Source organism: Acomys russatus, chromosome 28 (genome assembly GCF_903995435.1).
Source record: "Acomys russatus chromosome 28, mAcoRus1.1, whole genome shotgun sequence".
NCBI lineage: Eukaryota > Metazoa > Chordata > Mammalia > Rodentia > Muridae > Acomys > Acomys russatus.
The window spans coordinates 13,493,923-13,566,011 of record NC_067164.1 but is presented as its reverse complement, the minus strand read 5'-3'; the positions used below and the strand labels follow the sequence as shown (position 1 = coordinate 13,566,011).

Here is a 72,089-nt window from a genome sequence, read left to right as displayed (position 1 = left end):
TTTAGGCCTAGGGGGCCATTGGCATGAGGCTCAGGCAGAAAAGCAGCCACATGCCATCTGAAACAAAGCTAAACGTAACTTCACACTTAATGTTAACCTTGACTCGGGCAGAACTAAAAACCAAGACCTCCAAATTCTCTGTTCAGTGTTATTCCCAAATGTAAAGTCTTAATCTCATAGATCTAGTATATATGGAGCTAGAACTAGAAGTATACTTGTGACTCAACATTGTTTCCACCAGAGGTATTGAGTTAAAAAGACAAGTGTCAATCTTGTTCTCACTTTCCTGCAACAAGTCTAACCGTTCTCACTAGTAGTGTCAAGGGCTTCCTTTCTATCCTGGCTCCTTAGAAATTTCACCATGTTCTGTGTGGCTTTAGCTGTATAAAATTCACTGCCTATTTGTGAGGTTTCATGTTTTTACATTATTCTAGAAGAGCCTCCTGTCCAGGCCGTGTGTGTGTGTGTGTGTGTGTGTGTGTGTGTGTGTGTGTGTGTGTGTGTGTGTGTGTTGTGGGTGGGGGGGGCAAAGGCACGCTGCTCAATGTCTCTACCGGCCTGTGTCGGGACATAGATTAGGCTGGTTGGGCAGGAGAGGTGGAGATACCTGGCACCTACGTTTGTGGTGATGTATTAACCATGCTGCCTGTGGCTTTCTGGTCCCTTTTTGCTCCTAGATCATCCCCTTTACACCAGAGCACCTGTACTCTTGATTTTTCTCCTACTCAAATCAGAGCTTTGCCAAGAGAATTTGTGGATTCTGACTTCCTTCTCATCAATTCCTATGGTGCAAAGAATAACTATTGAGTCTCTAGCTAGGTAACTTAATAATATTGCCATGTTCTTTTCATAACCGTGGTTACATTTATTTATTTATTTATCTTTAAAAGACTTATTTACCTAGTATGTATACAGTGTTCTGCCTGGCTGTACACCTGCTTGTCAGAAGAGGGCGTCAGATCACATTATAAATGGTTATGAGCCACCCCCCCCCCCCCCCCGTGTGGTTGTTGGGAATTGAACTCAGGACCTCTGGAAGAGTAGCCAGTGCTCTTAACCTCTGTGCCAGCCTCATGTATTCATTTTTAAACCAACTTTGCTTAAGTTCTATAACCCTACTGAAGAAGAGGATAATATCAGACATTTGGCACTGAAGACTCTGCCCTATGTCTTTCTTTTATAAGGTGTGTGCTTTGTATTCAACAATGGGGTCAAATAGTTCCCCATGAAATAAACTTCATGAAGTTAATTAGATTTCCCCTGGTATTGACATCTGTTCCTTAGGTATTTACCTTAGTCCTTACTCTGCTTGCTCCTTCCATCTTCCTCCAAGGTGCTACTGCTTCCTCCCAGTGGTACCCACACTGCTGCCTCTACAGCTTCTCCATCTGCACTTAATGAAGGGGCTCAATCTGCCCATGGTATATGCTTACTTTGAGCCCATGCTGCTTGTGTGTGCACTCTGTGTTTAAGGAGACAGGTATACATGCCCTAATTTCAGTGGTATGAACTGTATTGCAACATCTCTTAGTATCCCACAAATGTGAGTAAAAACTAAAGATAAAAAACATTTTGAAAAAGATTTCTCTGCCTGTGCGTATTTTAGGGGAAATTAATTAGATGTATATGAACAAAGGCATGTGAAGAGTATCTCTTTTTTTCTTTTCTTTCTTTCTTTTTTTCCCCTAGCCAGGGTTTCTCTGTGTAGCTTTGTAGACCAGGCTGGTCTCGAACTCACAGTAATCTGCCTGCCTCTGCCTCCCGAGTGCTGGGATTAAAGGCGTGTGCCACCACACCCGGCTAGGCACACATTTTTAGTTGTTACATCTATGGATTTGCAAATAATAACTCTGCAGATAAGTCCTCCTTGAAAGTTTCCTCTTTTGTTGTTCCTTGCATTTCTTGTTGGGACCTGGATCAGAAGGACATGGAAATTGGTCATGCAACCAGACTGTGTTATGGTGGAGCTTTACATTAGCATGTACTGGTGTGCACAGAGGGGGGCTTATGAATACCACACAATATGTGAACTGAAGGTCATTGAGCTCTTGACATTTTGTGTGTGTGTGTGTGTGTGTGTGTGTGTGTGATTTTATGTGATTTCTGATTGAGAACAGGGGTGTGTTTTGGGTAGTACATGGATGATTATTGGTGGGGATGTTTTTAGAATGCATATATGTCTTTGGGTAGGTATGTGTTAGTTAATTCAAGAAAACATTATACTAAGCTATGGTTGTATTTTATGTGGTTTTTTTTTTTTCATAAAATAATCTGGATTAGTACCCTTTGCACGCATCAGCACTATGTCACCATCACTAAGGAGATAACACAACACAAGACTGGCTTGCTTTTCCTGAAACATAAAAGGATACATGTTTTAGGATACTGACAAAACATTGACCTTAAAAAGGCAACAATTGATGCTGGAGGGATGGCTCAGCAATTAAGCCCTTTGTGTTTTCAGAGGACCCTAGTTTGGTTCCCAGTATCCACATGGTAGCTCAAAGCCACCCATAAATCCAGTTCCTGGGAATTTGATGCCTTCTTCTATCCTTCCATGGCACCATGTATGGACATGGTTTATATATACACATGGAGACAATACACTCACACAATAAAATAAAATAAAAAATCTGAAAAAGAAGCTCATAGTGAGGAAGTGATAGAAGTTTAGAATATTCATCTTCAGTATTTATGGTATAATCATGTTCTTTCAGTAAAATAAGTATTTTAAAATCTTTACTTATGTAACTTAAAATACAGCTGAACCTTATTATTATTATTATTATTATTATTATTATTATTATTATTTACATTTTCTTTCTTTACCATATTAGAAATCCTAAACAATAGAAGTGCTATGGTCAAAAAATATTTTTTTCTTTCTATAGATAATTTTAACCTTAATCTGGCAATGCAACATTCTCTTTGACAGCCAGTCAAAGAGAATTTATTAACATGACATACCAAGACTAAATTCATAAATGGAAGTTTCCAAAAGCCACCTTTTCTTCTAACAGCCGGAGTGCCTGTTCCTTTATGAGTCGTTACTTTCCTAACTTTTGGAGTGACACATACATATGTCAGGAAAACAATCACGACAAATTTCCTATGACGGGGACCTCCTTTTGCAGGGAACTCAGTGAGGAGGAACTTCTCATAGTATCTCGAAATTTGTTCTAGTATTAAATTATGGTAACATTTTCCAGAGTTAGGCGATAGTGTGTAAGGTTGTGAACAAATAAGAATAAAGTGCTATATTTGTGTTGTGACTTAGGTAAATGATTTTGAGCATATGGATATTATCTTATTTATGTGTTTATTTAATGAAAAGTATAGATGTGCATCAACGTTCTTGGAAATGGAATGGCCACATATAAAACACTGGTTTTATTAGACTAGACTTGAGCTGACAAATTTATATTGCATGGCACTATAGCTGTCATGACACCATAGCTATATAGTGATGTCACTGAAACATTATTTACATGCTTGTGGTGATGTCTGAGTTGGCAAAGCTATTGCACTTCCAGTTGAATAATAACAAATCACACACAATTATGAGCAGCACGCAGCATTTACTACTGGCTTATATTCTTTAATATACTGGATTTTTGTAATTATTTTAGACTATACTCTTACTAAAAATGTTTGCTATAAAATAATTAGGTTGTGTCATGCCATTTGTAGCCTCATAGATGTGTTTTCAGTGTCTCTGAATTCCATGAGGAGGTCACCATGAGAGACTGATCATGGTTTATATATGTCCGTGCTATGTTTACACAGTGATAAAAACTGCCTAATGGTATATTTCCGAAGGAAAAAAAAAAGAACTGATACAGATTTATAACTCGACTGATACTGACACTGTGTCCTTAATGGATATACCATAAAAATCTTTATTCTAGGCCTGACTAGATGGCTCAGTGGTTAAGCGAACTTGCTGCCCTTCCAGAGGATTAGAGTTTGGTTCCTAGGACCCATATCAGACAGCTCACAACAGTCTGTAGCTAAAGCTTCAAGGAATCCAACCCCCCTCTCTCTCCCCAGCCCCCACAAATTTAAAGAATCAAAAAGAATGTTTTGATATAAACGTTGGGGTTGCTAGGAAGACACAGGCACACAGTTAAATACTACAAAGGGATTTAAAGGAGGATACAGAATTGGATTTATTGACCTAAAAAGATGTTCACAGTGTGAAACCAAGTGGACGAAAAGAATACACTGTATAGGTGTCAGATAATTTGGGTAGCATGTAAAATAGCATCCAATTCAAAGTGAGTTAAGGTGAGTCCTCTATTTTTATACTAATTAACACAGTATGGAAGTGAGGTGCAGTGAGCCTCAAGATTGGTTAATTTGGGGGTGCCACAATGACATCAAGAAGCAAGGCTTTTTGTCCCCCCTATTCTGTTGACCCAAATATCACTTCAACTCAATGTTGGTCCTAGAAACAGCTAAAACTTTGATCCCGGGTGCAACTGTGCATAACTGCATGCTTTCCTACTCATATGCTGAAGGAGGCGATTTTCCAGCTGAGAATAGCTAAGAAAATGGGATAAGTTTTAGATGTGTCAGGCTTACTCTCAGCTAAGGTTAATTTCAGGATTCAATGTATTGCTAATGGAGAAGAAGGCATAATACATTGATATAGTCATACCCAACCAAACATGTCTCTGCCTAATCTGTACTTATTAATGGATGTTCTAGAAAATTATACTGTAATATCTGAACTCTCAAATTGCACTTCTTACAGACATTTTAGTCTCTAGCCATCTTTATTTACAGAGAGCTAGAAAACTAATGCTGTAATATGCTGCTATTAGACAATGCATCATGTCTGCTTTAAAATCGTGCCATTTGTTTATATGTATATAATATTCCTTAGCATATCAGCACACATTGTTTTCTTTCTTTAATCTTTTATCGTGAAACTTTTAACTAAATTAAAGAAAAATGAAAGCAATAGATAAGGGAACCCCACCATACACATCTGCCAACTTCAACAATGACCAAGTTTTTGGCAAATCTTGCTTTAAGTAGTTCATAGTAAGGAATAACTGTTGATTTTAGCTAAAAAGAAAATAAGATCTAGTCACTTGTTAGTATTTTCTCATTCACAGAATATACCTCAGGCAAATCAATAACAGTTAGCTGAGGTTAGCCTGATGTTTTTCCTCTCAGTTGTACAAGGCTCTTTTCAAACTGAACTTAGTGTGTTTCTTGGAAGGTTTACTTTTCTTCAATTTCTTTATCTGTGTGTCTCAAGAATTTGTATAGTGCAACAAGCCGAACCTCCAGGAGAGCAGGTGCTGCTTTACTGTATGAGCCTGGGTACCGAAAGCATGGTTCATTTTATGTCTGAAATGTCTGAGATATGTGAGGTTTTCAGCTTACCTGTGATGGTAATAGAAAGTTTCAGACACACTTACCACTGGGCAAATTTGATGTGGCTGAGAGACGATCCATGTTAAGCCTGCAGCTTCTTGTCTTCTGAGGTACCCTGACAAACACTCCTGCGAACACAAGGTCCCCAGTTTAAGAGGCACAGCCTAGAAATGTTGCACCCCTCCCCGCCCAACTTAAAGCTACAGCCTTCTCCTTTGGTTTTGAAGCCTCCTTCTTTTTGAGGGCTTTGGCCTCTTGCTTTTCTACTCTGGATGTCCTCTGATAGCACACTCCAGCTTGGGACTGATTTAAACTTCCCCCACCTAACGGATACTTGACCTCGTTTTCCCCAGCTCAGTGCCCTGGCTGGAGAATCATAGACCCTGTGGTGGTTTGAATGACACTATCCCAGACTGGTCTTGTGCATTTGAAGACTCGGTCCCCAACTTGATGGGTATATTTGGGAGGTTTAGGAGGTGTGGCCTTATTGGAGGAAGGATGTCATAGGGGTCAGGTTTTGAGAGCTTAAAGACTGGCACCATTTCAAATTAGCTTTTTCTCTTTCCTGCTTGCAGTTTAAGGTGTGAGTTCTCAGCCATTCTGCTGCCATAGCTGCGGCTTGCTGCCACAATTCCAGGCCGAGATGGACCCTTGTTTTCTGATAGCCATAAGTGCAAATAAACCCTTCTGTTTATTAAGTTGTCTGGCCATAGTGTTTTACACAGCAATACAAAAGTAACTAATACAGGCCCAGAACCCTGTGTCAAATTATTTGTTTAAGAAATCATTACTGTGTGCCAAATACGGTTGTGAGATGTAGAAAAGCCTTGAGGTTACTGTGTCTAGAAGGGTCACGGTCCCTGACTTTAAGGAGAGACAATGCTAGGAAAGGCACACATTAAATGTGAAATTGACTAGTAAGTGCTACATTGTGTAAAGTCCTACTGGGTATGAAACATAAAATGAGTTCCCCTTGTAGACTGAGAGAACTCTCCCAGGAATATGGTGCTTCCACTATATAAGACAAGGAAGGAGTGGCAATTCCCCATCCACAGAAAGAATAAAAACTTTCCCTTAGTCAGCCGTCAGATACCGATTTCCCGTCAACAAAGTGATTGCTAAGACTGCGTTTGAAGTGGGAGCTTCTTACACATCGGAGTTTGATAATGTGGACCTATGGAAAATAAATGTGTCCCTTTCACAGAACTGTGGTATTCTGTCAGGCAAAATCACGCTCTGCTTCTGTCTATTTAGCCCTTTGTTTGTGCAAGTAAGTGGAAAATCCATATTGCCTTCCAGCTGCATAAAAAAAATTAACCGTTCTCCCTCTTAACCTCAGAACCCTCTATAGTACTTATCACATTGGCCATTCAATGTTTACGAATTAAATTGCTTAAATTTTAATTTATTTTATGATTTAATTGATTATTTTGATTGCTTTATTATTAAAGGACTCCTGTGGGGTCAGTATTCAAAAGGCTTTTTTTCCCCCCTATTCTGATTATCAATAAGAGAATGAGGTAGTGATGACATTTGTCTTGAAAGGTAAGATGTGAGGTGGGACTCATTGCATAATTCAGAAACAGACACACCTAGCCACCAAGAAACTCCTCTGAGGCGGTGATAGAGGAAACACAGCTAATCAGGGCTGAGTAATAGAGAATAATAGGATGTCAGATGAAGAAAGGGCTGTGTTCATACACGGTAGCCATCCCTGTTAGTGGCATGCGGCTCTGCAGCTCTGCATTTCAAGTTATCTCATCAAAAGAACTCTGGACACTCATCTTGGTTTTTCTATTCTAACTTCAAGCACATTTCAGGCATTAAAAATGCTACAAAATATGATTCCTTATATAAGGCATGTGCTGGAATAAGAACATGGGTCAGCAGAAGAGAACTTGTTTAGCAAGCCTGAGACCATTGTTTAATCTCTCAGAACTGTAGGGGGGGGGAAAGACACTTCTCGACCACACAAGCAGAGTTGGGTATGGGTTCCATTTATGGAATGGGCCTTAAGTCAAGTCAGATGTTGGTTCGTTACTCACACAAGTTTTGTGCCACTATTGAACTAGTGTATCTTGCAGGCAGGACCCCACTGTAGACGGAAGTGTCTGTAGCTGGGTTGGTGTTTATGTTTCTCCTTGGTGGCTTTCAGAGTGAGCACCTTCTGACGTTGTGGAATACCTTCCTGTGCGAGGGAACGCTAGTCAGTATTAGCGGAGGCTCTAGGCAGGCAACCTTTCACATCTGACTTCTAAATGTTCAGTGAGCTTTGTAGGTGTTGTCTTTAGCAAGTTTGTGGAGAGAAACCTATAGTCTTGGCAGTTGTCTATGATGATTGAGGATTCCTGTTGGATATAACCCAATGTCAGTACTGAAAGCTTTTGTTTGGTGACAAGAGATGGCCAGTTGAAGCTCTGTCTCTCCTGTTTTTTGTGATTTCCCTTGGACTACCTTCATATATGTATATATTTTAAAGAAGATTCTGTTACATTAGATTTCCATACAACACTTCAAATGGTCCTTGATTTTAGCTCTCCCTCCTTGAATTATCTCCCTTGTCCCTCCATCGCAACTTTGATCCTTCTGTTCTAGCTCCCTCCAATTCAATAATTGTCAATTTTATTTCCTTATTCTAACAAGAGGTGTCACATCTAGTCACCTACTCTATACCTAACTTATGAGATTCTACAGATTGGTTCTATAACTTGGTAATTATTGACTTAGCTAATATCCACATGTGAATGTGTACACACCATATTTGTCTTTCTGGGTCTGGTTACCTCACTCAAGCTATTTTTCTTCTAGTTCCATCTGCTTTGTGAATAGCACCTGAGACTAAGCAGCCCAGGGACCAAGGGTAAAACCAAATACCATTGTTCTGCTAAAGAAACATAGCAAAAAAAAATGGCTTCTAATAGCATTCTGCTATACTTATAGATCAGTGCCTTGCTCAGCCATCATCTGAGAAACTTCCTCTTGCAGCAGATAGAAATGAACACAGAGACCCACAGTCAGACAGTATACAAAGAAAAAGAGACTTTGGAACGCCCCAGCCGTAAATAGGATGTCTCTATCAAATCCCTCCCTATAGGGTTCAGGGAACTCTGCAGAAGAGGAAACTGAAATAGTGTAAGAGCAAGAGGGGACATCAAGGAAACAAGGCTTTCTAAACACAACAGGATCAACCTACATATGAACTCACAGAATTGAAGCAGTATGCACAAGACGGGCCTGCAGAGGTCTGCACCAGATGGGGTCCCAGAGCTGAAAGAAGAAGTGGACACATATTCTGTTCTAATTAGGGCTACGGTTGCTGTGAAAAGCACCACAGCCAAAGCAGTGTGTGGAAGTAAGAGTTTATATTTGATCTATGCTTCCACATTACTGTTTATCACTGAAGGAAGTCAGGACAGGAACACAAGCAGGGCAGGAACTGGTAGGCAGGAGCTGACACAGAGGCCATGAAGAAATACTGCCTGCTGGCTTGCTCTCCATGGCTTCTTCAGCCTGCTTTCTCATAGCACTCAGGACCACATTTCCAGGGATGGCAGAATGCATAATGGGCCATGTCTTCCTATTTCGATCATCAACTAAGAAAATGCCCTACAGGTTTGCCCACACTCCTGTTCTATGGAGGTATTTTCTCAGTTGAGATTCCCTCCTCTTCAGTGACTCCAGCTTGTGGCAACTTGAAAGAAAGTCACCCATTCCATGCCCTTATCCCTAACACAGAAGCTATCTACAATTGATAATCAAAAGAAAACTTAGTTCTCTACAAGGGAGTCTCGCTGGGGAAACAAACTGCTCTTAGTGGTGAACCACGTGCCTTGTTGATGACCACAAGGAAACAAATTCAATGTCATCTTTACAGGTCTCTTATTTCATAATGTCATGTTAGGGCTCCTTTTTATTTTTTATATCTATTTTACTCTATTTTTTCATTTTAACCATATAGGTCCTTTGTATATATATTAATTGTGTGTGTGTGTGTTTTATGGGATTCCTGAGTGTGCAAACTAGTGGCTGTCTATGTCTATATCTATTTCATGTGCCTTTTGTGGGGCTCTTTTCCTTCTGTTTGTTTTGTTCTATTCCAATGTGTTTATTTTTATCTCATTATAATATATTTTATTGTATTATTATCCCTTTGAAGTCTGTTTGTTTTGTAATGAGGTACAGAAAAGAATCTTACCCAGATAAGAGGGGAGGTGGGAGGAACTGAGAGGAACAGAGGAAGTGGAAACCACAATCAGGATATATTATATGAAAACCATCTACTTTCTTTTTAAAAATTAAAAAAGATTTATTTATTTATTACATACCGTGTGCTGCTTGCACGTGTGCCTGCACACCAGAAGAGGGCACCAGATCTCATTAGAGATGATTGTGAGCCACCATGTGGTTTGCTGCGAATTGAACTTAGGACTTCTAGAAGAGCAGACAGTGCTCTTAACCACTAAGCTGTCTCTCCAGCCCGAAAGACATCTACTTTCAATAAAAGGAAATAAAAAGGGCATATCTATTTTGGAAGCCTCTTTCAGGACTCTGCTTTTGACAACCTGTACCCGTACATCCTGTACTAACTAGCCCATGCCTTATTAATACTTGTCTATCTCATTATAACTTTACTAGACATAGAGAAACCAAGAGGTACTTGTAGGTTCTGGGAAACATTTTTGTAGTGACCCAGAGTTTGCAGTACTGATAGAAAGTTATGACCTATAGGGATCAAAATAGCTTTGTTTGTAAGCTCGGAGGAAAACCAAAAAGGTATTCACTTATGACCAGCTTTAAGCCTGCATGACGGCATATTTTGCAGGAATATTTTGGTAACCATATAAAAACCGTTATTTTAGACAGGCACACTATTGAACCTGGGCTGGCTTTTCAAGCCTGACCTTCCTCTTCATACTCTCTAAGATCTGAAATTACAGTGGGCAACATCACACCTGGGTTCCCACAAATACTGTTGAATGCCTCTGCTATACTAGACACTGCATGTTATATGCTATCACAAATAAAAGACAAATGAGAATAAGGTTCTGTTTCTTAACATCTATTAGATTTTACCTTTATTGCAATCAAAATCACTTCATAAAGCCAAGCATATGCATCAGACACAAATCGCTAGAGTTTACCTTAATAATTAATGATAAGTTTTACAGTTCAAGTCCAATGAATTTAATATTACCCAATTTAGGCATTAAAATATCTTATTTATTCTTTGAGGATTTCATACAATGTATTTTGACCATATTCATTCTTAGTCCTTGCTCCAGGTCCTTCAATATCCATGCCAACTTCCCTGTGTCCCCTATATTTCTTTCTTTTTTCCTCCTCCTCTTCCTCTCCTTCTCCTCCTTCTCTTTCTTTTCATCCTTCTTCCTCCTCTTTCTTCTTTATTTTCCTTCTCCTTTCTTCCCATTCTCCCCTTTTCTCCTTTCCCTCATCTTTATCAGTGTCATTTTCTTCCAGTTTATGCTCCAGTATACTCCAGGTGTGGAGCCATCTGCTGGAGTGTGCTCAGTGCAGGAGAACACAAACCCTTACAGAAAAATGAGCCCCGGCTCCCAGAAGCCATCAGCTGTTTACTGGTTAGTCATCAGGCATGGGGGATTATAATGTAAGAAAAATGACTTTAAACTGTTGTGTATTAAATCATCACTATTTAAAAAGGTGTACTCATTTCTCTTTTTTCAGGACAAGATTTTGTGTAAAGTTTAGGCAAATAGTTTTTTTTTCTCTTTTTGTTTTTTGAGAAAAATACGTTTTATAAAGAAAGCAAGTAAGATTTTGTAGCAGTGAATCTTGACTACTTAACGCATCCTGGTATCGGTAGCAATTTACACATGTTTCCTTCTACACTCAACACGTTGTGCTCTTCCACTTTCACTGAAGAAGACCACTCTCATTTCCTAATGTACTGAAGTACTAATCTCTTTCTTTTCTTAAAAATTTTTTTATTAATTTATTCTTGTTAGATCTCAATGTTTATCCCATCCCTTGTATCCTCCCATTCTCCCCCCCCCATTTTCCCATTATTCCCCTCCCCTGTGACTGTTCCTGAGGGGGATTTCCTCCCCCTGTATATGCTCATAGGGTACCAAGTCTCTTCTTGGTAACCTGCTATCCTTCCTCTGAGTGCCACCAGGTCTCCCTCTCCAGGGGACATGGTCAAATGTGAGGCACCAGAGTACGTGAGAAAGTCATACCCCACTCTCCACTCAACTGTGGAGAATATTCTGACCATTGGCTAGATCTGGGTAGGGGTTTTTTTTTTTTTTTTTTTTTTATATTTTTTTTTTAATTTTTTTTTTTTTATTAATTATTCTTGTTACATCTCAATGTTTTATCCCATCCCTTGTATCCTCCCATTCCTCCCCCCCCCATTTTCCCATTATTCCCCTCCCCTATGACTGTTCCTGAGGGGGATTACCTCCCCCTATATATTCTCATAGGGTATCAAGTCTCTTCTTGGCTACTTGCTGTCCTTCCTCTGAGTGCCACCAGGTCTCCCCTCCAGGGGACATGGTCAAATGTGAGGCACCAGAGTACGTGAGAAAGTCGTATCACACTCTCCACTCAACTGTGGAGAATATTCTGACCATTGGCTAGATCTGGGAAGGGTTTAAAGTTTACCTCCTGTATTGTCCTTGGCTGGTGCCTTAGTTGAGCGGGACCCCTGGGCCCAAATCTGCCTATCATATTGTTCTACTTGTAGATTTCTAGGACCCTCTGGATCCCTTTTATTTTGCTGTTCTCCCATGCGTCTCTCATTTAGAGTCCCAATAGGATGCCTTCCCCCTCTGTCCCAGTTTCCTGGTAAGTGAAGGCTTTCGTGGGACATGCCCCTTGGGCTAGTATGCAGATATAAGTGAGTATATACCATTTGATTCTTTCTGCTTCTGGGTTAACTCACTCATTATGATCATTTCTAGCTCAATCCATTTATCCACAAATTTCGGGAATTCCTTGTTTTAATAGCTGAGTAGTATTCCATAGTGTATATGTACCACAGTTTCTTTATCCACTCTTCTACTGAGGGACACTTAGGCTGTTTCCATGTTCTGGCTATTATGAATAAGGCTGCTATTGAACATGGTTGAGCAAAGTTTCTTGTTGTGTGCTAGAGCATCTTCTGGGTATATTCCAAGGAGTGGAATAGCTGGGTCTTGAGGAAAGCCCTATTCCCATTTTTTCTGAGATAGCACCAGATAGATTTCCAAAGTGGCTTGTACTAGTTTGCATTCCCACCAGCAATGAAGGAGTGTTCCTCTCTCCCCACATCCTCGCCAGCATGTGGTGTCGCTTGAGTTTTTGATCTTAGCCATTCTGATGGGTGTAAGATGAATCTCAGAGTTGTTTTGATTTGCATTTCCCTGATGACTAAGGAGGTTGAGCATTTCTTTAAGTGTTTCTCAGCCATTTGATACTCCTCTGTTGAGAATTCTCTGTTTAGTTCAAGCCCCATTTCTCAATTGGGTTATTCGGTTTGGTGGTGTTTAATTTCTTGAGTTCTTTATATATTTTGGATATTAGACCTTTGTCAGATGTAGGGTTGGTGAAGATTTTTTCCCAGTCTGTAGGCTGTCGCTTTGTTCTCTTGACAGTGTCTCCTGCCTTACAGAAGCTTTCTCAGCCTCATGAGGTCCCATTTATTAATGGTTGACATTAAGGCCTGGGCCGTTGGTGTTCTGTTCAGGAAGTTGTCTCCTGTACCAATATGTTCCAGGCTCTTTCCCACTTTTTCTTCTAAGTGGCTTAGTGTCTCTGGTTTTATGTTGAGGTCTTTAATCCACTTGGATTTGAGTTTTGTGCAAGGTGACAAATATGGGTCCAGTTTCATTTTTTTACACGTAGACCTCCAGTTAGACCAACACCATTTGTTGAGATGCTATCCTTTTTCCATTGAATGGATTTGGCTTCTTTGTCAAAAATCAAGTGACCATATGTGTGTGGATTCATACCTGGGTCTTCGATTCGATTCCACTGATCAACCAGCCTGTTGCTGTGCCAGTACCATGCTGTTTTAAGTACTATTGCTTTATAGTACAGTTTGAGATCAGGTATGGAGATTCCTCCGGAGCATCTTTTATTGTACAAGATTGTTTTAGCTATTCTGGGTTTTTTGTTTTTCCATATGAAGTTCAGAATTGAACTTTCAATGTCTTTAAAAAATTGTGTAGTTATTTTGATAGGGATTGCATTGAATCTGTAGATTGCTTTTGGTAGGATGGCCATTTTACTATGTTAATTCTCCCGATCCATGAGCAAGGAAGATCACGCCCTCTTCTCAGGTCATCTTCAATCTCTTTCTTCAGAGTTTTGAAATTTTTTTCATACAAGTCCTTCACTTGCTTAGATAGGGTAACTCCTAGATATTTTATATTGCTTGTGGCTAATGTGAAGGGTGTGGTTTTCCTAATTTCTTCCTCTGCAAGCTTGTCATTTGTGTATAGGAAGGCTACAGACTTTTTTGAGTTAATTTTGTATCCAGCCAATTTGCTGAAGGTGTTTATCAGCTTTAGGAGTTCTCTGGTGGAGTTTTGAGGGTCACTTATGTACACTATCATATCATCTGCAAAGAGGGATAATTTGACTTCCTCCTTTCCCATTTGGATACCCTTGATCTCCTTTTGTTGTCTTATTGCTCTGGCTAGAACTTCGAGTACTATATTGAAGAGATATGGAGAGAGTGGGCAGCCTTGCCTTGTTCCCGATTTGAGAGGAATTTCCTGAGTATCTCACCATTTACTTTGATTTTGGCTATTGGCTTGCTGTATATAGCCTTTATTATGTTGAGGAAAGTGCCTGTATCCCCGATCTCTCTAAAACTTTAAACATGAATGGGTGTTGAATTTTATCAAATGCTTTCTCTGCATCCAAGGAGATGATCATATGGTTTTTATTTCAGTTTGTTATATGGTGGATTACATTGATGGATTTCCGTATATTAAACCAATCCCTGCATGCCTGGAATGAAGCCTACTTGGTCATGATGAATGATATCTTTGATGTGCTCCTGTATTCGTTTTGCAAGTATTTTATTTAGTATTTTTGCATCTATGTTCATAAGAGAAATTGGTCTGAAATTCTCTTTCTTTGTTGAGTCTTTGTGAGGTTTAGGTATCAATGAGACTATGGCCTCATAGAATGAATTTGGTAATTTTCCATCCATTTCTATCTTTTGGAGTAGCTTGAAGAGTATCGGTATTAGCTCGCCCTTAAGGTCTGGTAGAATTCTGCACTGAAACCATCTGGCCCTGGGCTTTTTTTGGTTGGGAGACCATCGATGATTGCTTCTATTTCTGTAGGGGAAATGGGACTATTTAACTTGTTTATCTGTTCTTCATTCAACTTTGGCAAGTGAACTTGATCAAGAAATCGTCCATTTCCCTTAGATTTTCAAATTTTGTGGCGTATATGCCTTCAAAGTAGGATCTTATGATTCTTTGAATTTCTTTCAGTGTCTGTTGTTATGTCTCCCTTTTCATTTCTGATTTGTTGATTTCAATACTGTCTCTCTGCCTTTTAGTTAGTTTGGCTAATGGTCTGTCTATCTTGTTGATTTCTCAAAGAACCAGCTTTTGGTTTTGTTGATTCTTTGGACTGTTTTCTTAGTTTCTAATTTGTTAATTTCAGCCCTGAGTTTGATTATTTCCAGGCGTCTACTCCTCTTGGGTGTTTCTGCTTCTTTTTTTTCTAGGGCTTCCAGTTGTGTTGTTAAGATGCTTATGTGTGATGTTTCCAATTTCTTTTTAAAGGCACTTAGTGCAATGAATTTTCCTCTTAGCACTGCTTTCAATGTATCCCACAAATTTGGGTATGTTGTTTCTTCATTTTCATTGAATTTCAGAAACTCCTTGATTTCTTTCTTTATTTCTTCCCTGACCCAGGTGTCATTTAGCAGAGAGTTGTTTAGTTTCCACAAACGTGTAGGCTTTTTGTTATTTCTGTTGTTGTTGAATTGCAGCCTAAGAGCATGGTGATCTGATAGGATACAAGGTATTATTTCAATCCTCTTGTATCTGTTGAGGCTTGCTTTGTGACCTACGATGTGATCAATTTTGGAGAAGGTTCCATGGGGTGCAGAGAAGAAGGTGTATTCTTTCTTGTTTGGGTGAAAGGTTCTATAGATATCTGTTAGATCCATTTGACCCATGGCATTGGTTAATGATGTTATTTCTCGGCTTAGTTTCTGTTTCAATGACTTATCCTTCAGTGAGAGTGGGGTGTTGAAGTCTCCCACTATTATTGTGTGGGGATCGATGTGTGGTTTAAGCTTTTTTAGGAGATCTTTTACATATGTGGGTGCCCTTGTATTGGGAGCATAGATGTTCAGAATTGTGATGTCATCTTGGTTGACTTTACCTTTGATGAGTATGAAGTGTCCTTCCTCATCCCTTTTGATTAATTTTTGGTTGAAAGTCTATTTTGTTTGATACTAAAATGGCTACACCTGCTTGCTTCTTGTGACCATTTGCTTGGAATATTTTTTTCCAACCTTTACCCTGAGGTAATGCCTTTCATTATGGGTGAGATGTGTTTCTTGGATGCAGAAGAATGTTGGGTCTTGTTTATGTACCCATTCAGTTAGTCTGTGTCTTTTTATGGAGAATTGAGGCCATTGATGTTGAGAGATATTAATGACCAGTGACTGTTAAGAGTCTTAATTTGATGTTGTTTCCAGTCGAGCGTTGTGTAGTTGTGTTTTTGCCATGGATAGTTATCTATTTCCTGGGTAGTTTTGGTTGTAGCTTGACCCTTTGGGATGGAGTTTTCCTTCTAGTACCTTCTGTAAAGCTGGGTTTGTGGATAGGTACTGTTGGAATTTGTTTTTTGTCATGGAATATTTTGTTTTCTCCATCAATGGTTATTGATAATTTTGCTGGGTAAAGTAGTCTGGCCCTGGCATCGTGTTCTCTTAGGGTTTTGCAGGATCTCTGTCCAGGCCCTTCTGGCTTTTATGGTCTCTGCTGAGAAGTCAGGTGTAATTCTGATAGGTTTACCATTAAATGTTATTTGGCCCTTTTCCCTTGCAGCTTTTAATATTTTTCTTTGTTCTGCATGTTTTGTGTTTTGATTATTATGTGGCGGGCAGTTTTTCTTTTCTGGTCAATTCTATTTGGTGTTCTGTAGGCCTCTGTATGTTTATAGGCATCTCTTTTCTTTAGATTGGGGAAATTTTCTTCTATGATTTTGTTGAGAATAGTTTCTGGGCCCTGGAGTCTGATGTCTTCTCTTTCTTCAATGCCTATTATCCTCAGATTTCTTCTTTTCATGGTGTCCTTAATTTCTTGGATGTTTTGTGTCAGGAGTTTTCCAGATTTGGCATTTTCTTTAATGGTTGCTTCAATATCTGTGATTGTCTCTTCTAGCCCTGAGATTCGTTCTTCCATCTCTTGGATTCTGTTAGAAAAGCTCACCTCTGTGTTGCTCGCCTTCTTCTCTGAGGTCTCACGTTCTCGTTTTTCTTCTGTCTGTGTGTTTATCATTGAATCCATTTTCATTTTCAGATCTTGAACTGATTTTTTGATTTCTTTCATCTGATTTTTTGTATATTCCTGAGTTTCTTCCATTGCCTCTTTATAGGTCTTCAGAGCTTGAACCGTTTTAGTTATTTCTTTCATCTGGTTGTTTGCATTTTCCTGCAATTTTTCCAGTTCCACTCTATGTGCTTCTTTTATGTCTCTCACCTGTTTGTCTGCGTCTTCCTGCATTTGATTACGAATTTTATTTGTTTCCTCCATTATCATCCTCATTACTAAGGATTTGAGGTCATTTTCTTGTATTTCCGTTGTATTTGAGTTCTCTGGGTGGTTTTCTTTGGGATAGCTGGAAACTGGAGACGCCATGTTGTTTTGGGGTTTTTTTGCGTATGCTTTTTCGTTGTCCTTTAGACATCTTGCCGTCTTTGTTTTTGTTGGGTAGCTTCCAGAGTTGAATGGAGGGTGTCTGACGATAGATTCACTTGTTTTCTTACGATTTCCCTAGGCTGCGAGCTCAAAGCTTCACTGGTGTGGATGTTAGGAGGTTAGCCCTGTTGTTCTGGTCTCTCACAGCCAGTGATCCTCAGTCCCCCTCTGCTGTGGATCCTGCAATTGTTCTGGGTCTCTGAATGAGCGTTGGGTCAGGCCAAGGTATCCACAGCCTTCTGGCTTCCCTGCCAAGTCCAGCCAGGAGCACTGGGACCGAACCACGGGCAGAACTCAGCTAGATTCTCAGGGCCTGAACCGTCTGCCAAGCTCAGCTAGGGATTTTGGCCCAAAATGCACACAGGGTCCAGCCAGAATTTTTTGGGCTGGGACTACGCACCAAGCTCCACTAGGGCCTTTTGGCCAAAGTGCGTGCTGTGGTCAGTTTACTGACTCAGGGCCCGAACTGACCACCAATCTCAGCCAGGAATTCTGGATTCAACTGCACACTGTGTCCAACCAGAGTCTTAGAGCTGGTGGAACCGAGAGCTCTGTCCAGCCTGTGCACAGCAGGAGAACTGCGGCTGCTCTGAGTTAGTGCCAGTGGTGGAACAAGTGCTCCGCCCGCACTGTGTCCCCGCAGGGGAGCTGCCGCTGAGCTGAGGTGGTGCCTAGGATGGAACCGAGCACGTCACCAAGCCTGCGCCACAGCAGGAGAACTGCGGCTGCTCTGAGTTAGTGCCAGTGGTGGAACAAGTGCTCCGCCCGGACTGTGTCACCGCAAGGGAGCTGCCGCTGAGCTGAGGTGGTGCCTAGGATGGAACCGAGCACGTCACCAAGCCTGCGCCACAGCAGGAGAACTGCGGCTGCTCTGAGTTAGCGCCAGTGGTGGAACAAGTGCTCCCCCCGGACTGTGTCACCGCAGGGGAGCTGCCGCTGAGCTGAGGTGGTGCCTAGGATGGAACCGAGCACGTCACCAAGCCTGCGCCACAGCAGGAGAACTGCGGCTGCTCTGAGTTAGCGCCAGTGGTGGAACAAGTGCTCCGCCCAGACTGTGTCAACCGCAGGGGAGCTGCCGCTGAGCTGAGTTAGCGCCAGTGGTGGAACAAGTGCTCCGCCCGGACTGTGTCCCCGCAGGGGAGCTGCCGCTGAGCTGAGGTGGTGCCTAGGATGGAACCAAGCACGTCACCAAGCCTGCGCCACAGCAGGAGAACTGCGGCTGCTCTGAGTTAGCGCCAGTGGTGGAACAAGTGCTCCGCCCGGACTGTGTCACCGCAGGGGAGCTGCCGCTGAGCTGAGGTGGTGCCTAGTGTGGAGCAGCGTGCTCAACTAAGCCTGCACCACAGCAGGGGAGCTATGGCCACGCTGAGTTAGTGCCTCAGGCAGAATTGTTTGCTGGGCCGGGCAAATACCCGGGACTCTGGGGCCGAACTGTCCGCCGAGTTCAGTCTGGATCCAAAGGCTCCACGCGACCCAAATCCTGCCCCGAGTCCCCTCTCCCGCAGCAATTCCCACCAGCCACCACACCAATCGCCTCCACCGGAAGGCTATGAGCTGCAAACCTCAGCCGCCGCTGCTGATGCCGCTGGTGCTGCTGCCTCTGCCGCTGCCGCTCCGATCAGAGAAAAACCACACTCCTCCCGTGTGCAGGGGCACGCAGGTCCTCCGCACCCTGGTCCCTCCGAACCGTGGAGCACTCCTGCTGCCGTGATGTTTGGACCTCGGTGTTCCTGGCTCAGAAATCTGTGCAATTCCCTGAATTGTTCACTGGAGCCTCCAAACGCGGTCCACACTGCTCGCCGCCATCTTGGATCCCTCCTGCTCGCCGCCATCTTGGATCCCTCCTGGGTAGGGGTTTAAAGTTTACCTCCTGTATTGTCCTTGGCTGGTGCCTTAGTTTGAGCGGGACCCCTGGGCCCAAATCTGCCTATCATATTGTTCTACTTGTAGATTTCTAGGACCCTCTGTATCCTTTTTATTTTGCTATTCTCCCATGCGTCTCTCATTTAGAGTCCCAGTAGGATGCCTTCCCCTCTGTCCCAGTTTCCTGGTAAGTGAAGGCTTTCGTGGGACATGCCCCTTGGGCTAGTATGCAGAGGCCCTAATCTCTTTCTTAATGCCCATGCATTAAGTCTTTCTTAGACCCAACTGTGTACTACATTTTGTCTTAATAAACCCTGAAATTTTCTTTACTTAATAAGTCTATGTTTTGCCTTATAAAAGTGATGCTCTTAGATTTAGATTGAAAGCACTTTAAAGCAGGAAGGCCGTTGATTCAGAAATGGAACATGCAGCATGACGACACAGTTGTTAACAGTTTATGTTACAAACTGAAGTTTAGCATTAATCACAGCAAGTCTGTAAACCATTGTGCAACCTGGGGTAACTCTTATCTCTGTTCTTTTTTTTTTTTTAACCATCAAGGAGACGACAACATTAACAACACCTACTGTGTAAGGTCATGGTGAAGATTAGGCAAACAAATACATGGGAAGTGTTAAAAAGAGGGCATGACAAGATGTAAGCTCCGTAAGAGTTGCTCATTCCCACCGTACTGGGATGTGGAGGCTTGCTATCCAATTGCACAGGGAGTCTTATATTGCTCCAGGAATAGACTGCATGCAGAGAGACATGCAACACATCATTTTATTTCTGTGTGAGGCTGAGGACTGAACCCCATATATTGTACAGGTTAAGCAATCATTCTGTCACTTAGCTTCATCTCTACCATCAAAACAAGTAATTTCTTTTCTTGGTGCATTTATGTCAGGCGCTGTCTACATTCTGGGTATAGACCTGAGGAAGAATAGATGCAGCTTCCAGTTTGAAGGGAACTGCATCCCATGGAAGTAAACCATATGTACTATACTAAAATATATATGTGTCAATAACCTTGTAGAAGGGAAAACGAGCTGTATAAATGGAAATCAATGGGAAATACAGATGTTTGTCTATTTAGAACAGTGTTTACATCCCTAAAAGCCCACTAAACGTTGAAAATACTGAGGGAGAATGTACCTAAGACACGTGAACTACCAAGCATTACAGCCTAGAAATTTCCCATGCTTTCAGAAAAAAAGTTATCAATCTTCATGACTGCCTCTCTGACTCAGGGCTGTGACCAATTTCAGCTTCAGTTGTAGTCTTAAATATTTTTAATTAAGTATAAGAAATGTTTTATTTTATTTTTTTTTGGTTTTTTGAGACAGGGTTTCTCTGTGTAGCCTTGGCCATCCTGGACTCACTTTGTAGACCAGGCTGGCCTCGAACTCATAGCGATCCGCCTGCCTCTGCCTCCCGAGTGCTGGGATTAAAGGCGTGCACCACCACGCCTGGCTAAGAAATGTTTTATTTTAAATTCTATAGTTTTTGCAAACATATTCCTGGTAGTATTCAACACATCAATGAATATGAGAAATTCCTTTATCAGCTACATGACAGGAATTTTTTTCCTTTGGTGTTTTTTTTTTCTTTTCAACAGTGAGAACTGTGCAACGTTGTTTCTCATGCTATTCTTGCTCCCAAAGAACATTTGCTCTACCAAAGCAAATGTCTTAAAGCAGATCTATAGCACATTTGCTTTTCCACGTTTTCTTACATTTACTGACTATTTGACTAAGTTGACATGTATTTTAGAGGATTGTCTCTCTTCCCTGAGGATCAAGCTCAAGTCATCAGGCTTGGTGGCAAATGCCTTTACCTGCTGAGCCATTTTGCCTACTCTGATTTCTTAATTTTAATGAATAATAATATATATATACACACACATACACACACACATACACACACACACACATCAAAGAGATTTGATTCACAAATGGCAGCATCTTTGCTTACCCAGATAGCTATTGGTCAATGTGTAATATACATCCCAATAAACTGACCAATAAAAAGCATTGCTTTACCATTAGTGTGATATAACTGCAGGATAATTTTAAAGGTTTCCAAAAATTAGTCATATTATTGTAGGCATCCATGTATTATCTAGCATTAAAGAACCTAGTACTTTAATGCTAGGGGATATTTAAAGCTAAGGGGGTATTTAAGCAGTGATAAAAATCACCGCTGACTAGCCACAGTGGCACTACACCTCTGAAGCTTGTGGCACCAGACGGCCATTGTTGTAAAACTGCCAAGTGTATAGAAAGACAATGTAACAATTTGTTGGCTGATAAAAAAATTCCTCTGGTCAGGCTGCTAACTTTTCTTGTTATGCAATGATTGCTTACAAGAAACTCACCTGCACAGACATTCTCTGGACCCTGCTTTCACTGCTGCACAGACGGCGACAATTATAAGCGATTCACGCCTAGGGTAAAAAGGTTTTGCTCTCAACATTTTGTTCATAGCATGGCTTAGAGTGTAGGGATGGAGCGGTTTTTAAAAAGACAAAGAAAAAGCTGTTTGCATGAAAAATGAAAGTCTTCCCTAAGAAATCTTTTTTTTTTGTCTCAGATAATTTTGAAATGATTAATATAGCTTTTATATCCTACAACTCTAAATGTAACTATAAAAAAATGCCCAAATTCATGAATGCCGCACACCGTGAAGCCTTGGAGTCTAACATTTTAATTTCTCCCCTTTCCTTCTCATTTTCAAGTTTCTACTAAACTGTTAACTATGTCATGAAACTTCATTTAATACACTTGTTATAGCTTTGGTGTGTGAGTGTGTGTGTAAGTTGACCTCTGCTTCTAGAAGCCAGAGGCCAACAAGTGTTCTCTTCCTCCATAGCTGTCCACCTTATTTTTTCGAGGGAGGGTCTCTCAATATACCTGGAACATACCAATTTACTAGACTGGCCAGTTACCAACACCAGGGATCTTTCTGTCCCTATAACCCCCACTCCCACCCCAGCCCCACCCCTACGCTCTGACCACTGGTCTGGGGTAACATACAGGACACTACTTAGTTTTTATCGTGGATGCTAGAGATCAGAATTCAGGTCCCACTGAACCATCTTCCCAGGCTTTTGGGTGGCTTGAACACAGGACAAACGTGTTGTAATTATCTTTCACCATCTTTAAACAGATGCCTATTTAAGTCTGTTTACCTACCCATAAAGCCTAATTTTGTAGAAGCCTGTTCTCATAGTGTTTAAACAAACTTGAAGAGTCTCCTCTCACTTTCTGTATTTTTATCTCTAGGTATACATATAACCATCTATATAAAACTTTAAAGACATATACATAATTTATTTGAATTTGAAATGTAGGGTTTTTTTTTTTTTTTTTTTGGTGCGTGCGGGAACAAAAGAAGTCGTGAGATCGTGTTAGGCGAGCCTGTCTCTGAGTGTGCGTTTAGTCCTTCTCTGTACCAAAGGCCTTGTTTTCTCGGCGTCCTCCATGCCCTCTGTCTCTTACACGCATTCAACCTCCTCTTCTTCAGGGTTCCCTGCGCTCAAATAGGAGGGATTTTAAAAATACTACATCTCTGAAGACCCTAAGGCAGTTTGCCCGGCTTAGAGGTTCCTTGGCCTCCAACCCCGTTCCTCATCGTCAGTCCCTGCTTCTGGGCCTGCTGCTGAGCCCCGGCATAACTAGTTACGCAGTACAACCAAGCAGGGTCTGTCCTTTCCATATACAGTTTTACTAGTCTGTGCACGCTACCACACATACCTTTCTGCTAAAACTTTATAACTGAGTAGGGTGAAAGACAATAAACACAGCGGTGAGCGGCACATTAGCTTTATGGGGATTAGAGAAAGCAGTTTGCAGGTGATGTCTCAAGCAAACGCGCAGACATTTACGTTTACAAGTACCCACTGACCAATCTCTAAAATAAATGAAATAGTGAGTTAGGCAATGTGCTGGATTCTGATAAAATGAAAGAAAGAGGCTGTCTTAATTGGGGATTAGCATTTATAAGTGTCTGGACTTTTCTATGGCAACAATGACACATGGTTTTAAGATGTTAATGTGTCTGTAATCGCTGATGTATTTCCAGCACCTGGCTTATAGTTAATTCCGAAGGGAAACTTTCATTTATATGCTTGACTGAGTAGAAAATGTGTCAGCCTAGTTTAAAAAAAAAAAATATTGGTGTTAGTCCTTGTCTGGCTGTTCATTTAACTTAATTAATCTTGAGTTTCTTCACTGGGCACTCGAGGAAGCTGAGAAGGAAAACTCTTAATTTTGCTTAAAAAAAAAAAGATTTAAATGAACATCCTAAAAATTCCATTGTGTTCATACTTTAAAAGTAGCTCTGGCGACAGCTTCTGAGCCCTTACTCCCTAGAAAGTGCTTACAAATTATTCTTGTTGGTTGTTCCCTATAAAATGTGCCTTTGTCACACTAGTCACATAAACAGTCTCCACGCTAGCCAGGACTTGTCGGACAGGTTCTCTATGGATCATCAGTGACTTCTTTCTTCACCTCACTTTAGCCTACAAAGAAAGCCACCAGTGAGCTGATGAACAGACTCAGTTGCCGACCCATCACCACAGGACTTGAATCTTGCTAGTCAGCAATGTATCGGTGAGTTCCGGTCGCCTTTGTGCCTAGTAACTTGTAGTCTGCAGTGGTCTAAGGTACCCTAGAACTTGTGGATCTTCAGTTGACTTTATTTAATATGGAGAATCACTTTTGAGGTTTTACATGACATTGTGTCAAGCAGGGTTTTGTTCTTTCCATAGGAATGTTCTCTCTATGTCTCTGTCTCTCTGTCTCTGTCTCTGTCTCTGTTTCTCTCTCTCTCTCTCTCTCTCTCTCTGTTCATTCTCAGAAGAGTTTTCCAAAATGTAAAGGAGACAGTGATGTGCTTGCTTGTTTCAAGAACAATACAATGTTTTTCTAATTTAGGCTTTATTGGTCTTACAAGAAAACACACTTATTTTATAGAGTATATATAAGAAATGGAAATGTAAGATCATGTGGGTTAAAATTGCTTACTAAGTAGTCTAAAATTACAAAGTATAAAATATTTTGAAAGAATAAGACACAACTTAAGATGACTGTTTTGAATCTCTAAATCATCATGATTAGATTTGAGAATTTAATCCAGTTATGGAGATATAGCAGTTGGGGGGTAAAACATGCACCTGGCTGATGAGAGATCTGGGCTCAATCCTCAGCACCACACACTCATCAAACCCCAATATACCTGACCGCACCAGACTTCTCTGTTGCTTTCTCTCAGTGTTAGAGCCTAAATGGTAACAAAACATTAGTCTGCTAATTTGGAATTAAAATAATCTTATTTAATTTTATATTAAAATTTATTTTCTCAGACACCGTGGTAAATTTTGGTTTATGCTTTGATGGGGAAGCATCTCTAACTTATATTTTGAGAAAAACATACAAAATTTTCCACGGCTCTTATGCCTTTACTACGTAAGGAAACAGCCTGATTTTGTCATGGGTAGAACTCCTACATGTATTTTATGAGAAGTTGATGATTTCTTTAGTCTCACAAAGAGGCAAGAAAGACCTACAGATCTTACAAATATAGTGATTTCTGCCTTTTACAAGCATTTCTTTATAATCTATGATAGTTTTTGTATCTTTCTCCTTCCTTTCATCCATGTTAAGAACATAACTATAGAAAATAGTACTTCAAGAAAGTCTCTATCGAGATCTGGCTTCTAGATCTTGTCTGTGTGAGATCTGATGGGAGTTGGGTTTGATTCTATAAAGGTAGAGAAGCTGTAATGAAGGAGGAATTGTAGCCAATTATTTTTCTAAAATTAATTCCTAGCTTAAAACAGAAGATGTGCTAAGTTGTTGTTGTTGTTGTTGTTGTTTTTTTTTTTTTTTTGAGGGAGCGGGGAGTTCTTTTCACTGTTTATTGAAAACGTTTGTGCCATCATTTTTCTTTTTTTTTTTTAAACATATACATTTATATTATTGCACATAAATAAAATAAACAACACAGCAGGAAGAACCAAGAAACAATCAAGAATTATATAAATGTTACATTCATAGTAATTTGGCCATTTGTATTTGGCAAACTTGAAGTAAACATCTTTCCTATCTTGTTGAGTCTAAAATTCTGAATGAAAATCAATATCTATTATACCTCATATTTATTAACTTGAAACATCTATCGAGATCTAAAAACACCTTAACCCCTAACCAACTAAGCTTAGTTGTAAGACTAAAGTATCTGGTCTTCAACCTCATCAGAGACTTGAGAAGGAATAAAACTTAATTACCTGAGTGAACTGGAAGTGCAGGTTAGCAGTTTCCAAAATGAAATAATGACTGAGACAGTTTACTGCCTGAAAAGTCATCCAAAAACTCTCTATAACGTTGGAGCATCATCTTCAACCTTCTGGCCCAATATATCTGACAGACATATTTGCGAGGCAGGAGCTATTGAGAACTTGCTTACCCTATCTTGGCAGAGTTTGGCCGTAGACTCTGCCTCCATCCAAGCTCGCCCATTTTTAGGTAGAATTTTCTCTGTGGCAGAAACGAGGACATTTTGCCCAATGGCTGGTTTGACACATTTAGAGCCCTCTCCGTAAAGAGGTTATCTGATGCCCAAGAATGTGGGCTAAGTTTTAAAAGTCCTGTTTTAGAATGGACGGAGATTACCCAAACCAGCTGGCAATGCAGGAAAATCTTTCTGATCTGAAGATTTTATGACTGGTGAAGCAAACTCTACAGGAATGGGAAGACCCTGGATGTGATGTCAACGGAAAGGGCTGAGGTGGAAAGCGACTGGGCTTATTACACCCCTGTGCTAGGAAGTGCTTCAGGAGGATTGCTCTGAACAAATAGGGATAAGTTTGTGTTGGTGAGTTCTGTTTGAGGGCTTTCGGAAAGCATAGAAGAAATAGCTGGAGAGTTGTGTTTACGATCAACTTCACCTTTAGCCAGATTCTGGCAGCCTTTTCCCAGTTCCATCCAAATGAGAATCAGTAGTTAGGAAATTTGAGGGTAAGAAAATGATTTGGACTGGATGAAGAGTTTTCCTCTTACCTTGCAATTTTCTTCAAATGGTTATGCTACATTATCCTTTGAGCATGAAGTAATGAACACACAGATCTTATAAATATACATGAAAGATAGTCAACAAAAGCCTAGCTTGTGTAAGTTATAGGAGGAGGCTTGGGAGGAGGAGAAGGTATTTCTTAAATAATTTTATTTTCTTAAATATGCTTACCAGTAACTGATGATAATAATTAAAAGCAAAGGAATCTAACTTATAGAGATGAATTTATAATTTTTTTAGATAGCTGAGGGCAAAATGAGTAATAGTCAAATGAAACAAAATATACGACTTTAATGTCTACTTATGAACTACTCATACATAGAGTGGCCCATGTGTACCCTCTTATTAAAATTAATAAGCATTTATTAAAAATAGAGCTATTTTCCTGATGTCATAAATCCTAATAAATTTGAGGTTAAACAGTTGCCAAAAGAAAATTGTAACTCCCTTGTGTTTAAGGGAAAAAATATAGTGTATAGCCAGGTGTGGTGCTGTATGCCTTTAATCCCAGCACTTGAGAGGCAGAGGCAGGTGGATTTTTTTGTGAGTTTAAGGCCAGCTTGATCTACAAAGTGAGTCTAAGACAGCCAGGGTTGTGACACAGAGAAAACCCTGTTAGAAAAATCAGATATTTATGTGTGTATATATATGTGTGTGGGTGTATGTGTAGACATAAAAAAGAAAGGAACATGTGAGTCCGGAGGAAAAAACCAAAGCATAAATGAAGCAGTTGTTATTAAAAAAGAAGTCACCCTTTGCTTTATTTAAATGGACATAATTATATCTTAATGGGAGGGGCCCTCTCCCTAGTCACCTTTCCCTTCAGGGAGATGAGCATATATTTATGCAACACGGTGATGATTAAGGAAGCCAGGGTAGTTTTAGAAGGTATGGAGACTGAAGAGATGGTGCAGACATATTTGGGCAGTTTGTGTCAAAGGGGAAAACGGGTCTTATTCCCATTTCAAAATACGCTTGTTCACAGGAAAAACTTCCCTGTAAAACTATGCCACACCCTGAGATTAGTCAGTAGTGATATTGAAAGGACTTTTCATCGACAGATAGGCTCCGCATTGCAACATGCCTGTGCTATAAGGGTTTAGCGTGCCCTCATTCCTCTTTCAGCTGAGATCATCCTGTTCATGTAAAAAGCTTTACTAAGTCTCACTGGGATTAAGCCCTACATAGACATTGTGTGTCTTGTAAAATGTATATCATTGAGCAATTCTCTCCTAAGTGATTGATCTTTTTAAAATTTTTTTATTAATTTATTCTTGTTACATCTCAATGGTTATCCCATCCCTTGTATCCTCCCATTCTTCCCTCCCTCCCATTTTCCCCTTATTCCCCTCCACTATGACTGTTCCTGAGGGAGATTTCCTCCCCCTGTATATGTTCATAGGGTATCAAGTCTCTTCTTGGTAACCTGCTATTCTTCCTCTGAGTGCCACCAGATCTCCCCCTCCAGGGGACACGGTCAAATATGAGGCACCAGAGTACGTGTGAAAGTCATACCCGACTCTCCACTCAACTGTGGAGAATGTTCTGCCCATTGGCTAGATCTGGGTAGGGGTTTAAAGTTTACCTCCTGTATTGTCCTTGGCTGGTGCCTTAGTTTGAGCGGGACCCCTGGGCCCAAATCTGCCTATCATAATGTTCTACTTATAGGTTTCTAAGACCCTCTGGATCCTTCTACTTTGCTATTCTCCCATGCTTCTCTCATCTAGAGTCCCAATAGGATATCCTCCCCTCTGTCCCAGTTTCCTGGTAAGTGAAGGCTTTCGTGGGACATGCCCCTTGGGCTAGTATGGAGATATAAGTGAGTATATACCATTTGAGTTTTTCTGCTTCTGCGTTAACTCACTCATTATGATCATTTCTAGCTCAATCCATTTGTCCACAAATTTCAGAAATTCCTTGTTTTTAATAGCTGAGTAGTATTCCATAGTGTATATGTACCACAGTTTCTTTATCCATTCTTCTACTGAGGGACACTTAGGCTGTTTCCATGTTCTGGCTATTATGAATAAAGCTGCTATGAACATGGTTGAGCAAATTTTCTTGTTGTGTGCTGGAGCATCTTCTGGGAATATTCCAAGGAATGGAATAGCTGGGTCTTGAGGAAGCCCTATTCCCATTTTTCTGAGATAGCACCAGCTAGATTTCCAAAGTGGCGATTGCTTTTTTAGAATATAAGGTGGTATAGTTTGAATGGTCCAGCCTCCCCATGGGGTCAATCTAGCATCCACACTTCTGTCTAGAGGTCTAGGCCCTTTTAGCTACACCAGAGTGTCTATGCCAGGTGCTAACCTAAGGCCCCTCCAGTCATTGGAAAGCTTGACAGAAATGGGAAAAAAATGTCACCCACTCATATGTACCTATGTACATATATGTACATGGATAAAAAAATGAATGCACAGGTCCAGAGATTGTCTATATAGCCAACATGAAATTGTTTACATATGTGTTGAGGAGGAAATGCTGGAGTAGAATTTTACTTTTACATGTGGGTTTCTAAACATCTTTAAAGAATTAACTGACCATCTTACTAATGTCTAAAACTTTGTCTTGTATAAAATAAGCATTCTATTTCCCCACTGTCTTAAAGGTGATCAGTGAGTGTGAACATTATGAGCACTGCTTCCTACCAATGAATTCATTGGTCAGAATGAACTAGACCTGTCTTTTCCTCTAAAATGAGAGCCGTCCTTTTAAAGTGGGAACAAATTGACACATCAGCACTGAGTTTTGTACTCAGATATGATAGCGTTCTATACTCAGCAGCTGTGGAGAAGTTCTCCTGAGATATTATGTGAAAATATCTGTGGGTGTTCAATGGCTCTATCAGTGTTAAGGTTTAGAGAAGCTACATTAAGATCTACTCAGGTTGGGTGAGGTGGCGTTCAGGAAAGCTGAGGCTGTAGGATTGCTTGGGTTCACAAGTTTGTGAACGTTCTGGGAAATACAGTGAAACCTCAGTCCAACAAAACAGGATGAAATGTATTCCAGCATATTTTTCTTGGAGCTACTTAATTGAAGACAATGGGTAAGAAATGTAAAGAATACTCTCTGGGATTCTGGCATAATTTTCACAGGTTTGAGATCGCCAGACAAGGGATCAGGAAGGAATAAAGGCTTAGAATAAAAGTGGGTGCTGAGACATGAAGACAGACATCATGCCAGGACCTGCAAGCCTGACCTTTCTCCAAGCACATACATGGCTTGTGTGGGGGAGGGTAACTTGGTAGAGTTTTCAAATAGTAATTCTAAGATGATAAACATGTTTTAGGGAAGTCCAAAATAGCACTGAAGCATCATGCAATTTTTATCTTGCAATGTTTCATCTGAAGATGTCAGATGATATATGTATTTTGAAGCTCAGTAAACAGGCAGGGATTTTATAGTTTGTCTAAAGTTCCACTGTGAGTCAGAGTAGGACAAAACAGTAACTGCTACCATCTGAGTGTACTATGTAACAACTACCATCCTAAAGCATTGCTTGTGCTTTAAAACAACCTATGGTCATATTGTACCCATTCTATAGATGGGGAAATCGAGGCTCAGAAACATACTACTTTTTTCAATTGGTAATGGATGACAGAACTGAAAATGAATACAGACCTTTAAGACTCCAAAGCCTTCATTTTAAGCACGATGCCAATCACCCTTCCAGGCCCTTTCAGTTCGTCTACGTGGGCCCTCTATTACTGGCTTAACTGTCTTACTGTGTTAGGAGACAGAAAAGTTACATTTTCAAGGAGTGATTCAGCTCTCCAATAAATGTCCTTTAAAATTAACCCCTGCAGCAGGAAGCATGGGAATGCCATTCTTCAAAGGCAACAGAGCTCAGCAAGATCAGATAATTTGCATATGGCCACAGGAATAGGTGAGTCAGTCAGTCAGCACTAGAGATAGGATCTGCCCTCCCAGTGCACCTGTGTTCTCTGCACAGTTTAGGAGGAGAGACAGATTAGTGTGGGCTGACTACGAGGCCCAAGAACTATTGTTGTTGTTATGACTAATACTATTAGAACTTGAATAAAAATAGATGACTCTCTTAAAAATTAACAGGACACATTTATTATATACATGTTGATTTGAATTACTTATACATTATTGGGTGGCTGAATTGGGCAAATGAACATGTATACTACTTCCTACAAGATTTTATAAAAAGTGAAAACAGGTAAAACTCTACTCTCAGTATTTTTCACGTATATGATACGTTAACTGTCCACCGTGTGTGCGGCTGCTCTCTTGAGCTCATTTCTCCTAGCTAACTGAAGACCTATTTTATAATGTTAGAGTGAATATCAGAAGCTTGTCAGTCTATATGTCACAAAATGCAGAGAGGATACACTCTGGAGGGATAAAAATACTCCCTGGCAGCTATACAATTCCAACATACATTTTGTCATTTGTTGTCTTCTAGCAATCCTGTGAGGCAGATCATTTTAATACTAGATGGCAGTACATACAGGGAAACCAAAGGTTCATGGCACTGAGTCTTTTAAATCTCTTAGTCAGTGATTGGTGGAATTGAAGGTTTAACATGCATCTCCTAACCCCAGTTTTTACCACCTTCCCTCCTGCTTCTATCGTGTCATCACCAGTGGACTCCTAAATACTCCCTTGGCTAGTCAGAGTTAATGGTCCTTGTCCTTTTAAATAATTCATTTATCTCTGCATCTCAACTTTCCTAATCAAGGAAACCATGAAACAATAAATGGATATACATTAATGACACTTTAAAACAGCCATTCAAAATATTGGTACAGTCAAGCCTTTGTTAAGCACTTGGTCACTTCTTATTCTACTGAGTACTGTTATTTTTGGGAATCCAGTGTTCTAATCCTGTACACATGTGATTCATGTGACTCGCAGGAGGTAGCAGCACCATTACTCAGAGCTTAACATTGTACTGACTCCAAGGTGAGTGCTATTTCTATGTTTTTTTCCCCCAAGTATAATTGCTTAAAGTGGCTTTCCAATGTCAAGAAAAACATTGCTGTGGATGGATTAGGACCAGGTCTGGGAGGTTCCTGGGTCTCCCTTCCATAACCCCTCATACACATGTGAGGCTACTTGAAAAGCACACTGGTTTCATAAATTGTTGAGGAAGCAATGACAATAGGTAACAATCCTTGAGTATGTACTTTTGTTTGGCAAGGTGTCAGGACCTCTATAAATGTTGCCCGTTGCTGTAGGAGGAGCCTTATGAACCAGGTTATGACATTAGCTCAATTTGTTAGTGGGCAAATGTAGACTCAGGGAGGCAAGCAATTTCCCCAGTGTCATCTACCTAATGAAAAAGGCAAGGTAAGGGGTAAACTCTGGCTGTTCACAAGCAAAGAGCCCATGTCTTAATCCATCAGGTAACACAATGGAAGCCATTAGCTTGTAGTTACAGGTCTTGTAACAGGAGATTATTATTGTTTTTGAACATATAGAATAGATTATTATTTTATTAAGGTCTTTAAAATACAGGTGAGTGTTTAAACGAAAACATGATGGAATAGGTATTTCCAAGTAAAACACTGTGAATCCGATGCATCAATGACCATATTAAATGTATATGGTCTGAATACTAAAAGATTTGGCTAAAGGGATGGCTCAGTGGGTGAAGTGCCATTCCTGGTGACCTGAGTTTGATCCTCAGGACACATGTAATGGAAGGAGAGAATTGAGTCCTGGGACTTGTCCTTCGATCTCCATGCACATGGCATAACATGGATGACCTTTCCCACAAACAAGTGAGTGTAATTTTAAAACTTCAAGTATGAATATATACTGGAAGAGATTTGTCAGATAGGATTAAGTAAAATGAGAGAATCAAGACCTGACTGTTCTTCTTCTAGAAGGAACCCGTTCCAAATATGACAACATAGAAAAGGTAAACATACTACAAAAACCAAATCTAACACAAATGCTAATCAGAAGATATATGTAAGCATGTATATTAATGTTAGAGGAAAGCAGACTTTAGAATGAGGAAAATGACTGAGGATAAAGGCCACTTTGACCCAAGAGATCTCAGTCTAGAATGTGTTTACCCCTGGTACAGAACAGAGGTTCAAATAAATAAAGCAGATAACACTGGAAGGTAAAATAGGCAAAGTCACGGTTATTCTTGGAGATGTTAACTCTTGCCCCTCAAGATGTGACAGAACAAGTGGACAGAAACTCAGGTAAGACACGGAGAACCTGAAAACACCAAGTCATTTTGGCCTGACTGACCTGTGGCAAACACTCTACCCAAGAAAGGCAGAGTACAGATTCTTCTCAAACACATATGGAAAATGTACCATGATAGGCCAAATTCTGGGCCATACAACAAAGGACAGTAAAATGCCCCAGAATCATCAGCAGTGGGCACGGTGGCTCAGAGGGAATGGTGGCCAACGGCAGCAGTTATAGGAGAAGGGTTATCAGACAGGAGCTGTGGTCACCATTAGATCATGGCCAGGCAAGCTGTGAGCCAGCGGGATTAATATTCAAAGCATCCCTCCTGGTCATCTGCTGCAACAGAAGATTCCTAACTGGGACATCTGTGTCTTGAAATGTTACTACTAAATTTACTATCTGTACTTCAGACATTGCATTGCTATTAGAAAAACCTTAAACAAAAATATTCTATCATCTCTTTCTCCTATACAGAAAACTTTCAGAAAGTAACTAACATAGCATAAAATGGCAATTACTTTACTATAACTGCTCTGTTCTGTATATTGCAGTAGTGTGAGATTTAACTAGGAATGGAAGGATAAGAAGAACAGTTGACTATGTGAGATTTCATTTTGTTTCGTTAAAGCAGGTCTGGAGGCCAGAAGCTATAGGATGAGAAGGTGGTCATTCAGAATTAGGCTCCTTTTCCCATGCTGTTCTCCCAAAATTGGCACTTATTTTTTAAAATCATGAAGTAATAAGAATACTCGATCTCTAATTAATTAATATATATTATAGCTATGAAATATAAATCAGAATTTTAACCACCATAATAGACTCCATTGGTGTCTACTTATTCATGTTTGTATTTTCCTCTCTCCCTCCCTCCCTCCCTTCCTCCCTCCCTCCCTCCCTCCCTTCCTTCCTTCTTCCTTTCTCTATTTTTCTGGTACTGAAGATTGAATTTAGGGCCTCAAACACCCTAAGCAAGAATTTGACTGCTGAACTATCTCCTCAGCTTTAATTTAACTTTATTTTTTTTATAGTTTGAGACAGGGTTTCATTAAGTTTTTCAAGCTAGTTTCTGAGTTCTTGGGATTACAGGCCTGTGCAATCAGACCTAGCGGTTCATATGAAAAAAAGAACACCTGCAGGTTGTTTCCTCGCTAATTATCAAGGAAAAAGACAAATCAGTGAGATAGGCATTTAGGAGTCTCTACTTCAGGCAAAAGGGGTGAAGCCATTGTGACAATAGGAGGCAGGTGGATACCGGGCTCTCAAGGTGTGAGTGACAGCCATAGATTTGGTACGTGAGTTTACAGATAGAAACTAAAGCCATGGATGTGGGTAACTATCATCACTGGGGTTCTTCTGATGAGAGCACTTCCATTACTGATGAACGTGAAAAACGTATCTTATTTAAATAAAAATTTGAGAATGTTAACAAAGTGTTGTTATTAAAACGACACTATTTTTGAGTATGATTCAGCGTGTCATGATCAGCTTCACCATTCTTGTCATGCATTTGAAATTTAAGTTTTACTCCACAAAAGTTACAGGTTAATGTTTGCGGCAAGAAATTTATTACGTAAACTCACTTCCCTTGAACAATCATATAAAGATAAATAGGGTCCGAACATTTTCTAATTACACACTATTGCTAAGGTGATTCAAACAGGGGTTCAGGAAACACAGGAATTTGCAAGCTGGTCGGGGGAACCCTTGGTGATGGCTTACTCTGCTTACCTGGGAAGAGACGCCTAGAGCACAGGGCTTCTTAGCTTGTGTTCTCCATGACAATCCGCTTTTAAACTTTATCAGGGCCTGTGATTCTGAAGCTAGCCTGGAAAACAAGTACTTAAGAAGCATAAGCTTTTCACAGATTTGATTCTTAATTGATCTGTGTCCATGGAATATTTCCAGGGGCCTTTAATATAAATAGATGAAAATGTTATTTATGGTATCTTAAAAAACAATGATGAGTAGAGAAGTGTTAAAAATGAAAGGTAAATGTCCCCAGGATGGGGTGACCTGGTGGCACTCAGAGGAAGGACAGCAGGCTACAAAGAAGAGACTTGATACCCTATGAGCATATACAGGGGGAGGTAATCCCCCTCAGTCACAGTCATAGGAGAGGGGAATAAGGGGAAAATAGGAGGAAGGGAGGAATGGGAGGATACAAGGGTTGGGATAACAATTGAGATGTAATATGAATAAATTAATAAATATATTAGAAAAAAATCAGATTAGAAAAAAAAGAAAGGTAAAAAGTTTCTTAATGTTCTTCTTCCACCTGCTTCCTAAAAGTAAAACTATTGATAAAAATAAAAATAACATGAATTGAAGTCTCTTAGCTTGTTGCAAATTATGTCAAATTGTCTGATATTGGAGTCAACAGAAAAACAATGCATTTGAAAAAATCTTATGAAGACTGACTAATACATCAAACATTGCTTTAAAAAAAACCACTAAATGCTATTTCTGAATTATTTGAGATATTGGGCATTAGTTTTGATGAATCTAAAAAAGGTACTAAAGTAAATCTTCATTTATTCCTACTGATTCTTTGTTTGTTTTTGTTTTTGATTTTTTTGTTTTGTTTTGTTTTGTTTTGTTTTTGAACAAGGTTTCTCTGTGTAACAGGCCTGGCTGTCCTGGACTTGCTTTGTCTTCCAGGCTGGCCTTGAACTCACAGAGATCCATCTGCCTCTGCCTCACAAGTGCTGGAATTAAAGATGCGCGCTACCATGGCCAGCTCCCATCGATTCTTAGGGAGCACATAATAGCAGCACATAATGTTACGCTGCTGAAGGCTGGGATGCTGGGATGGCTAGGATGTTGGGCATGCACTCAGATTGCTGTTCCAAGTAACACTAAGACCCAGTTCACTTGTCTCCAAGTTCAAAGCCAGTGCACCTTGCCAAGTAAACTCTTAACAGGGGGACTAAAGTCAAAAGTCTGAGTGGAGAATTGGTAGAAACAGAGCTAGCATTGCAGAAGCATTTGAATGGCTGAAGCTTGGTGTTAGCAGTGACAGGGAAGTCACCTGCTCAGACACTCCAACCTTCCTTCTGCATGTCCCTCCACAGCACAGCAGCCCAGACATGCCCGGTAATTCTTGCCCCACCCCATTTCAGAGGTATAGTTCTCCAGCTCCGGCTGCAGTGGCACGCTCTGTTTGTCCCGCTGTAGCAAATTATGGGTATTAAAGTCCTTCCGTGCCAATTTTTTAAATCCTGAACAGAACAGTGTGAGGAGAGTAAGCTAGAAAAGTGTACAATGGATCAACTTATAAGTGCAAGCCTGTCTATACCTAACCACTCAATGACATATATATATATATACATATATATATATATATATATATATATATATAAATAAATAAATTATTGTGCTCCACCTATCCATAATTATAAATCGCTAGAGGTTGGGCAAAGTGTCAATATGCATGCCAATTTGTGGTAGCCTAAGTCATAGCATATCTGGCTGGGAAGCTTATAAAGATGTTGATGGTAGGACCTTACAGATCAGATCAAGTCCCCACTGCTGAGTCACTACTGACATGCACATAAAACATCTATCAAAATCTGATGCTATCATACACACGGGTGCCAGCACCGCTGTAAAGACATACCACCTGGGTTTTGGGGGCAACTAAGTACAGAAATGGGTAACCTCTGGGGCCTGCCTGTAATAACAGTCTATTGAAATGTTTACTTAGAATTTGTTGGTTTACCAAACAATATGCTATTTTTAAAGCCTCATTTTATGACTACTATTCCAACAGTATTTAGATATTTTGCAATACAATAGTGCTTCTAAAGCCATTCCAGTAATAATTATGAAAGCATGGTCAGCTATCTTTTAAAATTATTGTAGTCCTTTATCTTACTGATTTCATATAGTCCCTTTTAGCCCCATATAGTTACTTTTAATGAACTGTGATTGACTCCCCTGCCCTGCAGTATTGAGGGACATATTAAAAGTATTATGCAGCTATTTTTGGTTAGACGTTAATCATAGAGACCGAAGTTCATTATAATTACACAGGGTGCTTTTTACGGAGGCCTAATAACGGTTTTCCTTAACAGCTGCTCTGCTCTTTTCTGTGGATGCCAAAACGAAGATACCAGCTCAGGACTTGCTTCTTCCCCTCTGGTGTTGTACGTTTTGTTCAGTTTTGTTTTTGTCTATCTTCTAGGTCCTTTCCTACCCAAGTTGCCTCTATGGCATTACCCAAGGAAATGTCCGTGTGCAAACACTTTTATTTCCATTTCACTTCATTTACTTACATTTGCCGCCTTCTTCCACCCTCAAATTTAACTTAGTAGCATTAGCAATAGTACACACACACATACACACACACACACACACACACACACACACACACACACGCCATACTATTATAAGTCAACTTAAATCAGTTTAGTACAATGTGGGAGGCAAAATAAAAAAAAACATTTGTGATAAGAACACTGAGAGCATAAATTACCCATGTAGGCCTTAAATTAATACCCAGAGCTGGAAATAAAAAGTTTTCCCTTATTTGTATTGATGCTCTAAAGATAAAATGAAGACAGTTGCGTGGCAGTTAGGTGGCATTCTTGCTTTAGTTGCACCTTCTTTACATAAAAATATTCATAGTTATCATTGTAAGAATTAAACACATAATTCATTCCCCAGACTAAGATGGTAGTCTTCGATATTTCATAGATGTGTTTGGTACATCAATGGATAGAATAGAATTATGATATTTTTCTTTGCAATTTTATAAGATTAATTTGCTTGAATTTCTTCTTCTCTTTTTCTTCCTCTTCTTCCTCCTCCTTCTTCTTTTTGAGACAGGGTTTTTCTCTGTAGCCTTGCCTGTCCTGGAGTTGCTTTGTAGACCAGGCTGGCCTTGAACTCACAGAGACTTGCCTGCCTCTGCCTCCCTGACTACTGGGATTACAGGCATGTGTCACTGTGCCCGGCTTTGCATTTCTTCTTAACAAATTAACAGTGGTGGTTAGAAAGATAATTCAACAGCTGAGAACATGTAGCCCTTGCTGAGGACTCCGGTTCAGTTCTCAGCCCCATACCATAGGTCGCAACCATCTGTAACTCCAGTTGCAGAGGATCTGATGCCTTCATCTGGCATCCATAGGCACCAGGTATACAAATGGTGCACATATATAGATGCAAGCAATATACTAAAACACTATAGCATAACAATGAAAACATATTATCTGTCTTCATTAGGCTTATTATCATGATGAAACACTGCGACCAAACACAACTTGGAGAGGAAAGGGTCTACTTCACTCAGTTCCCTATAACAGTTCATCATCAAAAAGCAGCAAGGAGAGGAAGTCAACTAGGGACCTATGAGGCCATGGAGGGGTACTGCTCAATGGCTTGATCACCATGGCTTGTTCAGCCTGCTTTCTTATAGAACCCAGGACCAGCAGCTAGGGGTGGCACCACCCACAATGGCTTAGCCATCCCCTATCAATCACTAATTACAAAACTGCCCTTATATCTAGTACTTATTGGAGGCATTTTCTGAGATGAGGTTCCCTCCTTTCAGATAATTCTAGTTTGTGTCAAGTTGTTATAAAATTTGACCGTACACTATCTACACACACACACATATACTTTGTATTTTTCTTTTAAACCTTGGGTACTTGTGTAATTTTGTTTTAGAAATATAAGAAAATAAAAATCACACTGTCTTAACAGTACAAGGTTTCCTCAAAATAAATACAGCTAGAACATTTTTGTGGATGGGAAAATCCATTCAAAATCAGGCACAACCCTGTAAGCTAAGCTAATGAGTGCCAAACACGGAGTAAACACAGAGTAAAGGATTACTTGATGTGTTGCTATTTATTTTATCTTTAGGTTTTTGAGGCAGGTTTTTCTCTGTGTAGACCTGCCTGTCCCAGAACTGGCTCTGTAGGCCAGGGTGGCCTTGGACTCAGAGATCTGCCTACTTCTGCTTCCTGAGTGCTGGAATTAAAGGTGTACACTACCACATCAAACCTGTTTTTAAAAGTTTTAATTAAAAATTTAATATGTGTGCTCATGTGTGTGCATGTTGTGGTTTGCATGCTCATGAGTGAGTAACTGTGAGGGTCAGAGGTCTCCATCACATGTCTTCCTCTGTTGCTCTCCACTTGCATTTTGAGACAGAGTCTCACCGAACTTGAAGCTCACCCATTGGATACACTGGCTGGTGAGTGAGATCGTGGAATCCTCTTGTGTTTGCCTCCTTCTGCTGGGATTATAGCACGTCCTGTCATTGTTGGTCATATGGGTGTTGGAAGTCTGATTTATCCTCATTCTTCTGCAGTGAGCCCTTTACTCACCAGGGTGTCTCTGTCACTTTCTCTGTTTTATCTGAAGTACTGACTTAGGAAATTTGCAATGCCTTAGATCCCGTTATGTTAATACCTTGTGATCTTTCCTTTTCTTGTTCTGATGTTATAACGTACAATGACCCTTTAAATGTGTCTTCTCATTTGCCCTTTTACTTTCTGGACTTTGGTAGCAGTGTTATAGGTAGAAAGAATATATGATTGCACAGCCATGTGTTTTAAATACGAATTAAGTAGTATCATTAGCTATAAATCTGGATCACCACATAAAGTATTTTATGAGAGTGAGGTTTCTGAATTAAAAATTATTCCTAACAATGTTTGACTTGCTTTTCCTTGTCTTCAATCCTAATTTATTTCCTGGAACTCAGGTGGACTCCATGTTCATTGAGAAAGATCAAATACCATAGTGTGGTACTGAAAAATGACCCTTTGCAGCTTAGTTTACTCAGTTTTGTTTCAGTTCCTGAAGAATGAAAATTTCTCAAGTGTGGGGTAAGAATGTATACAAAGAGATGGGGGGCACGCTTATCTCTAGCATAGTACAAAACCAAGCAACCAACTAACCAGCAAGCCAGCTAACCAACCAACCAACCAACCATCCAAAGAAAAACAACCGTCCAAAAGAACCAACCAACCAACCAGCCAACAAAAACAACAAACCAACCAAAACAACTAACCAACCAACCAACCAACCAACCAATCAACCAAAACAACAAAAAATATACGCCCCCCAACCCCAAAATTAAAAGTTATTATGATGTTCAAGATGAAAAGAAACCAGAGCAGAGAATTTTAAAAATCACCTCTTAAATACAGAGAAACATTTTATGGGGGTGAGCAAAGGATATACGCTAAGGTACTTTCCATAGGAGGCAATAAGAAGAGCTTGCTAAGGGAAACAGCATGGGGTTTAATCACTAAGTCATTGTCCACAGCTCTTGTAAAAAGACATTTTTACTAAAATAGAAAGTGTTTCAGAAACCGGGGAGCTAGAAAAGGAAACTGTTAAAAAGCTGTGGGACAAAGACTGGTGCGAGACTTTCAGTACAGTTTCCAAAACAAGTTCATTGGCAGCAGTGTGGGAGACACATTTGCCAGACTAGTGCAGGAAAAGATATTAGTGTTGACTTGAAGGCTAGCCATTAACCAGCCATAGCAAACTATAGTTTAGGGACTAGAGCTACTTCATATATGGAGATTTAACTAAGAACAGTTTCCACATTTTTATGTAATTGGAAAAAATCAGAAGAGGTCATAAAATATAAAAGTATAATTCACTTAAATTTCAGGCTCTAGAAATGAAAAATCTGTGCTCATTTGATTCTGTATTGTCTGTGGCTGCTTTTAGAATACAGTGACAGAACTGAATAGCTCTAGCGGAGAGCCTATAGACTAGAAACCTGAAAGATCTGTCATTTGAACCTTCACATAAAAACTGGCCAGACTCTGGATGAAGAAGGTGATGATAATTCTTTAGGACCATAGAAGTTATGAACATCGTAAACACACTTGTTAGAACAGCTGGGCTGGAGCGAGCTGCTGAGATGAGACTGACAGCGTCAAGGGGAATGAGGAAGGAATCTGAGAGCTACTGTTGTTCAGAGCACGGTGCTGACTGAGCCACATATAGGCGTGTTCTGACAAGCCTGCCTCGAAGCATTAACTTCTTACTTAATCACCCACTGCCTGGCAGCAGGCCTACTTAGACCTTTGGCTTGCCCTCACTTTTTTGTCACTACTGCTTTTCTTTTTTTTTAGTACTGTTCTAAAAATGACATATTAAGAAATGATACTGATAACACAATGTTGGGCATATTGCTTGTCTTCCAGAAATGTAAGGTCAGTCGAATATATCTGTGCTTTAACTCCAACATCCACTCAACTTCTCACTGATTATACATTTTCCCCCAATGAAAAGAGAAATGAGAAAGCAATCTGGCAATTTGAAATTATTGAAGGAGTTAAAATCCAAAAAGTCTGTTTTAGGATGAATTTACGTGAATTCAGGTCAGTTTTGTGTTTGCAAAGAAGCGTTTGGATAAGCGTTCTTGTGCAAGAGGCACTTGATTATACAAACATCGGCTAATTTGAGAAATAGATTTATTCCTCCATTTATTGATATTGAGAACACTTTCTAATTGTATCTACCTTGGGGCAGTTTAGTACCAAATGACTTGCTGAGGAAGAAAAGGCAACTAAGAAATGACAAATTATATCTTAATAAAGGAAAAAAAAGAAACAGTCAATTGGCCCAAAGGACAATGCTATAGCTTGGGAAAGGAAGAGATAATAGCTGCAACATCAAATGTCTTAGTAATATGGACATTATTATTAACAATTTAAAGTAATCATGATGATTACTACTGATATTTGTATATATTTTCACATGGATATTCAATGTAAAAACTAATGACCGCCATAGAACTCCTTAGGTTAGGAGTAGGGAGTAATAATCCTTGTTTTTCATCCAGAGAAAACATGAAAGAGTGCTACATCTGCTGGGATGTGAGTGCACGCTAAAGAAGCTGGCGGCAGCACTCCGAAACACACTCTCAGAATTGCTTGTCCAAATTGTCTTGGCTAGATTCTGTCTTTTGTTCCATGATATGCCTCCTGCCTCCTAACACCAAAGAAAGCAAGTCATTCAGGTATTGTTGGGATCAGGGAAGGAAGCCAGCATGGTGTATTGGCACAGTAGTGAAGTCAACTATACACACAGACACTCACACACACACACACACACACCACACACACACTCATACACACACCATATCTGATCTGTGTCAGTCATGTTTTTCGTTCTTCATAAGCTCTCTTTATCATCTCTCTTGTTTTCTTCTTTACTTAATTCAAAAGACTAATTATTGTTTAAAGTTTAAAGAACCATAAAACTAAAACATGCATAGATTCAAATAAAAGGTTCTTTCACTTAATTACTCCACTTCTTACTGCTAATAGTTCAGTGCCTCCTATATTTTTTATTATGCATATACTATATAATTATTTTAAAAATTAGAGTGTAACATACAACTAACTCATTCATAGTCATCATGTTTTTAATTCAATGGTTAATTGACCACTTTCATATTAATGCAAGCATGTTTGCCCTCATCACTTACTGATTGCTTACCCTGGGTATCTGTCTGGATTAAAAGTCACTATCAAACATAATAATTCATCATACTTCATATCTCAGCATAGAAACCACATACTTTCTGGCAAGTCTATCCTACTTTCTATAAGTATACATTGATATTCCTTATCTGGAATGCACAGACATTTGTTAAAACACCTTCTGTCCCCATATTCACCCCAAAGTCTTGCTTACGTCTGCTGTATGCATCTCCCGTCTTCTGCAACAGATGAATAGCAAGCATTCAGAGACAGAAGGGGCAGAAGTCAGGCTGGGGAGCTTCTTGGGCACAAGTGTGCAGGGGGGAAAATAAGCACCTCATGGAAAAATATTTTTATACTATAATAATTGCCATTCTAGGAACAGGTGTTTGGAATCCTACTCAGGGGAGATCAAAGAGGTTAGAGAGAGGACACAAGTTCCCATGGCTACCATCCCTGGGGAAACTCACAGTAAGAAGGGAGGGAAACGACTAGAGTCCCTTGGGCCTAGCTACCCTACTCCATAACCTGCAACAGGGGCAGGTAGAATCATGTGGCGATGGTGACACGAATTTTCCCTACGCAGTGTCCAGGCACAAAGATGCAATGATTGTGCTGAAGGACCAATGTGACACTATTTTCTGGTGGTCTTATATCACCAAGTAACGAGTTCCCTTGATTTCTGTAAGTAAAATGTATGTATTGCAAAGTGCTTGGCAGTTTGCCAGAAGCTTCCTGAGCTCACTGGGGATGCCGCATACAGGATTGGTGTTCGGAGCCTGACTGGTAGGTGGAGACACTCAGCTCAGCATTGGGATGGTTGGAGCCTGTCAGAGCTGGTAATAAAGAGGCTGAAAGTACAATCCTCTTTAATAGGATTCAGCACTCAGAACTGCCCCACAAGGACAGACCATTCTCTCAATCTCTCACGTAATGGATGAGTAGCTTTCTAGAAATGAAGAAGCCCATTTCATTCAACTTACAGACATGAGAAATAGTTAATTTAAAAAAACACCCCAGCATCATAGCCAAAAGCCTCACCAAACACTAACTTTACTTTTTCTAGTGTTTGCATTTCCTAGCCAACTAGAATACGTAATATATACCAATGAGTTAAAGGTAACCTTTTTTGTTAGTAACAAGTAAGGCCTTAGATTGAGGAGTAGGTTTAATAATCTACTTTTTATCCAATCATCCCTATATACTTCTATAACCCCTTCTTTTTTTCCAACCCTCATCTCCATATCTATGAAAGAAAGATAGAGGAAGAGAGACACCCCTGAGTCCAACAATTTGAATTGATATAAACTAAGATGAACTTTGATACATTGATATAGAATTCAAATTAAAAATTATTCTCTACACACATTTTATATATATATATATGTATATATATGTATATATATATATACACTCTAATATGAGGCACTGAACCCATACAACTTAAGTATACTATAAAGCTTACATCCAATACCTGGAAAGTGCTATTGCAGGCTCATTAGGATAATTAAGTAATACAAGCCATTTGTTGGCTGATCAAATTATGGTCATGTCAACTATGTCAACTAGCCTATTTTTAATCACAAGAATATACATCCTAGGTTTAACAGATATGATCCTATAGGTAGATAAGGTAAAATAGTTAGATAAAGTCTTCAAAGCCTCAGAGACTTACAGAATATGACATTTAAGAGGCTTTTAATATCTTAAAGATTCTTTGACAACAAGACAGGCTAACTCCTGGCAACACTCAGCCAACCTCAAGACGATGATGAGCACCAAAGATTCTCCTTATGGAAATGGCTCCAAATGTGGCAAACAAGCCACTGGGCAAAATGTCCTTATTTCTGCCACAGACAGAATTCTGCCTAAAAATGGGCAAGCTTAGATACAGGCAGAGTTGATGGCCAAACTCAGCCAAAACAGGGTAAGCAAGTCCTCAATAGTTCCTATCTCACAAATAGCTATATTGGACCAGAAGGCTGAAGATGATGCTCCAATGTTATAGAAAGTTTTGGGTGACTATTCAGGCAGTAAACTGTCTCTTTTATTTTTTTTCCTTCTCACTCTGGAAGCTACTAACCTGCACTTCTCGTTCACTCAAGTAATTAACTTTCGTTCCTTCTCAAGTCTCTGATGGGGTTGAAGTCCTGGTAGTATAGTCTTACAATTAACCTAACCTAAGCTGTTTAGGGGTTAAGATGTTTTTAGGTATAGATAGAGGCTTTGAGTTGGCAGAGAAGAGAGAGGATAGATATTGATTTACATTCAGAATTTTAGACTCACCAAGATAGGAAAGATGTTTTCTACGTGATTGCCAAATGCGACCAAGCAAAATACCTTGAATATAACATTCATATGATCCTTGATTGTTTCATGGTTCTTCCTGCTGTATGTAATTTTTCTACTTACATGTAATAATATAAATGTATATGCCAAATAAATAAATAAAATTTAAAAAGCCTAAAACTTAGTAAATAATCATTAGTTAGAATCCACACCTATTGTAACCACAATTAATTAGGTCAAGCCAAATTCTCTCTTTTTGAAATTATTATTGTTACATGTATTTGTACACAACTATACATTGATATAACCTGTTGAGTAAAAAAAAAAAAAAAAAAAAAAGACCATACAATCTAAATGGTTGGCAACATTATCAACCAAACCAAAGCCTGCTCTGCCATCTGGGGTTAGGGCTGTGCTTTGAAGGGACTATGAGGCCACGGAGAAAGGGCTGCCAGGACATTACTGAAGCTTACAGGTAGGTATTAGCTCAAACAGCTGTGTTCATTAGAGGGCTTCCATAACCCTATCTATGCATCCTCAAGGTTTGGTTTGGAATTTAATCATAACATGAGAAGGCAAGTAGAAATAGGTCTGTAATGTGGTATGGGGTTTAACCTTTACTACACTTCATAAACCATTTAAAATTCTATTGTCTACAGCACCCTGCTCTGTAGCTTGGTCACAGCTTGCTGGCCATATGACAGCTAACTCTTCCAGAAGCCCCATGTACAGGTCAGGCACTACTGTCATTACTTTATATATGGAACTTTTGTTTAGTCCTTATAAGTAGTCCTATGATATAGGGACCATTACTATCATCTCTGTTTTATAGATAAAGAAACTAAGGCATAGAGGGGTCAAATTACTTGTCCAAGTTCAGGCAGTCAGAACCAGGATTTGTCTCAGCAGCTGGGAAGCAAGGCGGCACACCGCAAGGTGGCACACTGTCCTCTGAGTGTTCTTAACTTGCCTAAAGTGTTGATCAGAAGTCCACATCCATATGATCCCTCTATTTACTTTCTTCCTCAGGCCACCTGTGCTGAGGGCCAGGAAGAGAACTTGTGTGGAGCCCTGGGTTGTTGGCCTCATCTCTTTTTTATCCCTGATTGTCCTGGCAGTGTGCATTGGACTCACTGTTCACTATGTCAGATACAGTAAGTATGAGATGCTCTGGCATCACGGCCCTTGCTCCAACTGTTTCCTCGTGGAATTTCATGTTTTGGCTTGCCTCAGGGTTATTTCTTCACCGCTATGGTTTATTTGCATTAGCCCCGAACTCTTTGAATGCTTTGTTTTTGTTTTGTTTTGTTTTTATTTTAATGTCCACAAACCAAGGAGGAACCATCTTTCTATCTTTGGTGGAACAATGCTTCCTGTTAGGGATAGAATGCTACTTTTCAAAATAACTGGCATGTGATGAAAGAGTCTTAAATAGGGGAAGACCACAGGTTAACTGGAATACAATATCTTGAGTTAGTTGGGATCACAGGACAATAACCTTGATTTAAAAACACCTAGTTGGTCAAAATTTAAACATTCCAATAAATGAGTTACACACTGACATGTCACGTAGGGCTAATCTTTGTGCTGTACTAAGTTGGAGAGATGTTCACAATGGCGTCTGGCTAGCTGAGTGCCTATGTCATTTACAATCTCATCCGGGGACATTCGTGATCGCAGAGGACAAGATGTGCTGAGGCAAATTATGAGGAGGTTCTCTGTGTGGTTTTGAGGTCTCTCCCGGCCAGATGAGCTGCTGGTTGCTGTTATTAGGCAGACGCCCAGGGGACTGCAGATAGAACAACCCTGCTGAAGTCTCCCTTTACCCTGCTCCAGGTTTTAATTAGTTGACTTGACTGTGACCTCTTAGTTTAATATCCCCTTGTGTGACTAGAGTCTGTTTTGCTACATGAAGGCCATGAAACCGTAGAAGCAAAACACTTGACTCTAATTTAATTGGGAATTTGATGAAAGTGTTTTTTCTCTACAGAGAAAGAAAGATTTGGATCTGGCTATCTTCTCCCGCTAGCTCCAAAGTACAATTTCAATTTTCAAAGCAAAGTAGAGACATCTCTTCTGGATGGTGTGAAGAAAACCAGTGCTTCAGACAAATATTTTTTTGGGTGGTATTTACATACATGCAGATCTTTAAAAATTGGAGTATCTTTATTTTGATAATAGAAATTTCTCTGGAATGCTTTTTAATACAAAAACGTTGCTAAAATAACATTGCAGTACAGGTCTGTCATGAATATCCTGAGCCTTGTCATGTTGTAAGCATTGTTACTCCTTGATGCATGTATGTCTATGATTTATTCATTTTATATTTCCAAAAATGTGAAGATCCTGGCATAGATGATTAAAAAACAAGTGACATATTTTTAGGACTATCTGTTTTCATATAGTAATGTTAGAGGCCTGATCATTTTTGTAAGAGAAAAGTGCTTCCTTCTACATCTCCTCTGCATTTTCATAAACCAAATTTTATTTTATTTTTTATTTATATTTTAATAATTTATTCATATTACATCTTAATTGTTGTCCCATCCCTTGTATCCTCCCATTCCTCCCTCCCTCCCATTTTCCCCTTACTTAACTCCCTTATGACTGTGACTGAGGGGGACATCCTGCCTCTGTATATGCTCATAGGGTATCAAGTCTCTTCTTGGTAGTCTGCTATCCTTCCTCTGAGTGCCACCAGGTCTCCCCTTCCAGGGGACATGGTCAAATATGGGGCATCAGAGTTCATGTGAAAGTCAGTCCCTACTCTCCACTCAACTGTGGAGAATGGCCTGTTCATCGGCTAGATCTGAGTTGGGGTTTGAAGTTTACCACCTGTATTGTCCTTGGCTGGTGCCATAGTTTGAGCAGGACCCCTGGGCCCAGATCTGCCCATCATAATGTTCTTCTTGTAGATTTCAAGGACCCTCTGGATCCTTCTATTTCCCCCTTCTCCAAGGCTTCTCTCACCTAGAATCCTAATTGGATACCAAATTTTATAAGTCTTGTTCTTTTTGTTGTTTATTTTGTTTTTGTTTTTTCTTTTTGAGACAAGGTTTCTCTGTGTATTCTTGTCTGTTCAATATGATGGGTCTTTTTCGTATGTGTGCACTGAAAATGGGTCATGTTTTCTAGTGGCTAGTTCTTGTGTCATACTACTTGGTTGATCAGTCAGTCAGAAACTGTTATCACACAACTTCCGGTGCCCACACAGCACACCTGAATAAACAATGATTCTTTTATGTTACTATTTTGTATGTATGACGTTCCATCTGCGGGTGGAAACTAACAACAGAGTAGATAAAACAATGAGTGTTTGGGAATCCACATGCCAAACTAAACAGATGTGTTACAGAATGAATAAGAATGTGGCTAGGTTTGGAAAAACATCATTTTGAGACTCGCTTTACAGTGCTCAGGACAGCTTAGAATTGTTTGTATGACTCCTGTCCCATACCTTTGGGGCTTTATTTATACTTCTTTGTGCTGTGAATTTCAGGTGACTCTCTGAGTGAACAGCATCACTGTTAAGTTGTAGAATTACAAGTCTGTTAGAAAATAATCCACAAACTCATGCTCATTCATGCTTTCTGTTTCTTGTTTGTTTTTGGTTTTGTATTTATCTTTTTTTTCCCCCCCAAGACATGGTTTCTCGGTGTAACAGAGCCCTGGCTATTCTGGACTCACTTTGTAAACCTGATTGGCCTCGGACTCACAGAGTTCCTCCTGCCTCTGCCTCCTGAGTTCTGGGATTAAAGGCATGTACCACCATGCCCAGTGCTCATTCATACTTTTAACATATTCAATATCCATTAAATTACAAAAGATATCACATAATACTAGAAGCTGAAAATGCATCTAAAACTTAGTGGCCTGTTGACGTCTACAGAACTGTCAATACTCGTCCTGTTAAAGGAGCTCACTAGGCATTTGGGCTGTCTGGGAGGTGATCTGGTATTCACAAGATGTGATGCACCCCCAGAACTACTTCCAGCCTCTGACACACTGTCAGGAGCCATTGATTTGGGGGAAGTTCAGTAGGCATGAGAGATCTCTGGAAGGGATCCAGTATTTGCAAGGTCTGTACCCTGATGCATCCCAGAATTGCTTCCAACCTCTGACAACCCTGTCAACTGTGCACAGCTGCATCTCTCTAAAATCTAGCATTAGAGCCAGGCATGGTTGCACATGCCTTTAATCCCAGCACTCAGGGAGGCAGAGGCAGGTGGATGACTGTGAGTCTAAGGCCAGCTTGGTCTACAAAGTGAGTCCAGGACAATCAAGACTACCTTCAAGGCCAGCCTGATCTACAAAGCGAGTCCCGGACAGCCAAGGTTGCATAAAGAAACCCTGGGCTCCCTACCCTCCTTTCTCTTTCAATCCTGATCAGTTGCCTGAGGCATCAGCTCCGGCCACCCAAGAGATAAAGTCAACTGGAAGGGCATCCACATTCAGCCCCGGAGACCCCACCCTGGACCTCTTCAGAGCCGCAGGCAGGCATTAACACAGAACAAAGTACAATACTGAGTATATAAGTTGTTCCTGTGGTTGGTCCATATGAAAGTGCTGGTAGTTGGTCATGTTAAGCCATGCTTAAGTGAATAAAGGGGGCTCTTATCCAATTGAATGTGTTATTGAATACCGGGGACATTAACATCAGCTTGGAAAAAGAGGAAAGAGCCGGGGTCTGGGTGAGGCACAGTCCATTTTCTTACAATCACCATTTCAATGGTCTTGCGTTACTGTTATATTTATAACGCTTGGCACAACGATGCTCACAGAAATGTGGCAGGCACTAATAGTCACTGGAGTAGACACAGATGTCTGATTCTTCTGTGTAGAAGAGGAAAACTATACTACATTAACTCTACAGTGGGTCAACAAAGCAGGTCATGTGAATTGGCAGCAGAGACTGGACACAGTGGCAAAGAAGCAGGAGAGACATCCCCTAAGCCCAGTGGGAGAAATAAGTTCTGTGACAAAGGAGCCCAGTGAACCTATATAAGTGTCTTTGGAAGGTTATGCCAGGTGGCAATAGTAGCCCCCTAAATTTCTATTTTCTCAATTCCTGTTCTCATTTCCATCTCCAGCCAAAACATATTTTCTCATGCTACAATCCAGAATGAATGGATAGCTTTCTGAATAGGAGGGGGGGGGTTCTACTTCTTTAATATAAGCCCTGGGAAGTTTCTTGATATAACCAGATGTGTTCATTCAGATGACATGACTGGATTTCCTTTGGGCTAACCAGGGAATGAATAACACATGAATCATTAGCCCACAGCTCTTCCGTGGTATTTGTACAGCATTACAGAGCACCGGGCATTTCTCACAGCTTTTATACTCTGTGTAATAGGATGATGAGTACTTTTCTTTATTCTGATATTGCTCTGGAGCCTGGAGCAGGATGACAGAGCAGATGACTAGGAGTAAGAACATTACTTCTTGTCTTACTGTTTCTAATAGTCAATGTATGGGGTAGTAGTGATGTTTTACACATCTGATAAAGATTATGATGGGGTTTGCCTCTTTCCTTATAGATCAAAGGAGGACCTACCATTACTATAGCACATTGCCATTCACAAGTGACAAGCTATATTCTGAGTTTGGAAGAGAGGCTTCTAAAAATTTCACAGATATGAGTCAGAGAATTGAAACTATGGTAAGTATCCTTTTCTCCATGTGTATGACACTGGGATGGCCTGGTTTCCAAAATATCTAGTCAGCTGATCCCTGCATATCTTTGAAAACTGATAGAAAATCATACAAAGGGATCCAAAACAAAAATCACAATACATAACTTAGAAGACTGGATCAGCAAGGCCAAACTAAATAGCATCTAGCCATTCATGAATGTCCTTCTCACTCACATTTTCTACACTTACATATTATTCTTGATCAGCATAGTCCAGAAATTCTGAGGATGTGAGGCTTATGTGGAATAAGGTTCTTTCATATGGATACCCAACCCATAGAAGAGTCTCTGAGCAAAAGAATGAAGTGATTAAAATCATTCCAACCCAAATATAAACACTATGCTTACTTGTAGGCACATCTAATGTATATATTTGGGGTATATAAGGCTATGGAAAGGCACCAGTATTCCTTCTCAGGGAGGAATCCAATAGTTAACCAATAGTTAAGAAAAGAGAAATTTAGGACCACAGACCAAAGGAATTCTCATCACTATATCACCTAGACAATAATTTGGAGCTTTCTTGGCTAGTGAGGTAACTTATGATATGAAGTGATGCGAAGAGAATTGAAAAGCAAGTTCTGCCACCAGCCATCAGTTGGATGTGTCAGCGGATGGTAGATAACTCGTTTCATTCTGGACAGATTTCCTCGTATGGTAATTTAGGTATTAAATTAATATGCTTTGCAAAATGTCTTCTAGTTCCAGTATTCTGAATAGGGACAGAATGGAAATAATTCATATTGGTCTGCTTTTGTTGTCGTAGTGAAATACTTCAATAGTCTATTGTCTAGTGAAAGAATGTTTATTTTGCATCATGGGTTGGAAGGCACTAGGTCAAAGGCATCTGATGATGGCCTTCCCTTCTTGTTGGCATCAGAAGGAGGCTTACCACATCACCAGCCCAAGACAGAGAGCACTTATGTAGTCCCTACTGTTTTCTCGCTCTTTCTCAGAGCCACCTGGATTCAACCTTGGGCTCTGACCTAATAACCGTATCTAATTTAATTCACCTCCCTAATGCCTCACCTTTAAACGCTATGGTTTTTCACTCTCTTACTACATTACAATAGGATTAAATTGCAATGCACGAAGTTCTGGGAGGCGTTCAAACCATGTCTAAGCTTTAGACTGATGACAGCCTTTCACAGAACTGGGTAGGTCACTAAGGAGGAAACCAGATCCTGGCCACATGTCTACTTGCAAGGAAACCGTAAGAAGCACTTCCTGAATTTCCTGTACACACGTAAAGTAAGAAAAAGGAATGGAGCTCAGAAAGCCAATTATGTCACTATCCCCTTCTTTTTTTTCTTGGTGCCATTTGCCAAAATAAGTTTTTTAAGATCCAGATTTATTTAAATCTAAAGGAATATAGATCTTCAGTACCTTCAAAATCAATAATAATTTTGCAATTACTTGATAAAAAACATATCTTTAACTTCCAAGTGAGCCACCAATTCGAGGGCATGACTGTAATGTTGTCATCGTAGCATTGGTCTTGGAGGACAGATTGAGGAATCAAGGAAATATAAGAATGAAATGGAAAGCTCCCTTGATCTGCTTATCCACAGTTAACAAGAAGTTAACTGAAATCTTTACCTTCCCAAGCCCTGAATTTTAAAGTTTAAGTTCATTTGAATTATTTATAGCAAGAAATATCTTCACAAAACACTTCTGTCATATTGTTAGAGAAACTTCATAGCTGTGGAATGCAGGGGACTTTCTCACAGTGCTGCCAGTGCTGAGCTGGGCACGCAGTACGTGAGCACACTTGGTAACTGTGTCACACCACACTGCCATGCATTCATTCCAATGGCCAGCTGTCACTTAGGAGAAGTACGTCACTTCCCCTCCGGATCCATGGGTCCAAACACTTTTTTTTCCCTCCCTTAAGTTGTTTTGCTCAGGCATTTTGTCACAGTGATAGAAATCTGAAAAATTAAAGTTGATGGTTCATTTGTGTGTGTGTGTTTGTGTGTGTGTGTGTCTTCAGTAAAAGTTCCTAACTCAGGGTATAGAGGGTGAACTGATTCTTAAAGGAACAGTGCTCACCGGTTTTGATATCCTTCTGACCAGAACCTGTGGGTCCCTGCTGGCCTCAATGCGACTCCATTCTGGGTACTGAGAGGTCAGCGCCCAACACTGGGTAGGACGCCATAGAGCATTCTCCAGCTTCCGCACAGTGTGCATGGTGCTCACTGGGTTGTGTTTGTTTGCTTACCTTGTCTTGTATGACTCTTCAGAGCAGTGGTTCTCAACCTGTGGGTCGACACCCTTTTGGGGTCAAATGGCCCTTTCAGAGGGACTATCTAAGACCATGAGAAAACAGATACTTACGTTACGATTCATAACAGTAGCAGAATTACAGCTGCAAAGTAGCAGTGAAAATAATTTTGTGGTTGTATGTGGGTGGTCATCACAACATGAGGAACTCTGTTATAGGGTTTCAGCATTAGGAAGGTTGAGAACCACCACTCTAGAGCATTGGATTAACTTGAAAAAGAAAACCTCAGAAAACTGTTCTTGCTGATCTGCTATAAATATTCTTAAACAGGTGAAAAACGCATTTTACAAATCTCCGCTAAGGGGACAGCTTGCCAAAGCTCACATTATCAAGTACAGGTATGTTGAACCTAAAAGGTTGATTCTGGGCTTAACTACTAAATATATTTAAAATACCAATGATGTGATGTTGATTTAGCTTAACAAGCCGTGGGCAACAACGTACTTTATTTAGCCTCCAATTTGAAAAAAATGAACATTTGCAAGATGCCTGCTGAGAACAAGAGTATAATTATTGCTGATGCTATAGTGTGTGTGTGTGTGTGTGTGTGTGTGTGTGTGTGTGTGTGTGTGTGTTATGCTAATCACAACTGAGAACTAATTGAACAGCAAGTAGTACCCTGGCAAACGAGATCAGTATGTCTTCATGTCTTGCATTCCCCACCCCTTATCCCAGTTAATTTAGCCTATTTTCTTTTGTTCTACATTTTTTAATGCTTCAAACATTTACCTAAGAGGATTTTAGAATTCTTATCAACTACTGATAGATAGGCAAGGCCAGAACATAACTTTTTACTGTTGTTGGTTTGTATTCAGGAACAAAGTCTTCTTGTGCAGTCCAGGTTTGCTTTCAACTCCCAATTTGGTTTTTCTTTTGCCTTAGTCTTCTTAGTGCTGGGATTACAAGTGTATTATTACTTGGCAACACACAAGAATTGTTTATTATAATTTCAAATGACAACACTGAACTATGTCCCTGTCTGTGACTTAGCTGACATCTCTGAGGCATTGCTTTGATGATTTTTTTTTCCTAAAAAATTTTATACTTGAGATCGCATCCTTCTTGGATCTCTCTCTATGTCATAAATTTCCATTCTCTTAAGGAGTGCACCGTCTACATGGTACCTTATGCTAAGTTTTTTATGTCCACACTGAATGTTTTTCCCAATTTCTGTGGCTATTTGCCTGTTCATGTACACCTGGCGAAAGGTTGCGTAGTGAATTCCCTAACTCAAGAAGAATCTAATCACTACTGAGAAACCTGAGGTTGCCACCCAAGTCTCTTTCATCTGGATCCCTGAGAACTATAAAATAACTAATCTGTACCAGCTGTATTTCCCAAGTCACCTTGCAGCGTGCCCACTTCTGCGTCTCAGCCATCCTGCCATTCATGGCCACTCACTCTTCTTTCCTTTCGATTCTATAACATACAGAAGAGAGAATAGTATGAGAACCTCAGAGTCAAGACACCAGCAGACCACAGGGGTGAGAACCTGAGTCTGTCTGATTGAAGGAAAGGGGGCGAGATCAGTGATGTTTGTTAAGTTTTAATATAGAAAACACAGCATTATAGCAAAAAGGAAAGCAAAGAACCATGCATAATAATTCCATACAAACTTCCTCCCTCCCTCAATTCTTTCCTTTCTACCCATTTCCCTCCTTCCCTTCCTTCTTTCTTTCTTTCTTTTTTTTTTTTTTTTTTTTTTTTTTTTTTTTTTTTTTGACAATAGTGAAGAAGACGATGGAGTGTTGGCTCACATGGTGCTGATTTTTCGAATTCGCTCTACCGAGGATCCTGAAATCGTGCATAAAATTATTGAACATGTTCTGCATGAAAAGCTGAAACATGCTACAGGACCCCCCAGCGTTGATCCTGAATCAGTTGAAATTAAAAGTAGGTTTGTTTGCCTTGCTTACTTCTCTTACTCAGAGAAATTCTAAGATAGCTTTAGGCATTCAGTTAAACATTCTTTTTCACTTTAATTGCTGAGGTCCTGAGACCTGTAAGTCATTGCTTTGGAATAAATTGGTGTTAATGAACCATTTTCATTCATGAAAGTGTTCTAAGCGTAAGCCTCGCATGCAGGCTATTATTATATTCTGAGAAGTGTGTTCATACATTGGATACACAATCTAACTGTACGTGGAAAAAGTGGCTTTGAATGTTTTTCTTCTGCTTGTTGCTTCCACCACGTGTTCTGAGAGTATGACACAGAGAAGCTTCAACATGCATTGTCATATCTGCTTTCTCAAAATCATTAACCAGTGAACACTGTAATTCACATATATTCATTTCTGTGTGGTTTTGCTACTGAAATCGAGCAGGTTGAGGTACATAGTTTTTGTTGGTTTGTTTCTCTGTGACCACAAAGGACTATGTAATGTTATTTTGGCCATCTCTTTCCATGAGGAACTTGGACGTTGCTCTTCTGTGCCCATGTGGCTTTTTTCTTATCCCTCGGGAATTCTCCTCCATCTTCCTCCTCCATCCCATCTGCTCTCTCTCTCCCAAGATCTCTCTGCCTTCAAAATCTTAGCCATTCCTAGCGCATTTGCCTGCCTAGGTTGTCGGCTTTTTATTGGTCAAACAGAAATAAGGCTTTTTTTTTTTCAAGACAAGGTTTCTCTCTGTAGCCTCAGTTGTCCTGGACTCACTTCGTAGACCAGGCTGGCCTCGAACTCACAGCGGTCCACCTGCCTCTGCCTCCTTAGTGCTGGGATTAAAGGCGAGGGCAGGAATAAATCTTAAAGGAGGAATAATTCTGCTCAATCTGGGCAGTAACCAGATCTTGGGGGCCAATAATTAGCATCAGAATATTCAGACCAACCTCCAACACAAAGGCATTCTCAGTAAAAGAACAGATAAAACTAGAATTTTTAGAAAGAGGTTGAGATAGAGAATAGATTATTTGAAACAGACTATTAAGTAATCAAGATTCAATAATTAATCTTCCTTATATCCTCCATTTTTCTTAGAATGTCGTGATGGATAAGGTATAAAAGAGGAATCTCTGTAATACAAACTTCCAGTGTATCAAAAGTACTAAATACCAGGAAAAAAACTAATAGATTAATATGTTTTTTTGCATTTAAAATACCTGTCCTCTCATATGTTTTCAAAGAGAACCGCTTTGACTACTATAAAATTACTAAAGCCAAGAAATGTGAACACTTAATACATTCTGTACCTCTTTGTTTTCTCTTTGAAGCAGAAAAAAAAAGAAAAGAAAAGAAAAGAAAAAAGCATGATAACCCAACTGTATTTATTTCCTTATATCCTGGGATACTGTTTTAGAGATTTATCACCTGTCTAGTGTTGAAAAGCTCAGACAATGAAATTCTGTTACACTCACCCCAACCTATTCACCATTTGTGTGTATTTCAGAAATCAACAAGACAGAAACAGACAACTATCTCAACCACTGTAAGTTAAACTTAGTCACTGAGATTGCATTACTTGATTGCAGAAACGTGACACTGCAGAACATTTACATGAGCCTTGTGTTGATTCTGCAGATAGAATAGAGTTTGGATGATGTGTACAAAGCTCATAGCACTTTATTTTGTCTCCACTAAAGAACAGCAAAATTGGGAGAACTTCAGATTGGGTGTTCAGGTGCCTGTGACCGTGGAAATGGAAGTTGACCCGACCTGCGAGGTTCGACTAAAACTCGGGAGGGAGGTCACCTGTTGAGAATGCAAGGCAAAAAGAAGGAGAGCAAGTCTGATTGATCAAACTCTCAATCTTTATTAACCAGGCAGCAGCTTTTATAGTTCAGAAGGCAGGGAAGCATATTGCTATAGCAACCCAGCTGCAGGCTTTTCTCAAAACACAGGGAATTCCAGGCAGGGTCATAATGTCCTGCCACACAGGGTATCTAGCTCCCTCTTTGTCTAGTCTAACTGCTAAACTATAACAGAGCTAGTTTCTGGTGAAAGGCAAGCTCTGGGAAAGACAGAGATTTAAAGGTGCAGCCTCTGACAAGATGGCTGAACATTGGCCATATGGTCTATCGTCCCCAACAGGAAGTGAGTGAGTTGGACGACTGTTAAAGAGGAAGAAAACGCACTGTTTGTCCATGTGTTATTTTTCAGCTAGAGATACAAACTTAATGTCAATCTACTCTAAATAAAAGCGTCTTGATGTTTCTTATTTACAATAGAAATTGCAGGTAATTATGGACTTGTATATTTGATGAAATTAAATATGAAAATTTAAAGGTCTTATTCTAGACCCAGTCCTTCACTCTCTTACTGCAGAACAGTCATGATGATAAAAGAATACACTTAATAGTTACAAAATTTATAACAGGACATTATTTTCTTAAATGGAAAGAGGGATGGCGAGATGGTTCAGTAGGTAATGGCACTTGTTGCTAAGCTTGACGGTCTGAATTCAATCCCTAGGACCCACATGGAGAAAGTAGGGAACAAATTACTTCAGCCTGTCCTCTCTCTCCTACACACACACACACACACACACACACACACACACACACACACACACAAAGAGAAAGAGAGAAAGAGAAAGAGAAAGAGAGAGAGAGAGAGAGAGAGAGAGAGAGAGAGAGAGAGTGCAGTAGACACAAGTATATACACGCTAAGTAAATAAATGTGATTAATTAAAATAAAATCTCAGAATGTTGAATAATTAATAAATACCACCAAGTCTAGAATCAAAATATAATCGAAATGACACATGCTCTTGCCATCAATAGTGATTAGGAAGCTAGGATGTACAGATTCCATGTTAGCCAAAAGTGATGCAGAATGGGCAACATATATTCTCTCCAAGCAGCGTACACTCTGACATAAGGAGATGCTTAAGACAAATTGATGACCACATAATTCTAAAACAGTAGTTTTCACCCAAGGGCCTTACTATGGCATAAAAAACCATGCCACACTGTGGCCTTTTCATCAGGATTGTATGAAGAAATGTTACTGATACCTAGGAAAACCTTCACTGTAAGCAAAGCTAGGGGATGATAACAAGAACAAAACCATTTGTGTACACATATGAAATGATACAATTAGTATGGTCATTAAGGGAGCATGAAAGAAAAGTCATAATTAACTTAGTTTTCAAGCAGAGAAATTGATAGAGAGGTCACCTTAAGACAACTAATGGCAGAGTTAAATCTCACAAGGTGAATAAGAGTTGACTAAATAAAATATTATTTACACAAAAAGAAAAACATCAGAAAACGTTTGATCTTTTGGATTTTACAAAGTAAAAGAAAATTGGGATGCTTAAGTGACTGCTAGTTAGTGTCTGCTGTCTACTTGGCAGGTTGTGGGACACGACGGAATAAATCGACAGCCCAGACTAGTGTGAGGATTGTCGGTGGGACACGAGTAGAAGAAGGAGAGTGGCCATGGCAAAGCAGCCTGCAGTGGGACAGGGCCCACCGCTGTGGAGCGACCTTAATCAACAGCACGTGGCTCGTGAGCGCTGCTCACTGCTTTCGAACGTAAGTCCCGACCTTTGAGGAAGGGGCAGAAGGAAAGTGCATGTCTTTTTACATTATCTATTCATTAAATAACTCAAGAAATTTTGAGAGAGCTAAGTTTTGCACAAATCAAAAAAAATATAACGTGTATCACAGAATATAAAAGGAATCTGAGAAAACTAAGTAGGAGGTCTTATGGTCTTTGAAAATGAAAATGTCAAAGTACATTGTTTTGGTAAAATTACTCATTGAGAAATTTATGATAGTTTCACAAAGTACATAGGAACTTTAAGTCACATTTGAATTCTGAGTTTATTATCAAATAGAAGAACTGATAGCCACTAAGTATCTTTATCTGAACTGGGGGTTCAGCAGGTGATAGGTTTGATCTCCATGAGGATATTCTGAGAAGAAAGATAAGGAAGTGTGAAGCAAGTGTGAAGCAATTTTATAACTGAATAGTTGATTTATGTTAGAAGGAATGGTGACTTTTCAACCTGGCATAAAATGTTGACAATATACACAGTGGAATCTTTTTAAAGTTATCTGTGACCTCTGTGGACTTCAGAAAAAAACATTCTTTTCTTTTTTTAAAGAAGAAGAGCATGTGGGGCATGTAGAATATATTTACTGTCATTCTATGCAGGATTTTTCTTCCATGTGTTGCTTGTAGCCACTGACAACAAAGGCCTCTGGATCTGCAGTAGCGACTATGATGCATAGTGTGACATGTGACCTAGGAAAAGCACCCTGTGGTTTTTCTACCTGGTCTCAACCCAGAGCCCAGTTCTCAGAGTTGAAAGAGTTCATTTCTGTTGATATGAACTATAACTTAAGTTTTTATACTAATACATGCAGATACAACCATTCCTTACAAATTATAATATTGATGTTAAGGTAAATCATCATCATCATCCTAATCCTCATCCTCATCATCATTATTATTTTGGTAGGCACAGGGATCCATCCAGATGGACTGCTTCCTTTGGGGCAACATTACAACCTCCAAAACTGACCACAGGCGTCAAGAGGATAATTGTTCATGAAAAATACAAATACCCGTCACACGACTATGACATTGCAGTCGTAGAGCTTTCAAAGCCTGTCCCCTGCACAAATGCAGTGCACAAGGTTTGTCTCCCTGACGCAAACCATGAATTCCAGCCGGGGCAGAGGATGTTTGTGACAGGATTTGGAGCACTGCAAAATGATGGTGAGCATCTGAAGGGGAAATCAAGTCACAGGGAGCAAATTTGGAGTACGAGGCATTTAAAGAACCAAGAGCTGTATGAAAAAAAAAAATGTTGCTTGTTCATGTGGACTCAGGCTAAGGCCAGCAGGCTTTAGGCCACTTAGAAGTGCGTTCTTTCTTGCCTTCAGCTCCTCTCTGATGCCCTGCCGCTGTTGCTGTATAATACTGGCAGGTATGGGAAAAAGCAGCTATGCCTGTTAGCCACTGAATTTCTCTTTATTAATGGGTGTATGCACCTGTAGGGTGTGTGTGTGTGTGTGTGTGTGTGTGTGTTTGTATGCTTGCTGTGTTCTCTGATGTGTACGTTTGTGTGCTTGTAGGGTGTGTGTGTGTGTGTGTGTGTGTGTGTGTGTGTGTGTGTGTTTGTACGCTTGCTGTGTTCTCTGATGTGTACGTTTGTGTGCTTGCTGTGTTATCGGATGTGAGCACGTTTAGGCCAGAGAGGATAATGTCAGGATGTTTTAGTCATCCTTCTCCACCTTATTAGTTATTTATTTGGAAACAAAGTGCCTTTCACACTTTTTTCTTTTATTCTTCTCTCTTACATTTATCCCAAACATAGTTTCCCCACCCTCCCCTCCTCCTAGGCCTCCCACAACCTCTCTTCTCCCCCAGGTCCACTCCCCCATTTCCCATAAACAAACAAACAAACAAATAAATATACCAAAACGCAGGTCTCCCAGGGATATCAACTGACCATGGCATAACAAGTTACGATAACACTAGGCCAAATCCTCATATCAAGGCTGGATGAGGCAACCGGTAGGAGGAAAAAGTGTCCCAAAAGCAGGTGAAAGAGTTAGAGCCACCCCTCTTCCAGTGTTGGGAGTCCCAATTAACACCAAGCTACAACTTATATGCAGAGGACCTAGCTCTGTGAGCTCCTATGAGCTCCTATGAGCCCTGCTTAGTTGATTCTCCAAGCCATGTTCTTGGGGTTCTTGGGGTGTCCTTGACCCATCTGGCCCATACAATCCTTCCTTCCCCATCTTCCGCAGGGTTCCCCTGGCTCCCCCTAGTGTTTGGCTGTATGTCTTTGCATCTGCTCCCTTCAGTTGATGGATGGTGTCTCTCTGAGGACAACTGGGCTAGTCACTCAGCATCTCATTGACTCCCCTTGCCCCCGAGTTTTGCTTGTTTCTATCTGGGGTCACTGGGATGTCCAGCCTCTGGTTCCTGGCCATTCAGGCCATGTCAAATGTGAGCTTTCATGGCATGGGCCCCAAGTTGGATCAGTCATTAGTTGGCAACTTCGATAAGTTCTGTGCCACTATGACCCCTGCACGTCGTCCAGGCAGGACAGATTGTAGGTTGAAGGTTGGTTCAGGGTCCAAATGTCCCATTACTAGGAGTCTTCACTAAGGTCATTATCAGAGATTCCAGGAGTTTCTACTGCACTAGGTTTCCCCATTGCCCCCCTAGTACCTCCTAATTCCAGTGGTTTCTCTCAGTTCTATCTCCCTCTATCCCTTCTCCTCCATGCCTGATTTCTCCTTTTCCTTCCTCCATCCCAGGGGTTTCTGTTTCCCTCTTAAGGCCTCTTTGTTTCTTACCCTCACTGGGCCAATGAATTATACAATGGTTATCCTTTACTTAATAACTAATGCCCACCTATAACTGAGTACATACCAATGGTCTTCCTGGGTCTGGTTTACCTCACTCAGGATGATTTCTTTTCCTGGTTCCATCAGTTTTTATGGATGTCATTTTACTGGATGAAAAATTCATGAGGTCTTTTAACACCTCAGTAATACTCTGTTGTGGAAATGTACCACATTTTCTTTTATTTTTTTCTTTTTCTTCCTTCCTTCCTTTTTTCCTTTCCTTTTTTTCCTTCTTCTTGAATGTACTGGAACTCGCTCTATAGACCAGTTTTGCCTCAAACTCATAGAGACCTATCTGCTTCTGTCTCCTGAGCACACATTTTTCCTTATCCATTCTTTGGTTGAGGAACATCTAGGTTGTGTTGAGTTTCTGACTATTATGAATAAAGCTGCTATGAACATAGTTGAGCAAGTAAATAGAGCATCCTTTGAGTATATGCCCAAGGATGCTATAACTGGGTCTTGGTGTATATCGATTGCCCATTTTCTGAGGAAGTACCATATTGGTTTCCATAGAGGCTGTGCAAGTTTTCACTCTTACCAGCAATGGAGGAGTGTTCTCTGCTCCACATCCTCATCAGATGAGCTGTCTCTTGAGCTTTTAATAGGATGCCTTACTGAACCCAGAGCTAGCTGCCCTCGGTTTCAGGTGTATATTGCCATATTATGCTGCAAGTGCTGCCACACTATGCTTTTGCTGCTGAATTCCTTACTAGATAATTATCTATGTGAGAAATTAGGGTTTGGTAACATACCTAGCAGTGAAGGTTAAGTAATTATATAACCATTTTCCCTCAAAATAATCTTGTGGAGTGCAAACAATTTGAGATTCTTTCTTAGTCAGTGAAAATTTTATTTAAACTAGTTAGAAAAAATTCCTAGAACTATTCATGTTCTTAAAACACACACACACACACACACACACACACACACACACACAGAGAGAGAGAGAGAGAGAGAGAGAGAGAGAGAGAGAGAGAGAGAGAGAGAGAGAGAGAGAGAGAGAGAGAGAGAGAGAGAGAGAGAGACTGCCATTTTATCTAATAACTGGAGCAGAGTTTTTTCAAGTTAATAAAATATAGGTATCTACAGAAATCTGTCTCTTCTCAGGTTTCACTCAGAATCACCTTCGGCAAGTACAAGTGGACTACATAGATACCCAAACCTGCAATCAACCTCAAGCTTACAATGGCGCCATCACTTCCAGGATGCTGTGTGCTGGCTTTCTAAAAGGAGAAAAAGATGCATGCCAGGTGTGTGTTTGCCAATTAGTATACTATATAACGACTTGCTTAGCTTTCATTTGAAAATAATTATGGGTTCACAGATCTGCACAGATTTCACAGAAGAGTCACGTGTACTCTTTGAAACAGCTTTCACTACATGCTATTTTATTGTGTGTGTATATGGTGTGTGGGCATGCATGTAACACAATGTGTATGTGGCTCTTCCATATGCGTGCTCCAGGCATTGGATGTAGGGGGAACCAGGCTTGGTGGCAAATGCTTTTTTGCACTGAGCCTTCTTGTCAGCCTGCCAGTGTCCTCTTAGCTGATTTCTTTCAGGGGTTAGACTCACACAGACATGATAAACCTATAAAGAAGTATAACTATGTAAAATCGACGGCGTAGACAATGGTACACAAATATATGTTCAGGTATATGGTATTTTGCCACACAAAGATAGATTTATGGAGTTGCTGTTGCAATCAAGATGAAGCCTATTACATTACCCTGAAGAACTATATTTGGATAATAAACTCTTAGCCTCCCCTCCCATCTCTGATATGAAGCAATTGCCATTTTTCGCTATCTCTATAATCCTGTGATTTTTAGAATGTTAAACAAAATGGAATTTCAATCGATTCATGTGCTACTACTCTTGGCTATTTCTTTGTAGAAAATAATCCAGTAATTCCTCTAATTTGTTTGTGTAAATCAATGTATGGGAAATATACATTATGATAGTCCACTGGTATTAAAGTTTTATTCATTTGAATGAAGTATAGAATAGAAAACATATCTTCCTTTAAATATCTTTTTATTAAATATTAGTAAATATAAATATTTCAATTTATCCTTTGTGGAGAGCTAGACTAGGAAATGTCTTCTTTGATTGTTAAGCATTAATTAGGTATTCAAGTGGAGAAGAAAAAAAATCTGTTTATGCAAAGGTTATCATGCTGATTCCCTTTCAAGGTCCCTTTTCTGTTTTAGGAACATCCTGTAACCTTTTAATGTAGGTCTGTTGGGGACAAGATCATTTTGTTTATTTGTTTGTTTTGTTTTGTTTTTGCCTGACACACCTCTTACTTCTCCATCATTTCTGAAACATCATTTTGCCATATATAAAGTTTTAGACTGACAGTTTTGTTTGGGTCCTTAAATCATGAGCAGAATCTACAGCCAGTAGATTTGCCTATTCTTGACTTTCTCCATGACTTCTCTCTTTGTCTTCAAGAATTTTCTTTAGTCTTTCCTCATAGAGGTTTGATCTTCCATCTTAGCATGAATTTCATTGGTTTTACTTAGCTTGGGGTTCGCTCACTTCTTTTGAATGTATAGGCTTATGTCCTCTGATTACCTGAGGGAATTTTCAGCTGGATTTCTTTGACTTCTTTTTGGAGTTCTTCCACTACTTCCGGGTCTTTAACGACAACCATGTTACATTTCTGGCTATGGTTCCAGAGGCTCATGAGTTGCTCATTGTTGCCTCCACTTTGTTTTTCTCTGTTATTTGCTTGGGTGACTTCTTAGATTCTGATTCAAATCTCTATCCTCTCCCACCCTTCTTTCATTAAGCTCATCTGCTGAATTGTGTCTTAAATGTGGGTTATCGGGTTATCAAAATTCTAGGGTTGTCATTTTATTCTCATTTGTGTCTAAGGATTCTTCCCTGAGGTTTCCTTTATTTATTTTTTTGTTTAGTTTTTATTTGTTTTACAATTTGAGATATTGTGATTTAAAAAAAAAAGGGGGGGGTTCCTTTAAGGCGTTTCTATGTGGTACCTCGAGCTTGTGTCTGTGTATTGCCTTTTATAGTTCGAGGGGAGAATTTCCTGGCTCTTCATAGAATGAGTAATTTTCAAGTGTATTCTGAATATTTGACTTTATAAGAGTGCTGCTAACTTTTCTGTCTTAGTAGCTTCTGCGGATGCACACCGGCAGCAGATGGTTAGCGTGCGGCATTGTCTCATTGCCTCCTATAGGAGAGTGCCTCATTGTGTCTGATCCTAGGTAGAACCTCAGCATCTCTGTGAAGTCTTCTCTATCGTCACTGTGCCTGGAACACCTTGTCACCGCACCATTACAGGCTGCTGCTGACACCACAGCAGAGTGATTTCATTCCTGCTTGGCAATGATGAAAAGAAGCGACTACCCAGTTACATTTCTCTGACCTCATTGTAATGAGAAGAGACCCATGCATGTTATCTCCTGGTTGTAGGGCATGCGCCTGTATAGTGATCATAGCTGTGGTAGGTAAGGTATTTACTGTCCTTTCGTATGGAAGAAGGTGTGGGTGCCAGTTAGCTTGCCTTAACGCCAGCGTAGAGAGAAAGGAGCCCGTTTACACAGACTGACAAGCCCTGAAGTCTATGTCTTAGTTAGGGTTTCTATTGCTGCTATGAAACACCCTGATCAAAAAGGAAGTTGAGAAGAAAGTGTTTATCTGGCTTATACTTTCATATAACTGTTCATCATGGAAGGAAGTGAGAACAAGAACCCAAACAGGGCAGGAACCAGGAAGCAGGAACTGATGCAAAAACCGTGGTGGTAGTGGTGGTGGTGGTGGTGGTGGTGGTGGTGGTGGTGGTGGTGATGCTACTTACTGGCTTGCTCCTCATTGCTTGCTCATCCTGCTTTCTTATAGAACCCAGGACCACCTGCCTAGGGAATCACACCACCCACAATGAGCTGGGCACTCCCCTATCGATCACTAACTGAGAAAGTGCTCTATATGTCTGCGTACAAGCCGCCCTATGAAAACATTTTCTCAATTCCACTTCCCCCCTATTGGATCACTTTAGCCTGGGTCAAGTTGACATAAAACTACCCAGCACAGTTGACTTATTTGATTTTGACTGATGGCTTAGTAGTTCTCTCTCCCTGACTACTCCATTTCTGACGCTTTTACTAAAGAGATTTTTTTTGTTTGATTTAAATTTATTTATTTTATCCTGTGTGTATGAGTGATGTGCCTGCATGTGTGTGCACCACACGTGTGCCTGGATCAGAGGAAGGTATTGGGTCTCTTGGAAACAGCATTACAAATGGCTGTGACCCACCACTTAGGTGTTGAGATCCGTATTCAGTTCCTTTACAAGAGCAGCAAGTGTTGAGCCACCTCTCACACTGGGGTTGGGGGCGCGGTTGAGGGGGAAATTTTTTTTTCTTGAGACGTTTAAATTTAAATTTTTAATTGCACCTGTTCACAGCTTAACAACTTTGTGACTAATTCAGCTTCAAATAACCAAATCACGTGAAAGCAATTTATCGCTGTATTACTCACTAAGCCTGGAGTTACTTAGTCTAATTTCCTTTCTTCTCCTTACATTTCAGAATATCTTTATATTTGTTTTATTTCCAGCATCCGTGGTTGATAGTTTGCTTTAGCCAAATTTAACCAGAGTAGATGGGATAACTCAATTCCATCCTAGTTTGAAGCACAGACATCTCATTGAACCCAGTTTGCAGCCTGGTATAAACTGTCTAGGGTTATCAATTCTGTGTCTTGGTCAGTATGAAAATACATCTCTTGATAAGGCACACAAATGATTCCCTCAAAAATACCACTAATAAAATACTGGAGAGGACTATGTGATTTACTGGATATGTTCTTCCCACAATTTTTACTTTATAATTTTTAAAGACTAAGCTTAGCATGTTTTCTAAATTCCATGTTTTGAAAATCATTCTTTTACCCTGCGCTTTAGTCTAGATCTGTACAAAGACATGTATTATTTTCAAGATGTTATTTTACAGATTTTCATATGTTTTCTAGTGATTTATTGAGAACACTGCCTGTTTCCACCTTCACAACCCCCACTGCTTTTAACCACTGATGGTACCCTACAGACCTTTCCTGCCTTTGTCCCCTGGACAATCAATTTAGCCATGTTCAACTTACTGTTTTGAGCTCTCCCATATAGCTGACCTTTCTGCACTCACTCCCGTGGCCAAGGCTCAAGGTTAGACCAATTTTATTGTGTTTATTTTACTCTCTTTTACCTTCATTGCTCCTGGAGTAATACATGGAACAAACAGCGGTTATTCTGTAAACCAACCTCCTGTGGTTATCAAATAATGAAAAGTTATTTGAAAGTACACTTGCCAGTTCCACACTTGCAAACGTTTCCATTCCCTAACATATTTTGGCTTGAGTTCAGTACTCAAGGCACTTTTGTGATTATTCAGGAACACGAAGAGAGCAGGGAGATCCTTGAGTGCCAAATGTGAACACTTCCGTCTGAGAGGGAATCGTCTGTCGATTTTCTCCGCTTTGGCTCTGTACAGCTTTACTGTCACAAAATGGCTAGTAAGCTATAACAACACTAGCTACTGGGTCTGGTCTCTCTTATCTCATTATTACGTGGCAAATTCCTCTTTTCTAAAAATGACCTTTCTTCGGGTCCCCTGGTTCCTTCAGTTACCCAAATCTATATCTTCCAAATTAAACTCATGTCCAAATTCAATCTTAACTTTCCACCCACTTCTATGCCATTTCCATCTAATCTCAGTTCTCCACCCATTTCTAAGCCATTGCCGCTCACATGTTTTAGGTTGTTGGTGGGAATGAAAACGTAATTGCCACCTAAAACTCAATAGGATCATGAAATGCTATTTTAAAACTATGTATTATTATTATTATTATTATTATTATTATTATTATTATTATTATTATTATTATTACTTTTACTCGTGTGTGTGTTTGTGTGCGTGTGCGTGTGAGCGCACATGAGTGTAGGTGGCTGTAGTGTTGGATCTCCCTGGAGCTGCAGTTACAGGCCTTTGTGAACAGGGTTGTCCTGAGTACTAAGGAACCAAACTGAGATCATCTGAAGAGCGTTGCAGGCTCCTAGTGCTTGGGCCGTTATCCACCTTAAATGTTAAGGTCGTCTCAGTGGATTTCCAAAGCTCATGTCTGTGTTCTTTCTCAGTAATAGACTGTTCATTGCTTTCTGGTGGGCTATGTCATACTAACAAGGAGGCAGCCTGAAGAAGGAGCCATCTTGTCAGGGGCTAAGCCCACAGCAGCTAAGTCCTCAGTACCGTTCTCTTCAGCGGAAGGAAGCTTTAGGTCCATGTACTGAACCCTGCGGCCAGCTCTCCCCTCAGCAGAACACCTTTTGTAGGTGGCTGAACACTCCAAAGACTTGAAAATAATCACGTTCGTTATAGTTTATCTTGGGAAAATAACAAATTCTTCTTTGGTAAGCTGAATTATAAATTAGCAGTTTCTTCCTTTTTCCTTAGGGTGACTCCGGAGGACCGCTGGTTACTTCCGATGTTAGAGATATCTGGTACCTTGCTGGAGTGGTGAGCTGGGGAGACGAATGCGGCCAACCCAATAAGCCTGGTGTTTATACTAGGGTGACAGCCTTCCGGGACTGGATTGCTTTCAACACTGGGATCTAAAACGGAGAGACCCAGTGGAACGAAATGCAGGTTTTCGTCAGTAGGCTGTTCTCAGAGACACACAAACTCAGAAGAAGCCTTGCAAACCAGGAGGACCTGAACCATTGCACCGAACTTCCCAGCTTTGCTCTTCACCCGATCCCGGAGGGACTCTGCCACCTGCACTCATTTAGTTTCTACAAGTTTTCTGTTGCCAAAGATTTGACGTGCTGGTCCAAAGTACGCATGCGTATGTGCAACCGGAAGCAACTCTTTCTTTCATTTCATCAGCTTCTCTCATAGTAGTACATTTCTACTTTTCAAGTCCTAGATAAGGAATAAAATAAAATGTAAAAAAGAAAAACAATGACTTTTTAAAAACATACATAAAAAGATAGTGATTAAAAAAAAAATAGAGTGTGGGAAATGATCACAATCATTATAAAAGACTAGCAAGCCAGAGGCAGCGACAGACTGCTCAACATTTCACATTGGAGAAGGTGAGAAAACAGAGAAATGAATATATAGCTTAATTTTCTTCCTAAATAAGTAACAAGAGCTGCATGAGAACTGTTGTCTTCTGTGACTACGATGATCACACGAGCTGTCTGTAATGTACTTGTTATGAACAGATCAAAGAAAATAATATTTATTTGCAATTGACTTGCTGAGGATGTCAATATACAACCAATGATGAAACAAACAAGTCACTTGCTTGACATTATTAACATGAAAATCAATGAAGGAATAAAGGAAGAGAAGAATGCTACTAATCGATTTACTGAAAATTCTCTTAAGGGTTGAGGGTAAATTGAAAGTTTATTTCAAAATAATCAGCTTAACCCTTGTGTGGTAAAATAATTCTATAGGTGAATGGAATTTAAAAAGACTCAGTCTAAATTAATGACCATAATGGAATTATTCCTAACCCTTCCCCAACTGCAGATCTGGGCTGGAATAAGGCTCAGACATTGATGTGTAACAATGGTCATGTGATTGCAGCTGGGCCTTGGGCTTCTATTTTGAAATGATGGCAGACATGCTCCCTCTGCTGTCATTTTCAGCCTGTGCGTGAAAAGTTGGCTGATTACATTCATCTGTGCTGAGATGTCACTCACTGGGACGACACCGTACAGAAGGCCGTCGGCACTTTGCCGAATTGGTACCTGTGTCAACACAAGACTGAAGAGGGAAAGGTTGATACTGGCTTCTCTTGTGGTTTTAGTTTGGTAAAATTACTGTTGGACCATTAGATATCCTATAAAATCCAAGTGATCCAGACTATAATGAACGTAGCTCTAATGATGTGGTCTGTGATGTGTTAAGGGTAAGATTTCACCAAGGCATTCAGCAACCATCTCCTCATTGTACATAGGCTCTAAGAGATTATATAACACAGCACCTTGTGCCATAGGATAGCTGTATTGAAAAACTAATGTTATCATGAAAAATATTGACTTCTGTTAACGCAAATAATATTCACATACCAACTTGTCTAAAATAGGACATGAAAACTGACATGAATTGTCAAATGTTTAATGTTCTGGATTATTGTTCTATTTAGTAAACTCTGGGAGAAAGTGGGAAAACGATGAACCGTAAAGATACGTAAGGCTATTAAAGTTATATTAGTTTTAGGGACCTGTTAGAATGTGATTCATGTGGCTGGAGAGATGCTCAGAGGTTAAGGACTCATACTGCTCTTCCAGAGGATAGAGATTTTGGTTCCCAGGACTCACATTGGACAAGTCTCAACAGATATAACTCCAGCTCCTGGAGCATCCAACACCTCTGGCCGCCATGGGCACCTTCTCATGTGACCACACCCAGACATACACACACACACACAGAAAGTAGGAAAACAGTCCTCTTTAGGAAAAGTCTACAAATTGGTTATCCAATACCAAGTGGTCACTCTTAAAATATACATGTAAGTAACATTATACAGACTGAGCAGGATGTCTGTCTGTCTGTCCGTCCGTCTGTCTGTCTGTCTGTCTATCTATCTATCTATCTATCTCAACAATTAGTGAAAAAAGAGACCATGAATTTGAAAAAAGAGCAAGAGAAGGACAAATGGGAAGACTTGGGGGAAGGAAAGAAAAGAAATAATTTAAAAATAAATTTTAAAAAAATCTTAAAAAAAAAAAAAAGAAAAAAGAAAAAAGAAATAGATTTCCAAAGTATTCATGTGAGCCTCTAGGTGGCACCCTACAGCTGTGGGAAGTTACAAGGAGAGCCATCTGAATTTAAGGATATTTGTATTTTTCAAGATACAGTGAAAACAGAAGTCAAAATTCTGTATCTCGGTCCCCAAAACCACAAAATAAAATTCATTTTGGAAATATGTATATATAGGTGAATTTATGTAAATTTAACTCATTTATTAGTATTTTCCAGATTTCTGGAATTTGAGTTCTAAACTAAAATAAAGTTAATGCTGCATGATTTGAAAATCTCTCTATATAAACTCACTTTTTTATTTTATTTTTTTGAGACAAGGTCTCTCTGTGTTAGCCTTGGCTGTCCTGCACTCCCTTTATAGACCAGGCTGGCCTCGAACTCACAGCGATCCGCCTGCCTCTGCCTCCCTAGTGCTGGGATTAAAGGTAGGCGCCCCCACACCTGGCGCTTATAAACTAACTTTTAAGGATTTAACTTTAACATAAATTTTAGAGGTTCAAGTTCTATGATGGCTTTATGCCGCTTATGTAAATATATGTAGCATTTCCTTATATAAACGATTTAAAGGGTAGAGGCTTGTGCCACAACAAAAAATATGAATAATTGTTCAAACATTATATGAGGTAGTCAACACAGTGCCACATTCCTAAACTAGGAATCTCTTTTAATAATATAAATTGGGCTTCGGTGTTCTTGAGGACATCAGGTGAGAGCCATAATTGAAGGAGGTTAACGAGTAGTGGTGTTAGCAGTATTTATTAATTACACAGAACAGACATTTCTCTTCTAAAGCTTTGACCTCATACCACCATTAAAATTTACTGCACATAATACTCTCCCAGTATACGTTACTTAATGGTTCTTCTATATATTTTGTTATGCAGAAAGGATAGCTTTATTGTACGCTCATGTGCAACTTAACGATCTTTTCATTAGTGACATCCCATGTATAGGCTGGTGCTCCGATAAGATTATAACGGTGCTAAGAAGTTTCTCTAACCTTCTGCTGTTGTAGCCGTCACAATGCTGCAGTGCTCTGCACTACAAATGACTAACACGATCAGACATATGAAAGCATAGTGAGTTAGCACTTGATAATAAGCGACCATAACAATGGTTCATGTATTTACTGTTCTGTAATTTTTACTGTTAATTTAGGAATGTAGTCCTTCTACAATAGACAAAGTTTGCTGTAAAATGTTGCGTGAGATTATCTCATCATCATCATCACACACCTTGTGTCGAGCAATTGGCCTTTCTTGTCTGGTTTAGTACACATGATATGATGCTCACTGATGCTGACAAAACAGCCTAGTGATTCTTTTCTCAGAATGCATCCGACCAAAAGACAATGCATGGCTATGTTTACACAACAATTTTTAAAACTGATTACAGAGTTTATACGAACTGCTCAACTGAAGCCAGTTATTTAAATAATTTAAGCCTAAATCACTCATCTGTAAGTAAGTAAAATTGTATTCTTATTTTAAACAATAATGATAATAGATTTAATACATTTGTCTTAAATGAAATAATTAGACCACCAGAATGTGCTGATTTCTTGTTAATTTTCACTTAACAAAGTATTTATTTAAGATCATTTCAAAATACAATCGGCAAGGTCCACTCTCCTTGTGAAGAAGGTTTGTTGTAGTTTTCACATCAGATTTTTAAAATGACAAGCCTGATTGATTTGGTTTGATTATCAAGAGACCTAGAGTCCATTTTAAATGTTATCTCCTCTACAAATGCCTCTGTGACCCATCAAGTGGGTAACCTCCTTTGGGATTCTTTACTACTGTAAAATTCTTTCTTAACCTCAAGTAATTGTGGATTTGCTTTCCACACATTTCCAGGATACACTTAGGATGATCCTCTGCATTTTTACTCTTTTTTTTTTCAGCAATGGTAATAGTCTTCTTTTTTTTTTTTTTTTTTTTTTTTTTTTGTCCTGTATAAGGATCCAGCCATATGCAATCGGGAGGTTAGCAGTAAAACCAGCCTGTCAATCTTATTCAGATCTCACCAGCTTAAACAACAAATACTTTTGCGTGTGAATAAAAATGTTTTTATCTCTATGTAATAGAGATCCTTATCCCAAGTTGCAGGATTCCATTCTTTACCAATTAACGCCCTTCCTTCCTTTCACCACAGGCATCCAGTGGAGGATGTTTTCTCCAAGGTTAGGACTTGAATTTTCAATGTAATTCAGCGTCTTTGGATGTAGGACACACACACACACACACACACACACACACACACACACACACACACACACACACCAATCTTGAATTGACCAGGAAACTTTTTCTCTGTTAGCTAGCTCTTATAGTATTAGATGGTAGTGTATGGGCTGCTGGGGAGAAAAGACATCAATAGGCCCTGCACGCTACAGTACCAGGCAGGATGCACTTAATGATGTAATACTCGCAAAACAGTTTATGATGTAACCAACTGTTCTTTTGATTCTATCTGAGGCTTGCTCCATGAGGCGGGAATCATGACTAGTATTGCAAACATGGTCAAACATGGCTTGAGGAGTTACCTTATAATAAGGGGCAGAAGAGTTGTTGAAGGAGAAGAAGGAGAGTGTTATGACCCATATGTTCCCACCATAACTCATGCTGCAATTTACTGCTAATTGTGAGATATGTTGAGAGTGAAAATTCAGTCAAGCTGCTTTAATTGGAGGTGAGAGTAATTGAACTAAACTTCTGTGATGGGCAGTGTGCTCCTTCAGCATATGACAGAAAGCCCCTCAGCCAAGCACCTTCCACCTGTTTCCCTCCCCTCACTTTTGTACTGACAAACTCGGGTCTGCACGTGAGTTC

At 39.9% G+C, this 72,089-nt stretch overlaps 1 protein-coding gene across 1 annotated transcript; it reads left to right on the top strand.

The window, feature by feature from the left end:
- Nucleotides 1-44,601: 44,601 nt before the first annotated feature.
- Nucleotides 44,602-67,152, top strand: LOC127210499 (transmembrane protease serine 11E). Its single transcript, XM_051170158.1, has 10 exons — nucleotides 44,602-44,648; nucleotides 45,203-45,327; nucleotides 49,714-49,835; nucleotides 52,423-52,490; nucleotides 53,882-54,045; nucleotides 55,537-55,575; nucleotides 57,445-57,625; nucleotides 58,558-58,817; nucleotides 61,571-61,713; nucleotides 66,934-67,152. Exons 1-10 carry the CDS (start codon nucleotides 44,602-44,604, stop codon nucleotides 67,093-67,095), a joined length of 1,311 nt encoding a protein of 436 aa, XP_051026115.1. The 3' UTR covers nucleotides 67,096-67,152.
- Nucleotides 67,153-72,089: the final 4,937 nt, after the last annotated feature.

Excerpts from the sequence above, each read along its gene's own strand:
- LOC127210499 (XM_051170158.1), top strand. The coding sequence starts at position 44,602 with ATGAGGCCACGGAGAAAGGGCTGCCAGGACATTACTGAAGCTTACAG. Across the intron at positions 54,046-55,536 it reads TGAATCAGTTGAAATTAAAA|AAATCAACAAGACAGAAACA; the intron begins GTAGGTTTGTTT and ends TGTGTATTTCAG. Across the intron at positions 57,626-58,557 it reads GCTGCTCACTGCTTTCGAAC|GCACAGGGATCCATCCAGAT; the intron begins GTAAGTCCCGAC and ends TTATTTTGGTAG.